At 43.7% G+C, this 72,089-nt stretch overlaps 3 protein-coding genes across 6 annotated transcripts in view; 2 read left to right on the top strand and 1 right to left on the bottom strand.

Moving 5' to 3' along the window:
• LOC109481230 (nuclear receptor subfamily 0 group B member 2-like) overlaps window positions 1–9,828 on the top strand; it is a 24,489-nt gene extending 14,661 nt beyond the window's left edge. For all 4 annotated transcript variants that reach the window (XM_019783771.1, XM_019783772.1, XM_019783774.1 and 1 more), the window contains exon 3: window positions 6,832–9,828. In XM_019783771.1, the coding sequence (XP_019639330.1) occupies window positions 6,832–7,076 (245 nt within the window). In that variant the 3' untranslated portion in view covers window positions 7,077–9,828. The remainder of the gene's footprint in view (window positions 1–6,831) is intronic.
• A 10,167-nt stretch (window positions 9,829–19,995) lies between these two features.
• LOC109481067 (kin of IRRE-like protein 2) lies at window positions 19,996–37,712 on the top strand. Its single transcript, XM_019783540.1, is given in 15 exon segments — window positions 19,996–20,054; window positions 20,278–20,366; window positions 22,190–22,379; window positions 22,381–22,436; window positions 27,248–27,574; window positions 30,906–31,214; window positions 33,261–33,408; window positions 33,632–33,747; window positions 34,111–34,365; window positions 34,890–35,222; window positions 35,499–35,612; window positions 35,800–35,875; window positions 36,058–36,158; window positions 36,837–36,928; window positions 37,098–37,712. Coding segments are annotated over 15 exon segments (2,625 nt in total). The 3' UTR covers window positions 37,458–37,712.
• Window positions 37,713–42,168: 4,456 nt separating this feature from the next.
• LOC109481066 (kin of IRRE-like protein 2) lies at window positions 42,169–71,055 on the bottom strand. The gene is given in 16 exon segments (XM_019783538.1): window positions 42,169–43,622; window positions 45,102–45,259; window positions 45,964–46,079; window positions 46,318–46,408; window positions 47,652–47,774; window positions 49,151–49,462; window positions 51,418–51,672; window positions 53,762–53,877; window positions 54,179–54,326; window positions 58,903–59,042; window positions 59,492–59,663; window positions 65,689–66,042; window positions 70,079–70,170; window positions 70,922–70,978; window positions 70,980–71,028; window positions 71,031–71,055. Coding segments are annotated over 16 exon segments (2,322 nt in total). The 3' UTR covers window positions 42,169–43,508.
• Between the last annotated feature and the right edge of the window lie 1,034 nt (window positions 71,056–72,089).

Genomic DNA, 72,089 nt, shown 5'->3' with positions numbered 1-72,089 from the left:
GCGTACCACGAGGTTATCGTTTTCAGCACGGAGTTTGCGCTCACAGTTTCCTCGCGCCAGCGCCCGCAGGCTCGGAGCATACGTGTCAAGGATGTGCACGCGGCAGAGGCGTTTGATACCCTGGTCACGTCTCCTGTCACCTTGAGGATAGCATTCACTCCAGCAGTTCCATTAAACTTAGAACTCAAGGCCCCCAAGGTCAAGGTCTGGGGTGGCAGGCACAGCTTAAGGCAGTGCCTGTTGCAAACAGACCAGATAACTCTTACTACTGGTTAATTAGTAACTCATTGATTGGCAGGTCATGGAAAGGTGAATTATTTTTGGTTATCTGGTGTTATATCTGTCAGGTGGACGTCAGGACGTTGCCCGTTCAGGTGGCAGGTGAGTTTGTTCGTCAGGCACAGGGCAGGAAATACGGCGGTCGATCCTGCCTTGCCTGTCAAGGTCATAAAGAACTCTGCCGTATCCTGCCCTGTGGTGCCCTTTATAGCTGCAAATCACAGATTAAACACTTGTTTTGCATTCCCCAGCCCAGAGACATGCTTTATATTTAGATTGTGTCATACTTTTCCCATGAGATGGCCCTCTGGGTGACATGTTGACATTAACACAATATCAGGCCCCCACAGTTATCCTTGCACCTGCTTCATTTTATCTTTATTTCAGTATTCTATCACCAGGGAAGCTCCCATGGCGGAGCAACCATGTGGCTGTTAACCTAGAAAGTCCCTGTAAATCTACCCAATCCTCGGCTTTGTTGGCTCAATTTTATAGCTTGGACGCTTTTGTGTCTGGTGTTGGGAGGGGGGTGGGAAGGAATGCCATGCCTTACTCCCATTGACCTTGAAGGTATTACAATGTAGACTACATTAATAAATCCATCAGCAGTTATGGTTGGGATCCCATATAAATCATGTATATCTCCCTGGAGATTTGCAACTCGACATAATTCAGCTGCACTGGCTACATGAGATGTGTAGAAATGAGTTTTCCCTGACAAATGGAACGTTTATCTGTCAACGACGACCTCTGCTCTATCAAACTGTCAACTCTGGTTAATACAGCAAATCTCTCCGCCGGGAGAATGTGATCTCCTTAACAACAGCCTTGCTAGACAAATGCTCATGAATATTCATGAGGCTGGCACAGGTAGCTCAAGGACTTATGCAGATCAGGTGTGCCCATTCTAGTTCCATGTGGAGGGGCGACTGTTAAAACCAGGTCACCTGTAACATTATCCCTATAGACATTTGTGGTTAATGACTCAGTTCTAGAGACAACCTTCGGTCCAAATAAGCTTACCACGGGATTTACAGAATCGGGATAAAAGCTTGCATAAGGTTCTCCCCCCTGTTTTGAGCTGTGGACTGTTCTGTACATTAGATATGAGTTGAACTCTGAGTCAAGGACACCCAGTAACAAGCTGCTTACATCTGTGGGAGGGGCCGCCTCGACTATTGACCTCTATACGTCACCCGCTCAAGGACTACTGCCAGTGGCGTGTGTGTGTCTGGCACAGTGGAGCTGCGTAAGGCGTACTGACAGGAGCGACGCACACAGCTGGGCACTACTCAGGATCCTACCAGTCCGCTCACTACTACAGACTACAACAACACGCTGGAGAGAAACATGTTCTCCTCGAGTATGGGCGACACGAGAATCCGGCAGACGAACGCGGCGGCGGCGGCGCCGTCCTACCACAGAACAACAGAACCGCCGCACTACACGAAAACGCAGATGCATGTGCCGTGGGTGATGCAGGCCAGAAGATGTAGCTGTCCGCCGCAGGAACTCAAAAGCACCATTCTGTACAAACTGTTAACAGAGACCACGTCGATGAAGGAACCCTCCCGCCGACACATGGACACAGCAGTGCCTAATAACCAACAGATAGTCCTGACCTGCTAGCCCAGGTAACTAACACACCTTTTCTTGGCACACCTTGCTTAGCGCTACAGCCCTGCCTCAGTCTACAAGCCTGTCATCGCTTATCTACGAGTCTTATTTGTTCTCTGTCATTATTGTGGCAAAATGGGTCAGCCGCTTGTCACTAAAACAGCCACTGCACCAGATAGCTGCCGTCATTTTTAGCATTACTGATCAAACAGTAAAAATAGCCAGGGTACGTGCGCCACTCAGACGTTACTAGGTTAGCCTGTGCTTGCGTGACTGAGTTGACTAATCCGGTGTGACCTGTTTTATATGTTGCCTTTATGATTCAGCTATAAATAGAAAAAGTTGTCACACCTTAATATTGCAGGTGTGACAGACAAATTGGTTTCCTTCTATTAGAGACAATGTATTAAAAATTTGTGTGTGCCATGATGGATGAAAACAGCCAGTTGCCCGATGTTGTATTTTTGGATGCTTATCTGCATGTATTAGGCTGACTCACGCTGGCTCGTTTCCAGGCGTCTGCAGTTAAAGTGTTTGTTTGGCAGAATGTCAAACCTTTGTCCTACATCTTGGGGCTAAATTTGGCTGGCTGGCAGCTTGTGTTTCTCAGTAATAGTGAGTCAGGGACCGGGCTGAGTAACACCGACCAACATGCCCCTCAGGAAAGGCAGTCCGCTTCATTGTGCCAATCCAAGGTCAAGTGGTGATTAAGCCTGTAACGTCTGTCAGCTGGGAACTGGTGTATTAAAAAGTCAAAAACAGCCTTGAAAGCCAAAACTCTTGTCACAGAATGATCAAAGAATGATTTTCGCTTCATTGAGTCTATTCAGGACCCCTAAGTGTTGATGAGATCAACTGACCAGGTGTGTGAAAAAAATAAGTATTTTGCCTCCAAATGTGTATTGAGTACAGGGTTAGTCAACAGGAAGAAGGTTAAAAAAACACGAAACTGAAACCAAAATTTTTTTTGAAGAAATGTTTTTCGCTTCATTGAGTCAACTCAAGGCCAAGACTTGATTAAATTTGTAACCTCTGACAGCTGTATATGGACCTGAGGTTATTAAGAACTACAAATGAAAGACTGTTTTTGTGACTTAACTCAGACACTAGAAACCTGTCACACAAGTTACAGTAAAGGTACTATAATTCTAAAACTTAAAAAGTATGGTTATTATAATATTTGTCAACAATGTGCCTGTATGTCTGTCTGTTTGTCTGTTTATCATGTTTCCATCAGTCAAGAAGGCATGATTGTGCTATGATATGATATTTGGTACCTGTATGTGGATGCTAGTAGGTCTTACTAGGAAGAGGACAATCAAGTTTGATTTTGGGCCTCCTGGCAGCTTTACTTGGTACTGCAGCAGAAACTACAGAAATCATGCTGCAGTCTTGATTTTTTTTTCTGTTTTGGTAACAGGTAGCTTTTGACAAATGGAAGAAGTACCCTTATTGTATTGTGGGTTTCAGTCCCCTATGGCAGCTTGTTGTACAAAATGTATTTATGTGTAGGTTATCAACAAGTGAAATCACCATATATAGGGTTGGGTGATATATTTCATACCATGAAGGGCTGTATTCACTTCCCTGCACAGCTGTCTGGCAATAACCTTCAGAAATAATGTTTGATGACCATGGCCTTGTACCAGTCTTACTCAGATGTTGGCAAATCCTTGAGTTGTGGCTGAAAAGCTTTCTACAACAAACTGGAATCTTTTTGAAGCTAGCTAATGGATGGTCTGTATTGTTGCGAGTACAGTAATTGTCTTGTTCGTGATGTATACAAATCCTTGAAGTACAGCTAGAGAAAGATTTTGTCACGACACAGCAGCCTTTTGAAGTCTATCTCATAATGTATTATTCATCAGAGAAAGAATCATAATTTGTTTTTAAAGATACAAAGGGACCAAAAGACAGAAAAGCCTAATGATTTAGCAGACTGAATGTAGTTTAGAGGCATTCTACTGTACAAAACAACATGTGCATCACTGTCAGAAGTGGTATGCTCAGCTACAAAAGAAATCCTTGGTACAGTATTATAGCTTAAAGGCAATGGCGTGTTAGATTTGATAATGTGCTGAAATGAACCAGAAGAAGAAAATGGTACAATGTACAAATGAAGGTGTTTACTGTGCTTTGAGAGGCAGAAAACAAACTTGTTTACCCGTGACATAATCAAAATACAGTGTAGTTTCTCAACAGATTCTATTTTAGATCAGAGTGGTGCAGGTAAAATTTGCTTGGTGTGGGTTAATTGTTCAATGTTACCTGTACCAGTACAAGTATGCAGAAAAGGTATTTCAACCCCGAGATTTTAAGCCTTAAATTAAGGTGAAGGTGACTGCACTTGGGATACTTTTGTACAGACTCCCCTGATGTGACCCAGACAGTGGGAAATATCTCCCTGCAGAGGGTACTTATAGGTTATCTCCTGTTAGCATTCCTCTTGAATATCTACTGCACACTGGCATGCAATAGTTTCTGGAAGGTACTGTTTAAGCTGATAGAGACAAGAAATAAATCAATGGTCTGTCACCATGTTTATCTGAATGAATGACAAGTCCAGGAGTGTTACTTTCTTAGAATAAAATTTAGGTAACATAACTGTCAAAAACTGTACACAGGAATGGTTCTTCTTCTTTTTTGGTCCGATTTTGAAGCAATTTTAGATACGAAAAATGATAACATTGGGTAGGTGGTTATGGAGTGTATGTCATGAGTTATGTTGTGTATGAGTTATTGTGTTACAATTGTTTGTATAAGTTAACATCACATGCTTGTATGTGCATTGTAGTCAAGTATATGTGTATTCAAACTTGGTGATTATTTGATAATCACCCCTTATCACTTGATGACAGCATATGCTATGATTACAACTAGTTCTATTCAGTATTAGTGGTTTGGATAATTCTGAGCTGATACTTGTAGTCAATACTCTTCTTTCTCCTTTCTTTGAGCTGCTTTAAGGTACCAGACAGTACTTATTTTTTGCTGATTGCATGATTGGCACACAGCTAAATGCTTGTTTTTGTCTCCAATTGTACATCATGCACAGCCTGACAATGTTAAAGGTTACCAGATGATCACAGACAAAGGCTTGAACATTCCTGTGTACTACATGTAGGTTATGTCAGCTAGCTTTTCTGGGAAGAGTCAAAATGTCATGAACAGGAAGGTTTGTTTTTGTAGCAGGTAGCTATAGTCTAGGGATGATCAATAGATGTAGGATATCAGCCATCTCCCTAAACAAACAGTGTCCTCTGGTGTTACATCCTGTAGAAACGTACGTACGTACGTACAATGTGTATGTAATGTTTATGTTTTTCCTGCAGTTTTGAATGTCAAAGGCCAATGTCTGCAAAATACAATCATACATGACTTTGTCACTTGTTAATTCATTCTTTTACTCAATCATTTTGATGATTTTCCTGCATTTATTCAATTGTTGAAGTTAGCAAAGTGACATGTACAGGCCATGGCAATACAATATAACCTCCAAGCAGATCTCTTTTGGTGACAATACAGTGTCCATTAGCCATAGGAGTTTGCACCGCCACCAAAAAATCTGCGGACAATTGAAATGTCAAAGGCTTCAGTGGCGGTGCAAACTCCTCTTGCTAATGGATACTGTCTTGCCACCACAAGGGATCTGCTTATAGATTAAGGACAATAGCCAATCCAAGTATCCCATATCGTTCTCAGTGTGGTTATAGGTCGGAATATGCAGACAACCTTGAGCTAACCTTCACCAGCCAGCTGTGGGGGAGGGGGGTGAACTTCTATGTCTGGGGTCCTGCGAGATCTCTCCCCAGGGACTCCAAGGACATAGTTGTGACCTTGTGTTATATTAATAGACCATCTTATCATGTCTGGCCTTCTCAGAAAGGAAAATTGCCTCTTCATGTATCCATCACTGTGATGAGATGCAATAGCACTACCAGTAATGTTACTCTCTTTGACGCTATTTCAAACAGACTTGAAGACAGCAGAATGCATTGAAGTCTGCACGAAATTGCCCAATAATTCACCTGTAATTCAGTTGCCTACAAGGACACAAGTGACAAGATTGTACTAAATGGGTAGAACCAAATTTCAATGATTCTGGACTTAGAGTTCATAAGCTATAAGGGACTTGTTTTGGTTACAGTAGCATTTTATTTTTCAGAGACCACTAAGTCAATGTGATAGAATTGAAAATAGAAATGATGAGAAGCACTAAATTTCAGTCATTCTGGACTTAGAATCAGAAGTTAGAAGGGACTTGTTTTGATTACTAGCATTTTATTTTTCAGAGACCACAAGTCATTGTAAATGTGATAGAATTGAAAATAGAACTGATGGGAAGCACAACTGTTGTCTGAGTACTGCTACAGTAGTGATGTGTATAAGTGAGATCATAGCCGTGGTATTTTGTGTATGCTCGAGCATCAGCATCAGCATGCTAAATTTGACTAATCTGTCTAACCTTAAGTGATTCATGGCACAGTTTTTAGCCTTGGATTTGTTTAGTCAGGTGGTAGAGAATGTAAAATGCACCAATTTTTCCTGTCCATCAAATGAGCAAATAATATATAACATAGAGACTAAATTGTAAATGTGACATTCATTATTGATATGATTGGGCAAGTTTTCCTTTTGATTTAATAGCTAGGACCTGCCTTTTAAATTTGTTGACCTTGTCAATACCATGTTACAACCCTGTGCTCTTCAACAACACCATGCCTATGTCAGAATTGTAGGGATGTCAGAACATCATAAGGGCTGCTTCCACCTCACTGCAGGTACTATTGTATGTTCTAATTTGCCTAGAAGATAGGAGACAACAGTCCCCAAACCAGGCCCCAAGTTCCCAGTGTTTATAATTATGTTACTGGCACTACATGTTATGATGATCTTACTGACCTTGACCTTCCCGCCCCCCTCCCCCCCATGCAGATGTTCCAGGCCTGGCAGACGGGAGACAAGTGGAGATCCTACAGAACAGTGCCCACCAGTCCCTGAACGAGTACACCACTGCCAGATACCCGCGCCAGCCCCTGCGCTTCGCTCGCATCCTCCTGGGCCTCCCCGCGCTCCGCAGCATCAAACCCAAGATCGTCACCGAGCTGTTCTTCCGACCTCTCATCGGCGCCATCGACATGGAGGTCATCCTGACGGACATGCTGCTGAAGGGCTGCTGATTGGCTCGCCGCCGTCTGGTGCATGCTGGGATGTACGCCACACCGGTCATAGCAGCTTCTAGATAAAACAAACCTTTGATCTCCAGAGCCTCGCCTATGTAGCTGACAAATTACTTGATTCCTTGTGGGTATTTTACGTTGTAATGAATATTGAAGCTGTTTTTCTTCAATGAATATCTTCAACAAATTGTTAAGTAGAAAACAGTAGAGAAAGTTTGCAGGGTTTGCAGCATTTATCCATATTGCAGGCCCAGCTTCTGTTTTCTCAACTGAATGTCTAATAAGATGCTTATATTGCTGTACTCTGGCCCAAACCTAATAGTATCATCCAGTCATCTTGACTTCTGTATTGCTGGTCTGCTTGTTTTTAACACTGGTCATTTTGGATTTGGAAAGTCCAATGCACTTAATGTGAAAGCCCCATGTCCATTTGTTACTACTACTTCTTCTTTTAAGGCCTAACATTGCATTTCATTTGAAAAAACATATTTCCCTTTATATATTGTTCCTTTATTTCATTGAAATTGAGATGTCTGACTCTAAAAAATGTATTGGGGGTTCCAAATTGCTATTGAAGCTGTCTTTCCCCATCAGAAGTGACCAGTATTCTGTGCAGCTTGCTGACTTATGGATAAATATACTCAGTTCATCACAAGGCATGGGTACAGATTTATTCTGTCTATATACACTTCATTATGGGTTATGATTACCCTTTACGTGGACGCACGCAGGCATCATTAGAAGCAGTTACCATATTGTAGATGAGTTTTTTTCCCTGTGCAATCGCTGAATGTGTGTATCATGTTACCGGCAGCAGCCAATATATTCCAAGGTCGAAGGAGATTCCCCCTAGTCTCTGGAGAATGCCAAGCGCGCATCAATTTTCGCCTCGTCAAATCTCACACATGACCTTGAGAAGGAATCTCCGCTGTGGATACGACCTTTGAGTCAAACATGGTTGCTGTTTTCTCTCCAAACAATCCCATCATCCACCACGCTGTCTGCACACTGACTGATGACATATACATGTACAGGGTGAAGATATATATTTAGTTAATAGACAACCGTTATACTGTCTGTACAGATAGATAACTCTGGGTTTGTGTAGGCACTGTTGTAGATTACTCAAATGAAGTTATGAAATTATGCTGTTGTACCCACAGTTGCACCTACATTGCCATATATGTTTTTCAAACCAGTTATGTAGCTTGTAACTTATGATGCTTTCAGAACCACAATTGAAAGAAAACTGTTCTATTTTCACTATTGTACAAAGCAATTATATCTGCTGTAGACATGAAAGCTGTTGAATAAAAAGTAAGCATAAAAACCTACTGCTATATAGGATCTATAATTTACATCCATATGAAACGTTGCCAGCTGGAATAGCTGATAGAAGTTATGCTTATATAATTATAAAGTGATGTTGATTATATTCGATATCCAGTGTTGAGTAGGTAGAAAGGTGACACGCTGAAATATGTGTACAATACTTGATCATGATGTTTAAAGCGGATATTTTATTGTTTAACTGAGAGGGACCAAGTTTCATGTTGCATGTTGTGTAGGTGGCTGAGTAAAAACTGGAATAGTTTAAATTTTTCAGGATAGTGACTTTGAAGGTTTAGCCATGCTGGTAACTGGTTATCCCTTCTGCTACAAGGTGAATGTTTCTGTGAAAATTTGAACAGTTGATATTATATATATCTGTCATTGTTACCCTGCCATGAAAACTAGAATATTATCAACTTCATGCACCCTCAAAACTGTACAAGCGAGGAGGTTGTAGCCCAACAACCTTCTTAGTACAAGTGACCACTTCTACAGAAATGGGCCATATGGCCACTTACTGGTGGTCCCTTAGATAATTTTTCCCATTGACACAATAATTAAGAACTCTCTCTGTAGCAATCACCATTCACATAGATCAAATTGTATCGGTCCCCTGAGTGGTCCACTTAACTACTTTGGCAGTTTTGACTAAACTTTGCTCTGATCATGTTGACTGGCTTTTAAAATGCTGAAAATGAAAATGGGGCCTGGCATGGTGTCTTGACAACTGGAGTTATGACAGGATGTCTTGGGTTCCAATTCCTGACAAATTAGATATTCGATGTTATCATTATTAATATTTCATACAGAGGTTAGGCTGGGGTCAAGGAGAGAGAGGTCCCACTGTTGCAATATCAATGTTTCCAAGTGTTTTTTTTTGTGTGTGTGTTTGATGAAGGAAAGGAAAAGTCCAATGCAGCTTTCTTTTGAGAGAAAAAAAGACCACTAGAATGTAAAGGTAATGAGCAAGAGTTGTACAACAGTATTTTCTTTAAAAGTAGCCATAATGCTAAGTTTCAACAATTGCAGTTGATGGTTTATCTGCTGAACTGTCATGTTATAAACAAGTATTCTGTGCATTTGTGTTTGTATATTTCAAGTGGAACAAGTACTTGATTGATGAATAAGTACTTGATCAATGATGTAACATGTGCAGGGAAAGGCTTTATCTTTCTATGCCTAAGAGTTAAGACTGGTTGTGAAGGTTAAGTTGGGAGATTTGGGGTTGTTTTTGTCTGGTGTAGGGAGCTGAAGGTCTGATATTTCTACACCTGGAGGGTTTACTTCAATTCAATATAGCGTTATCTGTATAATACTGCTTGGTTTAGCCATTGCTGCATTGTGTGAAGTGTTCAGTTCCAGCTAGTAATATTTTCATGAGTTTGAGTTGAGTTGTTCAATAAAACAAGATAAGAAGTTCCATTTTGTCTCCAGGGGTCCTACTTTGTTCTGTGCACAGGTTCTTTAGCGTTTAATTTATTGTTTTTTATGTACAAAATCATGCCTAAGGGCAAAGTAACACAGAGATACCATAACATGAAAAGGAAAACGCATCGTCTATAGTATAGATCTTGATGTTTTATAAGGTGCATATTCCTGCTGAGGGCTTTGAGGAGGATTTTGTGATCTTACTTCTAAAAGGTTTTCAGCTGGTGGAAGCTCGGTGAGATTGTGCGAACTGTCTGAAAAAGCGTTTCTTCTCTCTCACAAAGATGGCATTTACAAAGAAAATGTATTTCGTTTCCCACTCACTGCATCCATTATTATTGTACAATGCTTGAACAGTGTTTCCTTCCTGAAGGATACCCATCATGATAGTTCCCCTGAATGTTATTAACCAAAAATAAAGTCGAAGATCCGGCCTTTTGTTCCTGATACGCACACGCTATGCATAATGGTTTCTAAGAAGTTCTCTATCTTGCCTGAAGTGACTTGCCATCGCCCCCCTCCCTCTTACTGAGAAACTTCAAGGCCATGACCGGTATTAACCCCCACACATGGAGGCGGCGCACAATGCCGTCGGCAGATTTATAACCGCTCTGCTATGTTTATTCTGACAGCAGTGTAACGTTACAGTGTTAGCTACCGGCGTTTCCGATGGTTTCTATAGAGTGGCCACAACTTAGATAACGTTAAACCAGAGAATTCTTAACGCGTAGAATATCTTTTACAACAAAAAGAAATTAAAAGATACATACAGTCTAGGAGGCAAACCCCTTGACACAGTGACGTTATACTGAGTCATGCCTTTTTAGATTACACTTTAGGATCGGGGATTATCATATGAAATGTACATGTACATGTACATACAGTAAGGAGATGTGTAACGTTTATTAAGTGTAGGTTCTATAACATGGTGCCCTTGGAAGGTGAAAAGTGGTTTCCTTATCATAATCAGGCTAACCGCTAACCGTTTCCCACACTGACGCTTAATCAATCCCCAAGCAGATGTGGGGGCAAATCGCGACGTTTTCTTCAATAAAGCCAAAGCTTTTTAATGACACGCCACCCTCCCAAAGTTCGGATCATGAGTTCTAAGTGTGCGGATATTCCAGGACGTACAAACATCTGCCTGACGTCATTTCACGTCACACCGACAGAAGCTAGCTCGAGGCTGTCAAGTGCAGGAGAATGACCTGAGATAACCCGGCATGGCACGCCGGAATTTGACAAATGGCTTCCCAACTGTAATTGAAGAGGTGGGTGCACATTTCCCGCCCGCCATGTAACTATCGCCCGCCCTCTAACATTCTACCGACAGCAGATGGTATGGACTCCAAAAACAACAGTTGAATGACCTGTAACAAAATTGATAGTTATATATCTCAGTCTACGAGGGGAATCAGCTTGTCTCATTGATTGAGTGGAGGCTTTTTATACAAGCTAGCGCTGGTGGGATAATTCCAGCAGATGTTCAAGCAGTGAAAGGACAAACAAATAAAAAGTACCTAATATGCCTGTTTGCCCCTCTAGTAACGGAGAGTTTTATAAGGATGAGTGAATTGAATGAATGAAGACATTTATTGTACAAACATAAAGGAATAGCTTGTATATAATACTCACATGTATACTTGATCAAGCTTAGTAGCATTATCCGTATCGGTCTATTTACGTAAATTCGACTTCTCCTAGAAATGGTGAAAAGATAAGAGCATACATTTATAGAACTTCTTCCTATCATCTGCTTGGAGATAAGTCGTTGGAACCAAGACAAGTGCAGGTGAACGACCCTGGGTAACCCCGGCCGTGCCCGGATTTAGCCCACACGTGATCCGCCTTAACGGGTCATGCTGAAGTCAAGGTCACGGTCATTGCCAGGCTCAAGGACGGACGGTTTTGGATCCCACGGCTGCGCAGAGTAAACAAGGTCGTCACGGGCACAGCTGCGGGATGGGGGAGGGGGGCGGCAGCATCTGTCACGCTGTGTTAAAACGTCACTTTCTATATATCACAGGTCTCCTAGGGGGGCAGGTTCCAGATTATCATGTTTGAGTCCCAAAACTTGACCTTGACGAACTAAAAAAACATTGGACATGGTCTAGCATGTTTAAAGGGTCTAATATCATTAACAATACACGTTTAGAAATAAACATCACAAGGATATGTCCAAACTATGCACGATGTACAAAATGACTAATAAACTGGTGGACGTACCAACTACTAAAATCTGATACCAGCCCAGAAAAGAACAAGAAACAGTCATGCCTTCAAATATCAGAGTTATCAACCAAGAATTGAGGTGTACAAAAACTCGTATTTTCCAAGAACTTTTGTTGAGTGGAACTCGTTGCCACCAAGAACAGTTGGGGCATCATCACTAGAAAGCTTTAGGCAACTTCTGCAATTATATGTGCAAGGATTGAGCGTAACAAGTCGTTCGGTGTGATATAGCTAGCTGCCGCCGCTCCAAGCGCCTGCAAAGCTGGTGTGTTACGCCGAAGGGCGGTTATACCGGCTATACCGATACAGATGTACTAAGTAGACGAAAACATTTTGTTCTTTTTTTCGACGGTTTCAAAAACATCCAAATTGGAGTTTGAAGAGCCCTGAGAATTTGGAATAGAACATATCCAATACTCATACATTGCCCAGTGCCCCTTTTCTGACACCCAGGTGAAGTTAACAGGTGGAAAAGTTGGGAAGTACAGAGGAGCTGATACTTAGTAATGATTTGTAGATGGTAGAATGATCGGAATCATGCTGAAGATAGGGGTTCGCTGTAAACACGACTTCTGTGCGACTTTGATAAACGTACACACGTTATCTGAACAATTCGACTTCTCCATACCACATACATCTGAATTTTCCAACCAATCAGCTCCGAAGAGCAAGCTATTATCACTGACAACCCAGAACGCCCGCCGAATCAGCTTTCCATATATCATTAGCATTAACAAGGTCACGGATCGCGGACAAGGTGGCATTGTTGTCGACTCAGAATCTGAAGGGTCTGGGTTCGAATGACCTAAACCGAAGCTCCCATATTTGAGAGCAACACCTCGAAAAGAGTAGGGTCCTTCCCGGTGTGAGTGGTTCAAACCTTACAGTCTTAATTGTCTCCGTTTCAACATCTTGAAAGTGTGATAGTGACTATTATGTCAATCCTTCCACAACGTGTGTTAAATCTCGATAGATGAATGATAAATAAATGAATCAGCGAATAGAATCTACTCGAACATGCATATATGCATGACACCGGTAATGTCTGCGTGACTCATACAGCACGAGATTGCCGAACTATCCGTCCGCCCGACAGCGATGTGGATTTGATGATGACGAATGTCTATACTTCATGTCCAATACAAACAGGAAACAACACTGGCGCAAAGGTCATGAGCGCGCGCCTCCTTTCTTTGGTCTCTGCTCGCATCGCTCTTCTATATCCATTTATTCTGACACAAGGCTGCCTAGCAATACATGTATATTTGCGCCAAGTGAATGTTTTCTCATGGGACTAGTTATTGGAAGTCAGAAAATCCAAACCAACTTTGCAGAACGTGAAAAACAAAGCAAGTCAACAACTATTTAACGGGACAAACACCACATCTTGAAGTTTCTGTTACATACTTTCAAAGCTGAGGTTTCGACCGGCACTTATTGTGTCTTGTTGTTTTGTTGTTTTATCATAGAGAGTAATTTTCTTCAGGTCTAATTTTTTTGCATTCATCAAACGTGCCTTCAGTGATTTGAAAGGAAAAACATGATTGTAATACGTTGTGAGAGCAAACTATAGTCTTTCTGAGTCAACATTCGTCGATGTTGTATTTCACTAGTCTTGTAGAAACCCCTACACTACATGTAGGAAATTTATGACCTGTCTTAATGTATTTATTTGTTGCATAAACATATATACAACAGTCATCAATATGTATCCAGACTTTTAGACCTCACAACTCATTTTCATGGTCTTCCGTCAGAGCGAACATGTAACCAACGTCCCTGAAAACTGGCCAAGGTAAAAATGTCAATTTTTAACCTCCAATCAAGGCGGGAGAAAAAAATGCGAACGGCAAGGCCACGACTTCACAGGCCCGCCACCCACTCGTCTTACCAACACCGCAAATTGCTATTAGTTTCATAGCAATTTATTTTCACCCGGCGGTGTGTCGCTCCGAGCACGAACCGCACGTCTCACGTTTGACGGCGGGTAACGTTAGACTCCGCGTCCTAATTCGGGCAGGAAATACACTTACGACAAGGTCAGCAATCCCGTCTGTCACAGCGTTAGTCACATTGAACAGCAAACAAGAATCATATCGTACACACATGTACCCAGGTATTTATGACCAAGAGGTCCATTTTTGTCATGATGAAATGCTCTTTAAATTTGTCATCTGCATCCTATGACGTCTCCTAAGAAAAGGTGGAATAATGTGGTAAAGAAAATGTATTTTTGCGAGATTTCAGCGGCTAGAATTCGAAAATTGCCAACATCCCCCCTGTTTACCACATTTATAGCTCTTTTACAGCTACATCAAGGCTTCAGGCTATGCGACTGTTTTTACTTACCGCACGTTTCATCCATTCGGTCGCCGATTTCACCTATTATTTTCCCCCATTATGATCATATATGTTTGACGCTAATACGGCAGGAAATGCGCTAACGACCGAGGCCACCAGTCTTTCCTGTTTACCGCGTCCTTCCTTGAAGTTTCTCACATCTATTTTTCCTCTGATCTGCGCGTTACCGGCGGGACCTTTTCATCTGTTTTATTTCTTAACCAAAGATGGCGGTGGGAAAAAAGAAAACAAGCCGTCCGGGGAAGATGAAAAGCGAAGGAGTGGCCTATCCTTTGTAACAGTGTCCGTGTTACTTTACTGTGGCATGGGAAGATAACATCAAAGTAGTAGCAATACCACATCAGTAACTGTGACTTCAAAGTTTGTTTTGGAGACACTTTGAGTAACCCTATTTTAGGTAAGAACCCAGAACTATATACAGTATTAGCGGGAGATGAACAGAAAAGAAAACCTGAAGGATTGCTCTTAGCGGTTTGGGAATGGTTTTCGTGATGTAGGGAAAGTGACAAAAAAGTCTTGTTAATCAAATCCTGTTTTCAAAATCTTATTTCTCTGTTTGTATTTCGAAGACAAGTGGACGGGGCGCTTAGGATGAAAAAAAGAGATGAAAGCGAAGAAGGCCTGAGAGCCCTAGCCTGGGTAACCTTCCGCTACGCTAGCTTTTTCTGGCGTTGGGGATGACTCGGCTGGTCGGTGATTGTTGGAAGGGTCCTTCAGTACAGCAAGGCGGCAGCTGATCATGATGGCAAACGAAAAAAAAAATGTCTCTTCAGTCCTTTCATTCACACTCACAGAGTGTCGTTATTTTTTAAATCTTTTAAACTAAACACCCGTCACTTGAAATGCTGGAAGACAATATGGCTGTGTAATATTTGATGTCTAGTGGTCGTTTTACAGCTGTTTCCCTTTTTGATTCAAATATCTATATACCCATACATAACACACACAGTGCAGTATGTGAAGCTTGACTTAACTTCTGGAAACATACGTATACCAACGTAACAGCACTAATGTTATATATAAGGGATTTACCAGTCTTCGAAACGAATTTTTTGAACCCCCGATCGGAAGTGATGTGACTTTGCGACGTTGAATTCGGTAATCTGCAAACAGATCTTTCGGTGGCTACAAATACAGACAGTATCAAATTGACCAGGCAGTATCCATTATTGTCACCCGTTTCAGGTAGGCGAAAAATAGTTACCAGTACAAAAAGAGAGCCCAATAAAATGCCTAAAACACACCAAAAGTTAACTAAAGCCTAAACTTCTGCTTGGAGAGTACGCGTTCGGCTATAGCTAGTGAAACCAAGATCTACTTCTCGGAAAGCGTGACTAATGTATTTATTGATGAATCAGGCACGAAAGGAAAATTTCCGGTCCTGGCTCTAAAATAGTGTCCGGGCAGCTGGTAACCTTGGAGAGCGAGCCTCCTCAGACACACGCCGGAAACACCGCCGCCGGGAAATTTCCGCTCAAATAAAGTAACTACGAATGCGGAAAATGTTATGTCTAAACATGACTTCTTTGTTGATGAAATGGAACTATCCAGAGCTCCTGACGATTGAGCGAATAGATCGTGTCATCGTCAAGAAACTACAAGAACAATTTATTTTGGACCTAATGCTAGAACGAGAACCACTATACTAGACGAAAAGTATTACACCGTTGGTTTTCAGAAAATTTCTCATACTTGGAACATATCTCCCGTGTTGAAACAAATTACAATATCACGTTTTCAGCATCACTTGATCTCATAAGTGCCTTAAGGATACCTGGATAACCAGCAATATCTTCAAGTGTCACCGAGGCGTCGCCAAGGAGAAACCTTGACCTTGGGTCTCTTGAGGGTCATTGGACATGGCTCTCAGGGAGATCACGTGACAGACTGAAGGCCACACGGCAACGGTTACACTCCAAGCAGAGGTTTGGGGTTTTGCTTATGGCGTCTTTTTTGGCTTTTAATTTGGGTTGGTGTAAAGAAAGAAACCAGTTAAAAAAAGCCCGATAAAAAAAAGCCTAAAAACACACCAAAACTAAGCCAAAACCTGAGAACATCTGATTCTATAGCACCGGTACGGTATGAAATCAACTGACACATCTCTCACCTCTGCCACAATGAACAACGGTATTGACCAAAACCCCATTTCAAACCCATCCCACTCAACCCATCAAAATATCAGTATTCTGAAAACAACGTTAAATTTTTTTCCAGCACCAATGAAACTCCAGTTCTGGTTGCAACCAGACCCATCGGACTGTCTTGTAGGGTATGGGCGTCTGTGATCGTCTATGAAGAAGGGGAATGCATGGGCCCGTGGGAGAACGTGCATCATACAATCATATCAAAGAATGTTTAGACCTTAGAACAAGTAGTATTAGTTGACTCATCTATTGTCTTGTACGTAGGTCAATTTTGCTGTATCCAGGTATCTGTATATCTACATGTAGTTAACGACCTTACGAAAGTTGCTGTACTTTTGTGGTGCCAATATAGATTCATTCATACATATTGGGTAAATTCCGCTAGAAGGCGCCCGTGCGCGGTTAGTTGTAAGTAAACTAAACTACACAGCACATAAGCGCCCCCTTTCGCATAGGATGCAATGCACATGTTCAAAATTACTTCTGCTTTGCTTCATTTGAATTCAGGAAGGTTTGCATGTATCTACAATCGTTCGGGGAGTGTCTATAAGTACAACTTACCACCCAAAGCGGACGTAGCGCGTCTTCCTGGACGGAATCTTTCCAGTCTTCTTCCCTTCCATGCGCACTCGCCATCTTGGAACGACGTGTTTGACACACGGTTGCCACCTGTTAATCATGGGCAAAATTTGAATTGAAGCAAGGTGGTGAGAATTTCCTGAATGTTTGACAGGAGTGATCAGTTTTAGTATGACATGGCGAACAGCAATGGTCTGCGCGGCCCTGTATTCCAGCATGGAATCTGTAATAATGCTTGTATTGATTGAACTATATTGTTGAATGGGACACTAAAATGATGGAAAGTATCCAAATCCGCTTTGATGGTCTCTTGCTCCTGCCCATTCACATTCTCCTGACGATTTGTAATGGTACTGCACATTAGGCCCTAATGGCTATATCATCTTAGCCTGCGACATGATATCGTTTAATGCACAGACTAGTAATGTACGTAGTACGTGTATGAAAACTGAATGAGTGAGGCGGGTAACAAGTAAACACATCCACTGACAATGAGGAAAGCTTTCCGAAGATGTCGCATGTTTCTTGATCAATTAACGTAAGTCCGGATATTGTTGCAATTGAGTTTGCAGAGCGGAAGTACAGTTACGTTCAATAAAATATGTCATCCATATTCTTTCCTTTTAAACGGTCGAAAAAAACACGGAGAGAAATGTAAGCTATCTACATTATTTATTAATACAAGACACGTATTCTTTCTATGCTAGCAGAGGACTCTAAATCGCATCTACTCTCTCCAAAGGATAGATAAATGTTATCCATTTAGAAGACAAACGGGCAAGTCGAACCCTATACATGTTGTTATACTTTTGATTCTAACAATACAAATGCAGTTCTCTTTGAGGTTTTTACCATGTAAATAGTGGTATTTGAAAGGTCAGACCTGGGCCCAGACGATGGTATCACAAACCGCTGACTGGAAGGCGCCGGCAGCTGCCTCTAACCGTCACTTCGGGATAAAATGGAAACGCACACCGGAGCTTCATTCGTCTCTGTCCGATAAAAACTACAGGTACTTGTTTTCTGTCAATGGCGGCATTCACAGTCCGATAGCCGCAAGAATGGGACATTTCGGAGAAGTTACGCCAGCTACACTGGTCACTTGACATTTCAAAAGACATTTACTAAATATCACTGGTACCATGCTGGAAGCCTTTTGCTTCAATTTGTTCGGAATGTGAGGTACATTTTGGCATGCTTACAAAAAAGGCCAGCTTTTCTATGTGCTGAGGTCATTCTGTTTCTGTCATAGCGTATTTAGTTTTAGAAAATTTAAGTTTGATAGATATTACGAACTTAAGTCGATGTTTTTCCACACAGCCTGTGATGAAGAACCCAACCTTAAGATGATTTTGAGTATCTTCTAAGGCTGAAGGTGGCACAGCTCAATATTTTATGTTTTACTTTAGAACCTTAAATTCTCTTTACTCGAGTAAATCATGATCCTCTAGTGAGCCAGATTGAAACAAACGCGTAATTCAAAACCCACAATAAAGACAAATTGAGTACTGAGACAAACTATACAAGCTTCACCTCCAACTGTTCTTGTCTGGGGGAAAAACAGCCTTAGCTAGTTCAAACTATTCAGCCAAGAAGCGCCGAATTATTCCCTATGGAGTTCTAATAAGACATTTTCCTTCCAAGTACCTAACATACTCTGAATGCACAATGCCTCAGGGAAGCACTATTAAAACTTACGTGTGCATAAGGTCGGAGGGTTGGGCTGAAATAAATCCCATTTCGGTTCAAATGTCTAAAAATTAGAGTGCTTTGATTGATAATCATGATCACCATGTTGCATTTTGATATTTTGCACACGTCCGCGCACTGTCTGCTGGGATTTCCCATCTCCCACCGCGCGAGGCTGCTCAGCCTGTGGAGTCGGCCATGTAATTATCCCATCATTCCCTCGCCTAACCACGATTTTAGCGCCGAGATTCACATCGTATCCGCCTGCTCCAAGATCACACAAGGGTGCTCAATATACTTTCACCGAGCGGCCGATACTTGGTCCGGTTCCGACTTCGGGACGTGTTTCCTACGATGGGTGAAGATCATATCCGTTTTTTTATTGAGCTACATATAAACTTATAGGACACTGTGGTGGGCAACCCTAGCAGGTTGCTAATCTTAGCCCCACCACTGACAAAGGAAGGTACATACAATAGTAAATAATAATAATAACAAAACGACAACAAGTAAGAAAACAGCAAGTAACAAATCAGCAAATGGGCAATATAAACGACAACATGCAAAAAAGGACCATAATGTTTTGAAACAGAATGGTTTTCCGTGGGCAGTTGAATACATTTAGTCAAGTGTAAACGGTCACATCCGTTGCGTGTGGCATCAGACCAAGTATGTCCCTATCAGAACTGTGGGGGTGTCGAGAAAGCTTTCATGATCTCGATGGTAACGTTATTATAACTCCGTGATGTGTGGCTATTCTATACGGCAATTGGGTCTGAGTGGCGGGCTCATAATTCTAAGTCTTGTCCATTTACTCTAAATACTTTTTATCTGTAATTTGCGGGAAGCAAAGCCAGGCTATAGTTAGTTAATTTGGGGTCAGCAAACGTGCTTACGTTCTTATAAAATCTTTATAAACGGTTATCTTAAAGCTATCAACCACTCCTGAAGTTGTGTGAAGAAGTGGAAAGAAGGCCGAACAGTCGGTGGTAGGTTAGTGCGGTGAGTTGCTTTCGTTGTGCTGGTTTGGAAGTTTGAATCTGAGTCTGGTGTGGTCTGTGAGTCTCATCACGTTAGAAAGTGTAGATTAAGGTGCCGTGACCTGCGGGTCTATTCTCGACATTGTAGCGAGTAAAATCCCATTAAGCTCCTACATGAATGATATCAGCCCAGCCCTGCCCGGCCCTGCTGTCGCGGAACGGATCATCACAAGGTATTTTCCACATCAGGTGAAGGCTGACCCCGGGGGAAGGAGGGCTCTGATCCGAACCGGAGACCCGCACATTTGCTGATGTAATTAAGTTTCCGCCTCATTGTGGATACATGGACTGCGCTTATGTCGGGGGAACCGATAGCCCGTATCGGCGCTGCCGATCTAACCGCCATGATCTGCATTCTACCGCCGCAAAGCTTTCCAATTTCCCCTCCTCTCCCAGCGGGGGAGACACAGAGGGCCCGGCTTCTGCACAGCAAGGCACCGGCAGTTCGTCACAGCAGGCCTCGGGCCGTGTCGTCAATATACCGGGTACTAATCACACTTCTGTAGGCGTTAGATCGGCTCTACTGGTGGGAAACTTTCGATTTTTATCTTCTTTTTGCCAAGACCAGCCACAAAGTTGCGGCTTCAACAGTTTAAAGAAAGGAATAAAATTACAGCTTTATACGCAATATCGTTTACTAGTGCCATAGCTAGAGATTACAGCAGCTATACATTCTAACGACGAAAAACACATTTTTATTTTCTTTTTGCAAACAAACCACAAAGATGTGGCTTCAACAGTTACAGAAACTACAACAAATAAAACTACAACAATATCGTTTACTATTGGCATAGCTAGTGAGTAATACAGATATACATTCTAACGACGAAAGACATGACAATTTTACAATGTCTCCAAGGAAAGGATAAAAACCTATAAACAACACCACCGAACTCAGCTCAACTTCTAACAACACGAAGAAAGTTGCGAACTCTTATGACTATGTAGTAGACACTAATTCCATAGTCACAGTCTAAGGTTCCATATTTGTATTCTGTATGTGTGAAACGTACGTTCCAATTTCCCCGTTGTGCGGCCTGTGAGAGGACGCGGCTTTCTGCGCACAAGCCCAGCAGTTAAACCGAGCGGCAGGACTAATGTGATAGTCACGTCAGGCTGCGGGCCTGAATACTTTATAGACTGGAGCCTTCCAATTTTCTCAGCCTCCTGATAGACGGGAACGTGACCCCCACACGCAACACCGGCAATTAGATACTACTGTTTCCGACTGTTGGAGATATATACATTTTAGAACTTGGAAAAACTCATAAGCGTATGTATTTATTTTTATTTATTTCATTCTTTGTTTTAGGAGTACAATGAACCATATAAGAAAGAGGAACAATAACAAACGTAAAAATACACGTAGACAAATTACATACAAAGTTTTAAAAAGAGCGGTACAGGCTTCGAGTAAACACATCTGAATGGCTAAAGGGTATAATGCTGAATTCTCGATGCGAGAAGGCGTGTCACAAATGAGTAGGTGAGCTATATTTATGTATATATGTATGTATCTTTCTGCTTGGTTAATGTAACTTGCTTATCCTTCATGAGCCAGGTGTGCCTGCGAAAATGATATAAACATAACACCGACTAGGCAGCGGGACTAATCTAACAGCCACGCTGTAACTGCCGGTAACGGATGAATAAGTGCACTTTAAAACCTTCCCAATTTCTTCTCCCCACTAATAGAAGCAGTGCGGTGCAGCCTCCACACGCACCAGCAACAGTTACTATAGTATGTACGGCGTGAAACCGGCAGCGGTGCGGAGCTCATTCTCACGTGAGATATCAAGGAAGCAACAAGGGACAAGAGGTGACAAAGGTTATACATTATACGCTGACTCTTGTACACTTCACAGAAAAAAAGCATATTGAGTTTAAGTGGCCTGGGCTACAGGTCTGAACCCGCTCGTTTAAAGCCTTCCAGTTTTCATTCTTCCCTCCAGACGAGAGGTGTGGCTCCTCCAGGCAACTACAACTATTCATTTCGCCGAGAAATGACAGCACAAATGCCGCGCAGAAAACTAATAAACAAAGTACAACCCTTTTATTTCACGCCGCACAGGCGCCGGCATTGGCTGCTGTAAATCAAAACGCGCACAAGTTGGCAATCTATTCACTCCAAACACATCTCTGAGCACTGTGATTTCCATTCTATATATTTCAAACGCGCGGCAGGATCCAAATGGATCCCTCATTTTTCTTCGTATCCTACCGGTCCTTTCCGTGGTACTGAATTGTAAAGAACTGTTCTACAACTACTTTTACTACATTGTAAAAACTGTTATCTTAATGTGACCAGTGCACGTGTATTACTTCTACTGTTACGAGGATTTCCATTCCTTGATTCGCACTTGGCACGCTCCATATGAACGCCTCTCCTTCTTCTGTATTCACGGGGTGACCGTTGCACGGCATCCGTATCGACACCTCCCACTCGGGTGTACCGGCAGCTGGGCCATTTATGTTAGTCGGCAGCTGCAGGACAGACGTACGGATGGCTCCTACCTGCCCTTTCCTGGTGCTGGCGCCCTCCGTGGTGCTGAAATGTGAGTGACTCCGCTACCACTAACTCTTCTTTACTACCTGGAGAAAATGGGCGTCCTGAGCTCCGTAATGTACTTTTTACGTGTTTTATCGGTTATTCTGACCTTGCATGAAAAATTTAAGCTACGTCGGTTGTAAAATTCACTTCGAACGTTTGTTTGGCACATAAAGATAGAACGGTCGGTTTGTGTCGTCCGTAAGATGTAAGAGAAAGATGTGGAAAGGATCGGGAGACACATGGAATATTTGTCCTATCTGTGATTTCTATCCAAACGGCGGAAATCAATCACAGCTAGCGAGCGGTGTAATGGTATGGAAAACTAGTTTCGTGCTGTGATAGCGGCGGAGGTCGTTACATCAGCGAGCACACACCGTTATAATTAAGATCCATTTGGTTCGAAATGGATCGGTTAATTAACGCTGAAATCGATCTAATATTGTGTACCTTTAAATTAGCTGTGTTACGATATATGTACTTCAGGTCCCCCGGAGAGCCCAGGGGTGGGTGGTGGGTGTTTGGTTGTCGATAACAGGTTTTCTTTTAGTTTAAAGTGTGGGACTAGTGGGCGATTTACGTCCGACATCATTTAATACTTTAGATAGGAGCTTCTAGGAATGGAAGAGTAGGTCTTGGATAACTGGTCGATAATGATAAAAGGTCGAGAGATCCAGAGCAGAAACATATTGGCGGGTGTAACACTCTGAGATCCCACGGTGAGTTAAGCGGGGTACACATCATGTGGCGCTGCCATAACCATTTCTGACAGCACTGGGACGTTTTTCCACGTCTTGACTGTAACAGATCGTCCCCGGGCCGTGTGAATATTCCCCGTGTCATGCGGCACTTTGCGGTGATCCATGCCAAACTGCAGGCATTCGATAGTCATCACAGAGCTGATATATTACACATCCAACTTTCCGCATGCAGCGGCAGGGAGTGAATCGAAAATGTCAAAATCCAGCTCTTCCAACGTTCATTAGATCAGTGTGTGTGCCAGGCGTGCTGGTTTAGCCGTTTGGCATCGCTGGAAACGTGATACGCTGGAGAAAACAGGTCCAATTTACACAGACATTGGCGGAGGATTGATAAGAAATGCCACAATTCAGCTCCCTTTCAGCGTTCTTAAGTCCGTACGTGTTGAGAGTATGGGGTTATCTGTTATCCATCGCTGGAAGTGCACACGGTGAATAGCAAGGGTCCAATTTACACAGGCAGTGGCAGGGAATTGATAAGAAATGTCAAAATCCAGTTCTCAATATGTCCTTGAGTTCGTGTGTGATGGGATTTGGTAGGTTATCCGTTTCGCGCCACTGGAGACGAAATGCCACAGATACAACCGATCCAACTCAGTTATAAAGGCAATGTGAGGGGGTTGATAGTAAATCCGGGTTCGAGCACTGACATGTCACCGATCTTGTGTCCTTGGGAAAGGCACTTTACACGACTTTCCTTACTTAACCCAAGTGAGAATGAGTATTGTCCTGTCCTGTATTTGTCCTCTGCGTTGATGGCGGCATGAAATAAGTTGATATAACTTGAGTGTGCCGTCACCATGTCCAGTCATGAAATGTTGGAATAAAAAAAAATCCAGCATTTGCAAACCTGTCCAGTGCATGCCAGTTTGTCAAGAATGTTGGGTCGTTCGATTCGCAGCGCTGGAATCGTAATGCGGGAACAATCACTGCTGGAACGTTTTCCGGTTGAGGCTTACAGCGGGGTGGCAATAAAAATGACGGGCGTCATTGATTTATAGGCCGTGTATTCATGAGGACCGCGGGCGCCCTGCCCTATTGATGTTCGCACGTTGGTTGGTAGACCTCGCGGATGTTCATCCTGCCTCACACAGGACAAGAGCTGTCTCCATGTTGATATTGTCAGGATTATATCGGCGACAGGAATCTGAAACGGTCTCATCTTTATGGAACGGGGATTTATGGATTTGGATGTTCGCTCAAATAAGTTTTGACAGTATCTTTTTGCTCCCAGCATAAAGTTATATCTCCAATTCTAATTGTGACAACATAGAGATGATTATCCCACTACACAAGACAGAGGCATGACTCTCACGTACACATCAGAAATTCAGATGGCTTTATGAGTGCCAGAAGTTCAACATCAAGAACATTTTATCGCTGTTCTCAAGTCAGAATGAGCGGCGTCTTTAAATATTTCACTTCTATGACTGTCGGCGCCGATTGATGTCGCGAAGTCGTCATTTTTACTACGTCTAATGGACTTTCTTCCGTGTAAAATGATAAGATGGAGACTACAACTGTGAAGGCGAAGAACTATTATGTATAATAAAAGACGCCTGCATGTAACGTTAGACGGTTTTGATGTATTCAGGCGGTCTTAAAGTCGAAGTTTTAGAAGTTGCATAACTAAATAAACTTGCGATTCTTCTACGTTGCTACCTCAGCGCGTTCCCTCACGTATGTGCCAACGGAAGGGCCAAATGTAGAGAACAGCAGAATACGTGAAACGGCTTTGCTGCGGAAAAGTTTGGTGTCTGCATCTTTGGTCAACAGGCTGACATCTTGTCGATAACAATCTCCGGCTGGGCCGGGAAGGGTGGGATCGATGTCGGGCTGTATTATCTAGTATTCTGAAGGTGACCTTTCAAGTTAGTTTGTCTTTAGAAACGTCCAAGAGACTGAGAGAGTGAGGAAAGGAATTAACATTGTAAATCATGCCCGTAGCCAGGGGGGATTCGGAACTTTTTATCTAAAGGTCCAAGATTTTTTAAGGACTGATTCGTATCACCAGCGGGGCTGGAATCGTAGAAAAACTGCTCACTTTGCCATTAGATAAAAATTCATGTCTGATTTGTCTTTTGAAATCCTCTCAAAAACACAGGAAATGCCATTTCAAATTCCTGACATTCAATTAAATTCGGGCATATAATCTTCAAGCAGTTGTAAGGATCCGGTTCTGTCTTCATGTTCTACGCGTGCCTGTTCAACATGTAAGTACGTCTGTTTTGTATTTCATCTAGATATCTTTAGAGAATGGTGGTAAGGAAAAAGTTCATTAGTAGAGAAGATGTAGATACTAGGTCACAGTGGGTCCGAAAAACACCCGACAGATACGTCTACTCTAGAGATTATCTGCCTTATGTACAGGCTTTCAACTCTGGAGATTATCTAAAGTTAGCTTTACAAGTACAGTCGGTGATTTGCTATTACTGCACGTCTGGGAAAAACTCAGCCATCCAGATCCACTGTTATTTCAGTGTCACATGTGCCATCAGAGCAGCACCTGAACTATTATAACTTTAGTCAGAAGATATATCGCCCTACAGCGAATATAATTCCCCATCGCTTCTCACGGCAGACAAAGAAGGATCCGAAACTGATGAAATATTGAACACCTCGGACAGATATTAATGACTACCATGAGAAACTTGAATGAACTTGTAAGGTAACGTTTTTGTCGTCGGCTTGAATAAACCAATTCTCCTACCGGCTGATATCGAGCCTAAAATCTTTACCTTCGTTGTGATTAGAATTCATCAAGAAACGCCCGCGGCGCAGAACAGTCGACTTGAGTTTTAAGAAGTCAATGCAGAGGGGCAGAAAGCTTTCAAAAGTCGCTCTTCCGAACTTCTGAACTCGATAATCTGACTTTCAGATTGGAATCACCACTTAAGAGACCATTCTTCCGCCTAATGACGGCAGTAAGTTGAAGGGAAAGCCCGGCCTGCCCGTGGCACTGATGTACGCCTGACGGAACAAGCAGGCCAGATGGCCCGGGGCGACAGACGGAGGACGGCGTCAGGCTATTACTGGGGTCTAATTTCTTGGACAACGACTTTTCAGAACTATTCCTATCTCTGAATGAATATATGGTCGGAACCATAACCAGGGTCGGTCACTTGCAGTTTGTAGTTTAGAATCTCACACGTCGTATTGCTGGCCGACTGACGTAGTGAGAGTGAGATATCGGCTGAGGTTCTCATAGCCAGATGCCTGACAATATCATTGATTGGATTCTTCGCTCTGCTGCTTTTGAAAGCGGTGTGGTCTGGCACCTTATGTCTTCATAAGCATTTCTATGTTAGTAGATATGGCCCTATTGATATTGGTGAGAAGCGCGAAATTGTATAACAGTATGTAGTATTATCACAGCATGTATGTAGTCTTTATTGTTATCTATAAAAGTAGATTCATTAGCTTCTTAGAACTTTTAGAACTATTACCTATTGGTGCTAAAGGATAAATGGTAGCAGCACCAACATTGTATGTATTTGTTGTAATACGTTGTACCAGCCACAATAAAGTTCTTCTATTATCTCTGCAGACATCCCAAATAAATGAGAAGAAAGGATCAAAGATAGATCACTCCCGTGTTTTCCCGTTGTGTCTGATTTTGGCTTTCATTACAGGAAGCACTGATAAAACGTTAGCCTGGAGATAGATGTTTTCTTCCGGGATTCTCGATGGTTATTAATGGTAGCTTATACCACACAGCTATATTTACCCTGATGGATCAGTTTGCAAAGCACGCTATTCAAAAGTTGGCCATTGGTCAATCAAACCTATTCGACATGTTGTTCCTCGCACTCGATATCAACTACCTTTTAACAATCTTGATGGTATCAAACAAGCAGCAGACAGATGTGGAATCTATACGATAGCGGCTGATTGGATTGAAAAGTAGGTCGTGCCAAAATAATCTCATGAATATCTACAGCATCGACGTTCAAGACGCGTAGTTTGCAAGCTGTTATGTCTGGTGTAAGTACGGCGTCTTCTGGGGAAGTGAGGATGTATGGGACCGTGTTCTTAGTTGTTGTGTTGCCTGTGTTTGTAGCGGACGCTGCCGTGTACAGGACGGTGCCCCAGTCCACAGCTGTGCTGCTCGGCCACGACGTGACTCTGAACTGTTCCCTGTCCGGACTGTCCGAGCAGGACGTGGTCAACTGGCACTGGTACAACCGGGCTTCCCAGGCCAAACATCACCACATCTCGGCCGGGAGTGTAGTGGCGCCCGAGTTCACCCGCTACTCCATCGTGGGCGACACGGAAGAAGGAGAGTTTAACTTGAGGATACAGAACGCCCGGCTGGAGGACGAGGGGAAGTACCAGTGTAGCGCCTTCTCTGTCGAAGGTGCAACAACCGTGCAGCTGTTTGTTATCGGTGAGTCCCGTTTTGACAGCATATCTTTTACAGCATTGGCTTCAACGTGCTAACAATAGCCTTCGATTTTGACTTCGACAATACAGTCTGGAAATGTCCATATTTTTCGGCTCAGAACAAAATTACTAGAATGTGAAAAAGAATAAACGTAAGGTTCGTCTTGCATCGTTGCTCGTTTGATGTCATGATGTTGACACTCACCATGGCACCATTGTTCTCATCTTATCTGTTGAACATTACACGAAGAGTAACGCATTTTGCAATCGTACAGACGGTGCGTTTCTCCCTAGCGGTTTCTCTCAAACCTGCAGCAGGTCCTGAGATAAGAATCCTCTGTGAGCATGATCATGGTGTATTCAGGATTCCCTTCGCGATAATGCCGTCCCACACAGCTGACCCGTCCTTGTGTGGACGTCATGTCCAGGTGTGGGTTGTTTTGTACGCCGGTTGTTGCCGCTTCATCGCCCCTCAATCTGGGTCGCGCTCCTTTCCCGCCAAATTGAACCCGCAGATTGGAAATGAGGGAGACGAATTCGTCCTGCCCCCACCCCATCTATTATGTGAGCAGTGGTTCAACCTCTGCTATCTATTAACGACCAACTGTTCGCTCCGACGTGTTCAGCAACGCAATCATCGAAAAGTCCCCGCTCTATCGGCTTTCGGGTCTTGTACGTATCATGAGGTACGTGTAAAGATTTCCAATGGAAGCGGTTAACTCAGTTTAATGGTGGCTGGCTCCCGCTTCCGAGTGGACAATACTTTAATTCGGCTGAATTACGGGCTGATTCGTGTCCCGTTTCTGAACCGCTGACCTACTCACTCCATCTTGCCTGATCCGCACCGTTTACCTTCTAGGCTGAGGAGAAAGCGGCCAGATGTTTGTGAAAATTCCCCCGCCATTGCTGCCGTAGTTTCTAATAGACTCCGTTGGGTGCAGGAAAAATAGTAGATTGGCTAAATAGGTCAAATTATCTGCCAGGGGAGTTAGCCGACCATAGAAATACCTTACGGATTGTGTTTGTAAAGCCAGCTTAGGTTTTACAAACCGCATGGCAAATTATTCCATCTATTTGGCCAATCTGCTATTTTTCTGGGAACCCACGGGTTCTGAAATAGAGTATATCGCTGACTTTCCTCATATGTGAATACGTAATGATGCACCCGGGCCCAAGTAATCCCACTGAATACTAGTAGCATGTGAAGGCATTATACCGTCAATAGAACCGTCAGAGATTATCGGAAAACTGTCACAAAATTTATAGAATTTTTCAACCGATCTTCCAATCTTCTTCAGAAGTAATACCCCACTTACTCCTGTCACGTGACCTAACGGACGAATCTATTCCAGCCAAATGCAATGTTTCCAGGGGTGTGTGTTTTACAAAAAGTATAATTTTGATCATATTCCCTAGAATCCCTACCAACAGCAGCGCAGGTGTGATTTGATGGGAAGATGCATGTGTCGAAGACCGGTTGTAAAACCATAACAGTCAGGATACGCACCGACGACTATTAAATGAACCTGATTGCCAAGAAGCAATTTTGATCACACCGCGTCTTCAAATTTGTCCCCTGGGTGTCCTAAACGTCCTTCTAAGTTCACATGAAAACGTAAATCAGCTGATCTGAAAACATTTACCAATCGGTATATAGATGACTCTTGACCTATTCATCTCATCGTTACAATAGAGGACCTCATGAACAGAAGAATCTATGGAAGAAATTTCAAATTCATTTACTGCTGCGATCTGGGGAATTGGAACGGCAGGCCCTGATTTACAGTAATAGCCCGAGTTTGGACGCCCATAGCAGTAATCAGTCGTCAACGTGCAGATAATCGGATTTCCATTAGCGGCAGTAGATCACGCCTGAAGCCGGGTGGGTAAAACTGTCTGCAGGGTATATCTATGACACAGCTGCCAAAGTGTACAGCATGATATAGTCAGGCCTGCGAATGTGCAGGTGTATCGTGTGTATTTCGTGTCTGTAATTACATATTTACCGGTTTCCACCAGACTCTTTTGCAGGCTGAATAAACAGCCAGCTACATTCCTTTTAAGCCGATTTCTACTATTTTTTCAGCCTGCAAAACTTCGGAGTCTGATGGAGACTAGCGCGAACCCCTCAAAAACCCTTGCCAAACCTCCTCGCGAGGTGCTTTTTGAAAGTCCGATTTAAACCCCTAAAAAACCGGTTAGTTTGCGTTCACACCAGGTTAAATAAAAACTGGGTTTTCTCCGCTAATTATTTAGCGGTTTCAACGGTATTTTTAAAGCCTGATATGAACGGGTCATAGCTTAATCGTTCAGAATGGTGGACAATATTCACGTCACAATCACGTGACAGCGAACAACCTATCCTAGCCTTGGTGCTGAAAAGGGTTCGCTCCAAATAAGCTGATCTTGACGACGTCAGATTGAGTAACTGTCTAAATCCCTCTGACCCCTCAAATATTAGGCCTAGCCTTCATCGGGCCTTCCTAAAGGGTTATGGATAGTAAGACTCGGCAAAAATAGGGTTAACGATTGGCCAGGGGAGTAAGGGTAAGGGTGACATTTCCCCTCGCGGGCGAATGAACTCTGTGGTGACCAAACTCCCATGGAAAATTCTTCTCCCTCAGCCCTGGTTGTAACTCCGATGGGGACTATTTCAGATCACATGATGTACATCAAAGTTACAACTTAAAGTAAGAATAATGTTGATAATGGGGGATGCTTATCACTGCTTCGTGGAAGGCCACAACCTTTCGTGTTAGTTAATAGCATATTTATTGATCTCGTGCTGTTTTGGAAATGCTGTAGTTTGCACAGATTCTGCGATGTGGCGTTTTTAGTTACACCATCTTAGAGATAGTGAGCAACATTGAACAATGGCTACCAGATTTTTTCCATGGCATGGCTTTAACTAAAGTATCTACATATCTGGCGCTAGAAATATTGTTACCATGTCACAATTGCACGAAAGTTTACCTCTAAAATAAGTTATTCTATATAATATTAGATATTTAAGTTTTCTGCAACAAAGACCATATAGTTGTAATCACAATCATCGACCTCGTCCATACTTTGCTGATCTTTGCCATCATTCGCAGGCAATGACAACTACCATACCACTCATCGGGAGTCTATGCATCTTTCTCAATCATTGGGATAACATCTGTTACCTCAATCGTAGTATTTAAGCAGATGCGTGGCGTGGTCTCAAACTTGTGGCCATTTTTCTTGCTTACTACGCTACGTCCTCAAGCTCTTAGAAATGGAATCCACACCTCGCATCTGCTTGGGAAGCGCCTTATTCTTTCGTTAAGACATGATGCAGTTCCTCCCTGCAGTTCCACCAACAGTCGTTAGGATCACGGGAAACCTGACTCCGCGGGTGGTGGGTGAGGGGCTGGTGCTGTCATGCCGCTCGGAGGGAGGGAGCCCCATCCCCCGCCTGTCCTGGTACAACGGCACGGTGCGCAACCCCCAGTCCGACCACGCCTTCATCATGGACGCCGAGACTGCCACGGTGGCCGTCAACCTGCTGATTCCCTCGCTCACCAAGTGGGACAACGGAGCCAACATCAGCTGTGTGTCTGACCAGGGCTTCCCGGGCACGGTCCAACCAAAGGCCGCCTGGACAAGTCTGGTGGTGTACTGTAAGTACACGGTGTTGATCTTTGTGATTATTGTTCTAACGCGTTAATTTGTTTCATTTGGTCTAATCATGCCATATAACTGTGGATCCCATGTCCGGACCATGTACCAACAATTCCGCAATGGCCAAGTTTGGTGGTTTGTCAAGTTAAGAAGCATTCAGAACTACCTTGTAACAGAGTTAGTTATGACGGACCGATGGTTCCTACTGTGTATTTCGGTCCCATAATTACAGAACACAACTGTAGTAACAACTTTGATTACTCTTTATCACAAAAATGTCTATCAAAGTCACAAAGTTTTTGTTACATTATTAAAGATAACTTTTATTTCCTAAAAGTATCGATCTTCTGCTTGTACATCAGTTGCAATTATCAATATTTCATGGAAAGCTTGGGATAGCTATGATACCATAAACGAACCCGCGCCCGGCTTATAAAACAATCTCAGAAGAAATCGAAGAAGACCGTGTTTATGAGATGACCTCGCCCGAGGCGGTAGTTGACGGGGGCGGGTGGTTTACGGGGTATCGATGTTTGGGGTTTGGTATGGAAAGGTAATATCATGTTGTAAGCCTTTTAATCAACTAACATGACCGCAGGCCATGGCTTAACAGTGTATCATATTCCCAGCTATTCTCTTATGTATAGAAATAGTGCTGCTGGCTTTAAAGGCTTAGGGGATAACAGTGTCTCGTGACATTAGAATTCATCGCATTGAACCTTTTTGCGCGAAGTTTCTCGTATTTTCCAATTAAGTATGTAGCAAACTGAGAAAGTAGTAACCATAACTTATTTTACAACTTTTTGTACAAAATGCCCTGCGGCCTATAGAGGGTTAGCTATGCCTCTTTATCCTCTAGTAAACTTATGTGCATATACATTTCCTTTCTTGGTTTCTACGTATAAGTTAATTAGGAAAAAGTTCAGAAACTGTTAGGCGTGGCACCGCTCCAACTCTATACTTGGTGAGCGTGGCTAGAACTGTTACTACTGTACCACCAGAGTAGGCCAAATAGCAGGAAATGGAGTAATAAACCCCCACAAGCCGAGAGGAATCCAAGAAGCCAGCGGCCGCCTGCTAAACGTCGTATATTGCAGAATAAAGAATATCGATCGGAAACACATGGCCGTAAATCGGCCGGGCGGAGAATTGTTTTAGACGTTCTCCTGGGACTATAACTCAGCCGTGCGCTGGCGGCCATTTCACCGGCGGCCAGGCGGTATGTCATGTGTCTCCTCTCCGCTTCCTGGCCGCACACGTGATGCGGGTCTTTAGAAACACGGGAGTCGTGATTCAGTGCACCTTCAATACAGGCAGACAGTTCATCTCAGTGAGAAACTTCCCGTGGATTCTGTTTCTTATTCTGTCCGGTGATAAAAAAAGAACAATATACGACGGTGCGGCAGGGGGCGATACATCCAGTTATTACACCTGTAAAGGCGACGGTACAGGAATGCAGATTTTATGGCGAAGCCCCTGGAATTTACTAGTTCACGATGTTGTGGAAGGATGATTTTTATGTCAGCTACCTTTACAAGGAGAATTTAGATTGAAAATTTCTTGACCCAAAGAGTCAGACAGGGAGCTGGTATTGTATCAAAGAGTACGAAACTTTGTCACATGAGATGTACGGATGTACCTGTATTTCTATGGACGACTTGTCATGCCTAGTAACTTCAGTTGGAAACCCGAAGATATAATTCAACTTCTATTCCATTTTTAAGACTATAAGAATCATAGTACTGTAAATTGATACAAACGTATGTGTACATAGGGAAACACATTAAAGAATCTTTAAACCTTAGAGACCTTACACGTTATACAATAGTTGAACATTTCTTGTTGCCGCTGACATGTACTAGTACTGTAGTATTCTGTACCTAGTTTGCCGACATAATTTCATTAATTAATTATATATTCTGTACGTAGGATGACTTTATTCATACATGTATTTAGCTTTGTCAGATCGTTAGTTGTAGAAGACCATACAAAAGCCCCTGTACTTTCTGTAGTCAATAAAGACTCCTCATGTCCGCCTACTGTAGACCCACCCGTAGTGACTCCGGATCGCCCTGCAGTCCGAGTGGCGGAGGGACAGTCTGTCCAGCTGTCCTGTCACGTGAACAGCAGTCCCGTCACGCACGTCACGTGGACACGGCTGACCAATGGCGAGCCGACAGACATTGCACACAGGTTAGCTCTGTTGGCAGCACAAAACGAAACGAGAGTCAAATATACCAAATAAAGAATCCCTATGAACCCATAATCGTGTGCTAGAAAAGGCGATTGCTCTTGGAAAATTTGACCACTTCCTTCTCCTATATTCCGGTAGATACCCCAATGGCTGTGTCCTCTACCTATATGTATGTGGAAGACCTATCTATCTAATGATATGTGTTCTAATCCTTTATTCCAGCTCTGATGCCCTCCACATGACGAACGTGTCCAGGACTGATGCCGGGCTGTACGAGTGTCAAGCCGACAACGGCATCAAACCAGCGGCGGCAGCAACGGTCCTTCTGGACGTCTCGTGTTAGTTTTTATGGTTACCTTTTTTTACAAGAAATAACGGATATGTTTCCAAAAACGCTAGTGAATTTTTGCTTTTTTTTTTGCTTCAAGAGAAAAAGCGAGAGACATATATTAAGTCTTGATCCAAACGCCTAATACTTCCTCGAGGGCTAACTTAAAACAACTTACTTATAGAGATATAGTCGCTAGTCCTAGGTGAGTAGGCTAGCTTTTTTGCCGATCGACGTCCATCCATGTAATCATCTTAAATCTTTAAAGTCGTTCTCAAGGACAGTTCTTTTATCTTGGCATTTTACAGTTCACTAAATCCTGTCTGTTTTATGTTGTTTGTTGTCTGCTTTATGTTTTATGTATGTTTTATAGATGCTCCTACGATACGTAAGACGTTCGACTCTGAGATCAGCGTCTTGTACGGCCAAGACGTCTTGAGACTGGAGTGTGTGGCTGACGGGAACCCCAAACCTCGGGTGTGGTGGAGACGGAACGACACCAACAGTCTGTATGAGAACCCGCTCACCCTGTCTCCCATGGACTACAGAGCGGAGGGGCTGTACGAGTGCGTGGCGCTGAGTGCTGGGTTCATTGGCACCAGACGGAGAACCTTCATAAACGTAATAGGTACGGGAACTGCAATAACCATAATATCTGTTCAGAAGCTGTCATGGAATCATCCACCAAGATTCATGGCTTAGTTTTATCACAGCTGTAAAACAGATAACAGTGGCAATAAACTCTGATTACGCGCAGGGGAGTAACGAAACTTATTAGGCTCGTACTAAATTCTGCCACATGTAATACAGGAGGGGGTGACTAGTGACATGTAAAGAAACGTGGGTGGTTATTCCTACAGCAAAGTAAAAAGTAAACTATGAAATAAACAAATAGGATCAAAAGTACAACCGAAAACTAAAGAACTTCACAAAACGTATGTATCTGTATCGGACTAACCGGTGCAACACATCAGTTTCGCAGGCACGCGGCGCGGCGGCAGCTAGCTATATTACACCGAACGACTTGTTACACTCAATCTTTGCACATGTAATTGAAGAATTTGTTTAAAGCTTTCTAGTGATGATGCCCCAACGTAGATAAGGTCACAGTTTGTTGCAGTTGGTGACAATGTCCTCTAACTTCCTCTCCAGGAAGACCAGACGTGCTGGGCGACACGGCCTCCATCTTTGCAGACGAGGGACAGGAAGTGACGTTGACGTGTGAGGTCATGTCCGACCCGCCCGCCGACCCCGTCCAGTGGGTGTTCCGGAGTCACAGCGGGGACGAGAAGCGCCTGGATCCCGGGAAGGACGGCCGGGGCGTGAAGGTGAAGACTGTGGCGGGAGACACCAGACAGGACGTCCTGACTATCTGTAGGATAGACGCCTCCTACACGGGAACGTACGTCTGTAAGGCAACTAACGTGTTCGGGACGGACCAGAGACAGTTCAGAGTTCACATCAAAAGTAAGCTGTCACTCCACTGTATACAGACATGAAACTCAGCATTCGCGGAGTGCACATCATTGTCGCCTTGAAGGAACTACTGTCTCATAATAAGAGATACTCTTATCTAGATTGGTAAGGTATCATAAGGTTTTGATCTTTTGGTGTCAGTTTCCGATGTTTTTTTTTATCACGACACTAGTGTGTGTCAAACTGTCAATACAGGAAATTCAAAACAGTTGTATTATGTAACAGTGTGGTGTCTTGTAGTCTGATGGTTCTGTTGTGACGACTCCTTTGATCTCTTGTTGACAGTCTCTAGCATGTTGCTGATCGTGACCCTCTGTACCTCCGCTGCCGCCGCTACTACCGTGCTGATCATCCTCGCCTTCTGCCTCCATCGGCTGGTCAACAGATTCAAGCGTTCTGGTAATCTAGAAATATGAGTTTTTCCACATCATCTACGTCTGGAAATAAAGTCATTTTGGCTTCAACCACAGGTTTCATCAATGTGCGTTCAGAAGCGATTTTTTTATTCAAGACGACACGATATGTTGGCTTTGTTGCTTTTATGCCATCTGCATCGTTCTACTGAGCTGTGATACCTTTGCTGCAGATGTTCCGGCAGACTCGAGAAACTGTGGGGGTTCGGAGACAGACAAGACTTCCAGTGACCTTTCACCCGGTCCGAGGTGACGTGTAACACTAGTTTGATACTCTGATACTCCGTGTCTCACTTTCTGACATTGATTCCCAACCTCAACATAAAAATTCAAACATTACATCTATATCCTAAAAAGCATGCTTTTAGATGTTGAATTATTTTTTTGCGTTGTCATATGCGTTAGCATTGATGAATTAAACTTAAAAGCAGGTTGGAATCGTCTAAGGGCCCAGACCGGCCGATGAAACAGCGGACCTGTTCAACCCTGCTGTCCGACAACAACGTGTCATGTGACGAGCTGGTCTTTCCGTGTAAGTAGTTCACAGGGTGTTGCATGTGGCGCCATATTTGAAGGTTAGATAGATTCAAGTTGACGACTGGCCATCCGAAACACTCAAGCATACCGAGAAAGGAATTTATTACAGTCTTTAAACAATTGCAGAGACAAACATCAGTCACGTTTAAGTAATGAAAATAACGAAATTAAAAGATACAGCGTTTCTTATGAAATGGAATTGCTCGATATTTTTACAGATAGACTCTAAACTATAGAGGATTTTCATTATAATCCATAATAATTATCATATGAATCTCGGCGACCAGGTGTTGGTAAACTGATTAAGTAGCTGCAGCATCTTGGTGTGTTTAACAGACAAACACTGTAATCCAACATGGTGAATGTCAAAAACCTCCAAACCCTTCTTCCATGACAGGATCCAATAACAACAAACCATACCTGGGTCACGTCGGTCTCTGGTGTGAAGATATACGTTATATATGTCGTACTGAATTATCTTCGTCTTTGGAACATATCTTTAGATACAGCGTATTGGTATATTCCTATTTCCAGGCTTGTATATGTATGTCTGGGAAAGACACACCAGCGAGATTGTTGATTCGATATTACATGGCATGGAATACAGTATACAAACGACAAGGAAATAAACCAGGAGATCTAACACATCTACCTCCCCCCCCCTTTACTCCAGGGTGTCCAGGGCATCATCCTAACCACCCCCGTGTAAGCAGGCAGAGGCAACTGGAGAGTGCCATGAAAGCCAAATATCTGGCTGAAACAAGGGTAAAGTAAACGTCTGTGTATGGTCTTAACGTATCTTATTAAACGTACACAGACTGAAACAAATATACGTTTCTTAAATAAAAGAAATGTGTTGATTCCTTACATCCACATTTACGTCGTATTGAAGAGCATCACTGTTCAAGTCTCATTTTATTTCATACCTGTACAGAAAGTGGCGACCAGAAGACTGGATGACGCAGAGATGATGCGTGTGTTCAGAGCGGATCCCACTGCACACGTCGAGATCACGGACCAAATCTCACGAGAACGTGCGAGACTTTCGCCCTGCAAGCTGCCTCCAGACCCAGGGCGGACCAAAGAAAACTTTGAAACTATATCGCACCCTGCATCTAAACTCGATTCGTTGGTTGAGAAGGGTGGATGTAGTGTAGATAGCGGGGATATCACAAGAAATGAAAACGACAGACGCCCCAGATCAGGTTGTAAATCTCGACACTGTAGATTGTTGTTCAGAGAGACAAGCGCTGCAGATACAAATCCGGAAATGCGGGTAGCCGGATGTTCATAGCATATATTGCAATATAAAGGACATAAAAGCTAAAACTCTTGGAATCGTACCCGAGGGGAACAAAAGCCTTTTATATGACAACGGAGTGGTGCAAAGTAACTGGATTAGAAAGCCACAAACTGTCAAAAAAACGTACTATCATAAATGTGTTATGTAGCGGCGTGTTGGACGATTTAATGCACCCACCTGTGTAATGTGCAGTGGCCATGTTTTCTGAGGTACAGTAAACGTATTACAAGCATGAACAATAAACCTTTTGCTGCAATAAACCCCCTGCATACACCTACCTGATCATATTTCTCAGTGATTATGCACGTTGTAAACATTCAAAGTGTTTGATTTCATCTCTCCTTTCACAAAACGTCCAATAAGAGTCTCACTGTTAAGTATTTGCTGCAATTCATTAAGTGTGTATATGAGTCCTTGTGCTACTATTTCAGCATGTAGGCTTTTGTAAATCACTTGTTTTCAACACATTAGTCTTCTCGTTTCCTATTCCACAATTACACGCATTGGGACTATCATATTGTCCATAATTGTAAACGTCATATTTCCACATATTCTATTCATAGGGCAACATGTGAATGTGTACGTTTCTGTATACCCATGATTTTGAAAACGCTGTAATAGTAGCTACACTCTTGACTGCTTTTTCAAAGGTAGTCGACAGGTGCGCTTTTCAACAGCATCACAAACGCATGGTATATTTGTGAGCTATGCCATACTTCGATATGATACTCGAACTTACAAGTCCACGTCAAGAGGCCGGTCACAACAACATCCAACTGTTTGAGGAAACTTTGTATTTTGGTCTTCTGACTTGGCTGTGTAGCTCATGGATTGTGGGCACAGCACAAACAGAAGATGTAGAAACTCTGTACAAAATGAAGCTTGGTATAAGAATATATATATATATGAATTGAATACAAGTTATTTGCAGTTACTTTAATTGCATGAGCACAAGTAATATTTTCATATGAGAAGCTTTTCATCTATAGTACCGAATGTTCGTAGGCATAGCTATATTTGTCTTTCCTATTCGGCATTCAAGTTGTGGAACTGATAGATGTTAAACTTGTCGAAGATCGCCGGTGGCTAGCTGTGTTTATCTGTACTTCGATAAGAGAAATATCTGCATCGTTCTGCTGACGAGATTTATGAACGATATTCCGTTGGTAAGAAATCAATGTTGATTGCATTACCCTTTACTGTGGAACGTTTCCTTGACTTACACAATACATAATCACGGGGAGAAAGACATCAGAGGCGTCGGAATGTGAGCCCTCCTGGATACTACAGTCTTTCCCTTTGTGCCACAAGCACGTTTATTCTCCATTATTCCGCACCAAATGAGCCATGGCAACATTCCCATGATTATATTGAACTCTCGCGTGACTCGAGTGGCGCCATTTGAAAACGGTCTCATCTCCAGAGTTGGCCAACTTCGCACGGATGTGATCCCGGACATCGCTACTGATCAGCCACGGGTGTTTGGACGGCCAATTTACATCCACACGGATACTTTCACTCTTAATAACGCTCTGATCTTCACCAAGGTCAATGCAACGGTAAATTGTATCCAGAGACCAAGGCTGTGAGAATAGGTCAGGTATGGATCATACACCGCATTACTCCCACATCGTTTGTCTCTGCTAATGGATATTGCAATGCCACAGAGATAGTTCGGTCGGTACATACTGAACCCAATGCCACTCTGGCTTCTCTGTGTTTTCATTTCTACTGAGACAATTGCAATGTCTAAAAGCCTTAATAAAACATGTTGTCTATCACACTGTATTCCCAACCATGCCCCAGGATAGTCTACGGGACTTGTTTCATCAGGCTGGATCATTGCTGTCCACAGTTCAGTGTGAGGCAACACTTGATGACTGGATATTGAACTTTGCAGTGTACAGTAGACAATAAGACTGGCCCCGCTTGCAATATCATAGTTCAGTGATTAGCGACACAGTTCTTGACCATAATATGGTGGTGGGAGGGGGTACGAATCTACATACACGTAGATAAAAATCAGGTTTCCTTTACAGGTGGTGCGAACTTATACAATAGTTTCTCCAGGTATACCGAGAACAGTATGACTAATGGGGCACGGACAGAAGCATCGGCCAAGTACATCCATTTCAACCTGCGCATCCTGTCTAAAATGACCACTTTGTATTCCTTTGTTAAACTCAATTGACCCCATAGGACACGGCAGCTAAATTGAGGCTTTGACTGAAATCGTTGGGATTTTCTGCAGTAATAGAATCCTGGGCGATCGGTGGGTTCGGCAGCTTGGGGTAGAGCCGATTTCAATCACAGCTTATCTCCGCACAGTTTCTGTTCACAGAGACGTCAATACACTAACTCCCCACCGGTGCTCCGGCACGCCGCAATCAATACCACCATTCAGCCGCTGATGGAACCACGATATCACACCAACAGAGTATCAGGCGTTCCTCAAGCGATAGCCTTTATACGATGAAAGAATAATGAACCGATTGTCGATATTGTTCACAAGCGGAATGCAATCGTTCTGATAATTGTAGGACTGTCTTGAGACCAAAAACATTTCTTTCCTTTAAGACACTTTCAGCGAGCTCACTTGGGTATGTACAAATGTGGCCATTGATCTACTGCAAAACCAGCAAGTAAGAACATCAAGGGCGCTATCAGAGTTGCTTCATAACATCGTTCCCCATTTTCCAACTTAGCCAATACATACATGGCCACATCCCACAGTTTCCGGAAGAGTACTTACTGTGCGTCTGTGTAAGAAGACTGTTGTATATGGTAACCGCCCAACAATTGACCAAAGTATGATAAGTGTACCCCTGTTACCGAATCCCTTGCCTATGGAAAAGGGTGACCATGATCGATGTACAGCATGAATGGCTAATGCCAGCAGATAAGACCCCCGGCAGCTCTTTTGAAGGTTAAGGTCGTATGATGTCACGTTTTACACCTGCTACTCTTTGAAAATGTGACTACTTTTAACTTTGCCCCTGCTCGGCTCAGGAAACTTGTCACATGCTATGAATCGTAGCCATAATGGAGTGCCTATTACTATTATTGTGAAATAGATGTCCTAGTGTTGACAGCGTGAGTCATATGCCAGCACAACTAGATAACTCAGGAGTGCAAAAAAAATCTCAGGGGTACAGTACAGAATTTAGGGACATAGCATAACATCAATAATGATATTATTGCTGTAGTTTTCGAACCATCCATGGAATTCTGCAGCGGAACAAGTTTATCTTGACTGACAGCTTGTCGAGTTGAATTTTTGTCAGTGTGCTGATCCCTACATCTATTCAATTTTGTGATGGAAGTTGAGTACGCCTGTAGGTAGGCTTGTGGGATGAATGTCTTATAGTGGTCCCCAAAGAACGTCATCCCCCTTGTTATATACACAAGCAGCGTGAGGGGACTGTTGAACGAAATGCCATCTCCTGGAATGCCATTATACGTGAACCATGTGATGTATTATTTCCTGGTTCCGTAACAAGTTAATCTTCGGGTACGAGACGCAGGATGCAGTGAACGGTATCCTCGTGACTGTTGGACAAAATGTCATCTCCTGCTAGGCCATGGTCAAATTCACAAAGTCAAGTCAACGCGCGGAATGATAGAGGGTTTTATCCTTATCAGCGACTCGCACGAATGTGTGCGGCAGCCTCAGTTGTACATCATACAGGCAGAAACCCCAGGCCGGTAACACCAATATCCGTACATCATATATTGGAAGCCGGTAGCACCACTACTGTGATTACAACCTCCTGTGGCCTGGACCAGGGCTGAAGCATACAATTCCCTCATGGCAAATATTCTTATATCGACTTCAGAATCGAAAGTTGCACTATTTCGCCGATAAAACTCACGGTCACCCGAAGATCACTTTAACCTCCCCATGTGAATGAGAAGGGTCAGCGAAAAGGGCGATAAGGTTTGAAGTCTGGAGACATCATCGATTTGGTACATTGCAGCAAAGACCAATTTTACGACAGAGTACGTCCATGATTATAAACGTATCGAAAAAAGTACAAACATGTGGTGTAAGGCAATGAAATGGAAAAGTTACTGCGTATCCAGTAATGAAATCAAATCCACAGAATACCATTCAGATTTTAAAGGAATCAGATATTTTGGTTATGAAAGAAACAAGTCGAGTATCTATGAAGCCATTTATCTACGCCTATACCTTTACCTATTTTGTAATGCACATTTATAGAATATTTTACATTTCCTTGAATGATAAGTCTTTGTTGAATGCTGGCCCACGGGCACCATATTACAACATAATGTCTTGACATATAGACCTACTATACATATATATTACAAGCCTATTCGTTCAAATTGATGTCAATATTGCAAAGATGAGATAGGGGATTTAGTCTTTTGAAAAGAAGACCATGTATGTAAAGCCTAGCTCATACATGTACCAGCTAGATCCTTAAAAATTGATGGACAAATTCAGTAGTCTGTTAAGTTTATTCTTTCACTTATGGCTCGGTTTTGATTGACAAGCACACCAAATAGTGCGGTAGACATCCGTAACATGGAAGTATGTGCTAGAAAATGTGACCTCCATTACAAGCATATTTTAGATAGTCAAAGCTTGTTTCTTTGGATGTATCATCAACAGTGGAACAGGGATGTACAGACTGCAAAACTAATCCTTGCCTAATGCATATTTCATTTGATTTCATCGTTACCTTGCTGAACCCTTGCCTGGCTGAATGTACTTTCCTTTTGTGGATGTCCCACTGTTGGCAATGTTCAATCAACACATCAAAGTATGCAGGTCATTCTAATTATTGCTGCTACTGATTAATTATAGCTGAGATGGGTAGAGGGTTAATGTTTAATGTTTATACATTATATGTAGCAACGAGAGCAAATGTTTCACAGTATGCACCAAGGCAAATGATTCACCTTGATGTCAGACCCTAGTTTGTCCTGTGGGAAGTCTCGTAATTAAAGTAGTAATTAAAGAAATTCCAATCAACTCTGAACAAATGAGTAAATAACATCAAGACTGTGAATTACAATGAAGCAAAGCAAAGATGCACTGGAGCTACTCGTGGGTGTATCACAATGGGAACATGTAAAGCAACACGCACGTACTACAAATATCGACTAGATTCTACGATATGACGACGGAAGCGTTATTAGTTTTAATAAAGGCTGCTCTTTAATAATTGCTTTCCTTCAATACTTTGTCTATAATAGTCCTCAGAATGACTGACTCAAACAACGACTGCTTTGAAGAGTATCAAACCGAAGTACATACAATTCAAGCAGAATTTACGCCAATCAACCGAAAAGTAAATGACGCCGGTAAAATGATTGAAAAGAAAGGTCTCTTCGGAAATCAAAACATTTAGCTTCTATGAAGAAGGCAGGAGTCTCCGACATTACGGGTACTGCAATAAAGAAACGAATTGACTTTTAAGTTAAAAGAGCCATCTGCTTGTGACTACGAACCGTTACGGGTGTGAGTAAATCAGCCAACAGTATGGTTCTCTAGATTAAAAGCTGTCTAAAGAGGCGTAACGAGTTATTGACTGCTGTGAAAGCAAAGTAATGTTTCATTCCACCCATAAGTCGGCAGAGCATTGCGGGCACTATGAATGGAACCAACAGGTAAAGAAAACGTCGGTGGCTTTTGACAACAGCAATAATCACCGTGTAGAATTTACAACTGACGATACAGAAGGTGACAAAACAGTGGGCGGCAATGGTAACCAGATTGCCAGGATCGGGAGGGAACCGGATAGTCTGAATAGGGGAGGGGGGCATTATTCCATCAACTTCAACAATATTTACAACGACTCTCAGAAATTTGTCACAGATCTTGTTCGTAAGGTCCAAAGGTCTCATCAGATAAAGTAAGACACTGCATAATCAGATCACGTACCAGGGGAGGCCGTCACACCTCTACGGTGTTAGTTTCTTAAGTTACTTAAGGTATCAAATGCTACATTTAAGGAGGTATCACGATAAAGCTTCAGCAGGTCACACGCCTTGAGTGAAATAGCATTAACTTGACTAGTCCGATAATATAGCTATGATCTGCTTTCTCCTATGGCGATAGTCCTCTGCCGCAGACATCCTGGTGTGGGCTGTTCTCCAGTCAGTCTCGTGTCTTCCAGTGTCGATTGTCTGCAGGGAAATACAAAAACAGGTGAAACACAGGTGTGAACAGCCCGATAAACGAAGCATATCAGCATCACGTTCTCTTAGGAATACGTTGTAAAGTTTTTAAGAGCATGATGAAAAAGTTACAAATGGTTTTACTTTTAAATTACTTCTCTCACGAGTTCACAGTTGATGGATCCCGAGTTCATAATTGAATGCCGACCACATTTTCATCGTGCTTTATATCGCTGTACCGTTAAACACCGGGTGGTCAAAGCTAAAAAAATATGGATAGGGTGGCGGGATTCGTAAAACGGGTAGATGGATCACTTCAATCACTTCGTTGATGTTCTCTTCCTCCTGACTTACTACCGTCTGTAATGCTGTATGGCGTCTCGTCCATTCAAACAAGTGTTATCCGGCCTTACCATAACTGCCTACTTCATTCGGTGGTTAGAATAGGACTTTGGTCAGAGGCATTCTGGAGCAATCCGGGATTTGCGGAAACTACCCTCTTTATCATGTGGTTGGGCTCACCATTTGGCCAAAAGTTGTAATAGAATCTTCGCTTCTTTCAAACATTTATCTCCTGGTAGCTCAAGTCTGTCCATTGACATCCCAGCCAGGGTCACACTCTCACCCCGTCCTCTCCAGCCACCTCGCCAAAACGTTTCCAATGTTCAATAGCGAAGCAGCAGGCAAGCAGAACACGGGGCATCCCTCAGTGGTTACGTTATCATGGCACGTTATTGATTTCCTAACTTCCGCAATAAGCCTTCTTTTCATCAACCCCGACTGTGGAGTTTGAACGGAAATCCCCCCGGCACCGTGTGGATGACGTGTTAAGAAAGACCGATAGGGCCTCTTTAAAACGCTGGAGATTTGTAAGTGTTCAAGGCGCTGATGTCAGACCGAGAGGTTAGGAATAGTGATACATGTCACCAATAGAGATCTTTCATCAAACAGAAACTGTTAACGAACAAACTTACACTCAACCAACAGGGTTTTGTGATTGCTTACAAGGCAATCTCATGTGTGTATCCTCTTTCTTCTCCGTGTCTACTGACATCAGAGCGTCTTGACTGATAGAAAGAAATGATCAGCATATACAATATTGATCATATCAAAATGCTGGTGTTCAGCTGCCAGCAGCATGAGCTGAATATTTGCTTCACCTTGTGAATATCAGCAGGATCTGCAACTATACGTAGCAAGAGATATTAGTTGCCTGAGTTATGATATCTCTAAGCTGGGGGATGAATAGGTAATCATAAAGCGTCCCTATGAATCTAATCTCCTACGGTAATCTACGACAGCAATGATGCCATGAAAATCCGTCCTGTAAATCATGTACAGTGGATGAATTATTTCCAGCACTGCTGAGCCAAACAACTGAGGTAACTTGGTTTTAGACAGTCAAAAACAATACAGAGGGTAGAAAAAAGGCGTGAAAACCTACACAAAATATAAAAATGTACGATTCCACAAAGACGAGGGTGTTACCGGCTTGCCGAGGCCGTCCACGCGGCGGGCGGAGCGGCAGAAGGTGGCGGCTCCATCAGCTCTTGGCTGGTGCTGCTTCTGGTCGGGGAGTCTTCTGTCGTCGGTCGGCCTCAGCCGCTCCGTACTGGAGTAATCAGGCACTGCTTCTGTCCACACATCTAGGGAGGGGGGACGTACGAATGCAAAGAAATATTATTAGGACCCTATCAACATGTACGGAAATTGCTTAATGCAATGAGCTTTGAGTGACAGGCAACAAGTGAAAATGATTGAGGTCACAAACTAGTTGAAGCAACTGGATAGAGGCAGACGTCTAGCATCAAAGTCTAACAGGGGTTACTCGATATTCCTCATTTACATATCATTATTTACAATTCATATACTCGTTCATATACTGGTTATACTTGTCTTCAGACTCATTCTCAGTTACTGATGAAATATAGCGGAATCTATCTGAAACGATTGACTCTTCGGGAATTTATCCCCAACTGCTCAATTTGTTTTTGATTACGCGTTGTGTTCTAACTAGATGCCTAATCTACATCGACCAACCACATAAATTCTGCATACGTGGCAGAGTAGGTAGTTACCTGAGCTTTATACAAAGTGACAAGCAACAAGTGAAGTGATTGAGGTCCCGAAATCAGGATCCCCATTACGTTGATGAGGAGCTTATGCAGCATACGATGTGGCAAAGGCTACATTTTATTTGCAACTCAAAGCTACGTGATAGATAAGATGAGACGAGGTCACATCACATATGTGAGTTGTATAATCTCAAGACGACATTGTGCAAGATTTGCACATCGGTCTAATGGAATCTGCCTGTCCCTTGTATGTCAACACTACTCCCTTTGCTTACACGACGTGTGGTGCTCGGGCTGAAATCTGCCCTGCGGCAGTTTGGCAGGCGGAAGCGGCTTGAACCGTCTCGCCATCAGGTCTCTTTGGCACAGGTCTGCTTTCTCGGGGTCGGCTCTGGCAACAAGACATTAAGACCGTCCATATACGTGTTCAATGATGAAATTGCCACGGATAATGGTAGCAATTAGACATATAAAATCGCATGAATGGACTTCTGAATTACCATAGACAGAGTTTTACCTGATTAAAGATAAAATCTATCTGATTGTGGACAGACATACAAGAAGATTAATTGTACATAGACTTAAGTGCGTTGGTTGAATTTTGCCACATGTTATACATTAACCTGTACCTGATGTCGAATGAAGACGGCAGTGAGATCTCGTGATCCACCTGTTGTGACGTGTAGAGTCCCGGATCGATGTCCGGTCTGTCCGCTGTACCTGTACGGGGTCACAGGGTCAACAGCAACTGTGATTTGACTTCAGTAGGAATTTCACATCTTCTCCATTGAGCATGTGGTGCAATTATTGTGTTTTGCGCACGCTGCGTCAACACGGCAAAGAAGTATGGCATAAGTCTTTGCCAGCATCTTGCATCAAAGCTTAGGTAGAACAGCACGAATTTCTTCCTAAAACTAACGAAGATTAAGCATGAGGAGTCCCGACCAAAACATCCCTACATTAACCACACGTTGTGCGTAATCTTCACAAACCATAAAACTTTCAGTATCTTAAGTTAACTTTCGACGACGAACTGGCAAAGTGTTGACAGCACACTGTGAGCGTACATCTATACACATACATTATACAGGGAAGCGGAAACAAACGCCATGAGCTCGAGGGTTTTGGTTCTTAAGTGGGTATTTAAGATCCATGTGACGTCCCAACGACGATTCGTCAGTCTTCCGGGATTTATTTTCAGCGAAGATGTAAGTCGTCGTACCTTACAGCACGATAAATACCTGTGTTGGAAGCTGTAAAGTGTCTAGTAATGGTGAAATGAATCATTTGATGTACATAATATATCAAAACTTTGTAGGATAACACTCTAGTATCACCAGTGTAAAAATGGCTTTCTGCTGTAAAGTAGCTACTTTGGATTTATGCGCCTTCCGCACGACAATCTTTCTTCTCAAATCGCTTAACGTAAAAAAGTACGACGATAGCTCAAATGCCCTTAAGTGAGTAGTTACGGTAGAATGAATGTTCAAACGCGCCGAATTCGCCATTGTAATCATCAGGCTATTAAACAACGCGGCTTCAGCACGGCGGAAACGGTCTCCGCGGCGTGCTATAATCACAATCTGCACAAATGCTCGCGTAAATCTTGCCACTTTCCACAAAGCTGCATTCGTGGTGCAAAGTGTTTATGGTAATGTGTATAGACTACCTACTAGCAGTAGCGAATGATGCGGCATCCATAAAATCTAGTGAACAGTAGAAAAGTTTCGGATTGGTAGTAAGTTGTTCTCGTGGCCCAAGTAGCAAAACAAACACTGCGAAACAAAGACGTAGGTCCCGTGCCGAGTTAGGGGCTCAATCATCATAAGAAATGCCGCTTTGTTTTGGAATGACGAAAAAAGTGTTCCTGTGGCAATGACCAATGTGGCTGGGCATTATCTATACAGTATGCTGATGATGATTCTGAATATGTTAACGCTGATGTTACAGGACGTTTCCGTACCGTTTGATTTCCTGCAGAAGAGCCAGCCCCTCCTCAGCCCCAGACACAGAATCCCGATCGTCACCAGCAGAATCCCCGTCGCCACAGACACGATAATAGCGGCAATCAGAACCCACTTGGATCCTGCAGAAGGAGAGAAAAACAGCCAGATTATAGCTGTGTTATCCTGCATGTACGTGCCGACTACTGTGTTTGACATTATAACGTAATTAAGCAGTTTGAGCAGTTTCACATCGGCGTCTGCAAAATCCATAGTCAACGTTATAGCAGTAATTTCACGGACTTTGTGACTAGATAGTTTACTGCCTTCCCATTATATGGCTAGCTTTAGATAACTCCCAAAACGCAAGAATACGTATGGCATATGGGTAGGAAATAAAATATTATTGAATCCAAGAACACAAGAGTGTAATTTAAATGTATATGGCGTTGTCACGAACTTTGTGTTTCTCTACCTACCCTACCGTCATTACTAACACGTTGATAATTACATCCTGACTTGCCTTAAGCGTTTATTAATGAAGAGAAGATCCCCATGGCCATGTTCGACAGCTACAGTATTACACGAAGTGTCACGGCGTTATTTGACAACCTTGCTGACTTTTTGACCGCATCTCCCCGCAGCTCCCAGCTATGACGTGGTTGACCTCCCCGGTATGTCCACCCTATGCATCAGCTCGGCCGGGATACAGATACATTAAACAGAAACCAAACTAAGGGCGCCCCGAACACGATTACTTCTCCGTGACAAACACCTGTGCATGATGTTTCTAATGGATTACTCAGCCCTCCGTAGCCGGTATCCATTTGCACCCGCCTTTAGGCCGCTCCATCACGCCGACAGGCCGCTGGCTATCTAGGTCTATTATCAGGGTAGATACGGAGCGCAGCACATCAGCGCGAGCGTTCCGACTGACATCAAAGTCATATGAAAAAGCTGTCTGGCAGTTCTACTTCACACTTTTCATTTCGGATTCCTGTTAAGCTGAAGCGAAAATATTCATTCCCTCGCTTGTGAAGTCTCCTGAGGTAGAGGCATTGGCAAGATTCTGCAACTAAAGCAACTGGGCTTCTAAACTTTAAACCGTCTTCATTCGGCGCCGGTATGCACCACCTTAGCTAAGACCCAAAGCATTACTTTAATCTTGATCTCTGCCCTGACCTTTGACAGTGACTCTGAGGCTGTTCATGACCCTCGATCCTACTACTCTGACCGAACATGTTGGTGGGCCTGTAGATGAAGTATTCAATGTACCAGGCGTTAACATGCCTTTTACATGGGACATATTCTCTATCCTGGACGAAATGACTCAATATTTGATCCTGGCCCTCACCTATGACCCTGACCTTTGACCCGGAACCTGACCTGAACATGTTAGTTTGCCTGCAGATGACGTATTCGGTGTATCAGGCGTTTATAGACCTTATATAGTCGACAATAACCCCCGTAATGACCCCTGGCTTTTGATCTTGACCCTCACCTACGACCTGACCCTTACCTTTGACCCTGACCCTGAAGTCCTCCTGGTCTGACCCGAACATGTTGGTGGCCTTGCAGGTGTAGTCCCCGGAGTGCCAGGCGTAGGCAGCGTCTATAGACAGGACGCTCCGTATCCTGTCCGTGACGACAGTGGTGACGGTGACGTCGCCGCTCTTGCCGCCGTGGTAGCGGGTCTCCTCGCCGTCGGGCCCGCGGAACGTCCAGACCAGGCTGTCCGGCGGCGGGTCGGCCGCGATGGTGCAGGTCAGCCGGATGGAGTCCCCGCCCGCCAGGGATGTGGTGGACGGATCGCTCAGGACGTCGGGTCTGCCTTAGGTATAAACACACGATGGGAAGTATTCGGCACAACATGTGGATAGATATGGAAAGTTCATGTAGAAGAAGTCAAACACCCCAATAGCTTGACAAGAATAGTATAGTATAGCATAATATAATAGTCCCATGTTCCCCTTTCCTGTTTTCTGTATCACATATCCACTCTTTATCTTCTATAAGTTATTATTAGTTTTAAGTAGAGATAGAAAGTTAGATTAGTAGACTGTAGAACTCCATGTTAGCATATAGTTTTATACCACTGCATTCTGTACTCATTGTTCTTGCCAACGTCTGTTTGCAATAATCCCTCGGGCATGAACTTGCAATAAAGAACTCATATGTACAAGTTCCTACCCGAAGGCTAAGTGCAAACACGTGGACATGTATGGTTAAGATACGTGTGATAGAATCATATTAAGTAACATCCGTATGGCAAGGACTTATTCTCACAGTAAAGTAATCTAAATACATTTCAGAAAATACGTCATTCAAATGCAATATGGAAATATAGAAACAAATATCGAAATGACAAACTATTTCAATAACTTTAAGTAAAACATACAACGGGATATCGTGATAAAGCAAGTAAAAATATAGAAATAGATATGATTGTTGCAAGAAATATTTTCAATCTCGCACAGACACCAAACATGTACCATTGGCAATTCACTACTAGCTACATGTGCGTATATGTACGCACATGAGACACATACATTGTATACGGCATTGTGCTTCATAAATTTAAGATAAACATCTAACGTTCTTCAAACTTCTTTATGTGTTTGTCCCAACCTCGTGTCGACATGATTTTCCTCTCCTGTCCAATAATTACGCAGGTTATTTACCATCCCATCAGACAACGCTTCTAGCGACTAATCGAAGTTAGGGTCTATCATAAAGAATGACATTCACGCTTTCGGCAACATGATTTAGCAGTTTGGTAATTATACACAAGGGTTGTCTCACCCTCTCTCCATCAATCATCGCTGTCCTAGTCATTACACCCTGATCATGTTAGTACGCAGGGGGAGGGGGGCATGGGACTGTACTGCTACAGCCGCTAAGAATCGGTACAAACGCTTTTATGTACCTCCCGTCTGCTGAAAGAATTTTAGAGGTCATAACTACTTATTTACAGTAAGAAATTTGTGCGGTATTGGGGGATTCTGATGGTTTTTTTGTCCCAGTACAGCTCGCAATGATTTTGTTACAAGTTCCAATATTCCTGTTTTATTGTACCAACTTGAGAAAGTCCACTGTGTGTGCTTTAGACCGGACCATTGTTGAGTTGGACTTCATGTCACTTCTTCCGACTGTTTGATTGGTGGGCTGGAGGTATTGTGGGAGCACATGATGCATGAGCACACAGATGTTAGATCCCCGCGTTAGACGACGAATCACCAGGGCCGTACCTGGGGGTCACCTCTGTCATTTCCGTCGCTCAGACTGGCGGGAACAGAGGGATTAGGGAGCCCCTTCCTCAACAGAAGGTCCCACTTACGGGCTTACCGACCCTCCAATTGCTGGAGAGGCCACGGAAAATACGTTTTCGCACCGTCTCACTAGAGCCATTCATCCACAGGTTCCTGGCCTGCCAAAGTGACATCGGAGAGCTATAAAAGTTTTGTTTTATAACAACTCTTTGTTGTAAGTACTACATCGGGAACGGAGGATACATTCGATTCTGTAGCCTTTCTACATTAGCTCCACATGGAGGTAGATGTGGATGTCAGGTGAAAGGAACTCACTGGAATTATTTAGATAAAAATGACGCACTAACATAAGGCAGCGGCGGATAAAGTGTCCATGACGTTATGAACGGGGTGCCTATCTGTACTGTATGACGTTGACCGATGATACGTACCTGTATGACATTGGCAGGTGAGGTGTACCTGTGACGTTGACAGATAAAGTGTACGTACTCGTGACGTTGATAAATGTAGCGCCTACCTATGACGTTGATGGACGTCTCCCTGTTTGCGTCGGGAAAACCGACGCTGGAGGCGACGCAGACGTAGCGTCCCTCCGCCTGGTAGGTGACGGGGGCGAGGGTGAGCGGGTTGTCGTACAGGCGGTGCGTGTCGTGCCGGAGCCAGCGCACCCGGGGCTGCGGCTTCCCGTCCGCCGTGCAGTCCTGCCGGAACACCTCCTGCCCGTACAGCACGCTCACTTCAGACTCGAAGCTGGGCTTGATCGATGGCGCGTCTGAGAACATCAGATTAATGTTTGGCCGATCAGACAATGACAGACTGATGCTTCAAACATTTTATGACTGTTAGATATCAGATATTTTGTGATACCTTTTTGGAAAAGTTTCAAGAGTTCCGCAAATTCATAAAATGAAATCATTATCATCATCATATTGGGCAGGTTGCCCGGAATAAGTCCACTCTCTCTTCCTCTCCAGACAACAATATAAGACATAATCCATATACGATTAGAAAAGAAACTGCCTTGATTGATGAGACGTCTGGTAATGACGTGAATTCAGTAAGCGTTTTTATTTCTTATTCTATTGGTTCGATTAACATACAGCTAATACCTTATAACTAGCCAAAGGCTATTGTTAAGTCTTTAAAGTTCACACTTATTCTGCCATTGCAATCAGTGCAGTGTCCTAATCGTAGGTGCTATAACGTGCTCGAGGTGTGCCTCTGCATGGTCCACTGCATGGACCCCTAGCTACCCATTGTCTCATCAGTAGGACTGTACTTGGAACTCCTGCAAGAGGCTGGGAGACCTTTCCTCGCGGGACTTTTGTCTCAGCGTGCCCTCTGAAGGACCGTAACCCCTGCAAACAGTGTGCAAATCCGGCTGGGAGCTGGTTTGATCGATGGGATGTCTGATAACCGCCGGGAATAAGCGTTATCGAGTTTTCGGGGCAGTTATGAGGGAACGGGTGAGCGGCGGGGAGAGTAATACGGCCAGGAGTATTAAATAATCCCGCTGTTGAGCCCGGCTATTTTTCAACGAGACGATTCATCAATAGAGCCGACCACAAGCCCTGCGATGACGTGATTACATACATGCCAGCAGAGATGACAAACTGCGGGGGAAGAGCCGCCATTTATCTGTACTTCATTCCAGCGTTACGACTCTATCACGTACTGCACGACAACTGATTAACACCGTTAGAGATATGATGTCGGAGAGAAGCATTGCCGTGTGAACAGGAGATATAAGGCATACCCGCGGATTGATATGAACCGTAACTCACCAACCATTTCATGCTGATTACGACTGGCAGAAATCCATGCATGATAAAGGATCATCACTATTTGCCGTAAAGATAATAATGAAATTTGACGTTCCCTCAATTTTGGATATGGACTGCCATGCGCCGTAATAGTCAAATAGTTCTTTGAGATGATTCTAAAACTAGGAGATGGCAACAAAAAGCATTGGTAGTTGAAGTCGATATACAATTTCCTCGCACATTGATACGAACTACTAGGACCACTCCCAGAGTACAACCAAATGACTTATGCCTTCAGAGAGGCAGTATGAGAGAGGGGCAATGTTTGTGTTGTAAACACAACAATTTTGTACATACTTTTCATGTAAACGCAAAATACACTGATATTCCTCCGTACTTTAAATTATAGATTTAATTGCCATAACGTCATAGATCACCGTGCATAGATCCAATATGAAGGAAAGCCGCTGTCTTCCTTGAATTTTGTCAACACACGTTGTATAAATTTGCTTTTCATTTTTTGGTAGGAGCCACGATTATAACACATAGATGATGTCAGACTGATCAGCGCCATTACATATCAAATATTTCATAATAAAAAGCATAGTTATTTTAGTGAACATAATAATATACGGTCTCCTTATATATTAACATTAACCATATCACCCCATGGAGTTCTGTTATCTGATTCACGGCATCAGAGCTCCTGTGTGAGAGAGAACCTGGATTTGTGATTTGAACAGATGATGTACGACATTCCCGTGAATCGTTATTCACCCTGTACTTGGTACTGATTACGAAACGCAGAGATCTGACTTGTAAAGCCGTCATTATCTGAACCAAACACAAGATATACAGCTGCCTCTCGTATCTAGCCTCCTGTGCAGGCCTCCGGGCGGGTTGGAGTTTTCATACTGCGTTTTGTACAGACGGCGGGTATACAAACCTTCTCTGGGCGGCTGGTTGTAGGATGGCCGGCAAAAGAACGCGTTGACAAATTTCTACGAAACGCAGTATCAAAACTCCCACCCGCCCGAAGGCCTGCAGAGGAGGCTATCTGGTATCGACATCAACAGAGAAACAGCCATGAGAACTCACAGAGTACTTCTAACGTGGTGGTTCCGAATCCAGCCGGCTTGACGTCGTTGTCGGCCCGACACTGGAAGATGCCGGCGTCCGGTCTGGTCACTTTCGGGATGGCCAGGACTGATCCCCTGGAATGAAGACACACTGCGTGTTATTGTTAAGATAAGAATTATATATGCACATGTACGTGTCCCGTTTGAAAATATGTTTCATAAAAGAAAAAGATTCAGGGAAAAGAAAGACGATACAGCTGGTACGGAGAAGCCACACTCATACATTCAAGAATGTAGATGAGCAACTTTTAAACATTACGTGCCTGAAGTCATGAAAATGATTTAACAAATGATAGTTTCAAGTGTTTGGTGTTACTACATGTACAGCTCTGTAGCAAACCGACCGGGTGTACCTTCTAACCGCCCTAAGATTTACCTGTGCTGTGCACCATCTGGTAGCGAACCTCCGAACTTCCTCCACAGGACTTCAGCCCTGGGGTTGCTGTCCACCTCGCACGTCAGGTTAGCAGGGGCGCCCTCTACCGCCTGCACTACCGGCTCTGGCACAGTCACAACGGGGGAGTCTGCAAAACATGGAGATTCTATTTACTCACTACACATCGGTTCTGACGCTTGAAAACAGAACACATCAATAGATTTTGAGTAACCACATATCTCTGAACTCCACAGTGTGGTATGCATCTAGCCCGTAAAAAGGAAGAACATTAGGAGCGCTTGAAGAATGAAGTCGTTTGGAGAGCAAAATACTGCAAGACTACGCCACAAAATTACTTCCTGCCAAATGAGAACGTAACGCTTCCTGCCGGTAGAAAGTCAGGGCCGTCTGAGGGCGCTAACCGTATTTACGATACGGTGACTGATTACTAGTATATCGTTTTTGCGGACAGCAGACGGCTGGAGACATAAAAGTCCCCCTCAAGGAGCCGACTGGATCCTCCCGGATAACCGCGGGAACTTATGGTCTTAGGTACCTGAATAGCAACCAGCTGACTTATCAGGACACTACAGAGGCCAGTCACAAAGGCCATGTTGGGAACATGCTGGAACATGCCTTATTTGGCGCGAACCAGTTTAAAACCAATCAGGTTGCTTATTTACGAGCTTACTATATCTAGCCCGACGTAGTTTTCAGCCAATCAGCGGCCACCTTACAGAGAACTCACCACAGTTTGATCGTGCCGTTGTGGTCGTGATTTCAAGTGCAGGAAACGACGTTTTGCGGACTGCTCATTGGATAAAAGTGAAGAAGGCGTTTTCGGATTGGCTGAAAGCCGGGCTGGGCTAACGTCCAAACGCTGTCCTTTGCGGGCTGATTTACGTGTGGTAACTACACGGGAACGCCTAGAAGGGACGATGGTTATTGCCTGACCTTCCTGAACAACACCCGCTCTACAAACTTATCAACCGTCAGCAGGCGAGGACGCATGGCCAGGCCGGGTCCCGGGAGGGATGGTGTGCGGCGAGGCACAGGACAACTGACCTTCAACTCCGCGGTGCTTATTGAAGGCCACGGCGACATAACGGGGTGATTAAAGGTGCACACGCCTGCAAAAACCTCTCCGCGGTGCCCAATTATGCTGAAGGTCAGGAGAAATTGAGAGATATTTGTTTGGTTTTAATGCAGTCAGGGGATATTACGGACATATCAGCCACATACAGCTGCAAGCGGGAAAACGGCCGCCATTTTCTCTGGCCGCAGAAGTGTGTCTGTAAAACGGGACGTTTCCTGGTCTCACTTGTTGCAGCAGATAGGCCGGACAAAGTTGATGTCAAGAACGACTTTCAATTTGTATGAGTCGCTCCTTTTAACAGATAGCCAATAGCCAGCGAGGTGCAACGATACATATTAGCACGTATAAGGCCTCTATATAAAAGTATATCAACTGAAAAACGTATTCAATTGCCATTGAAGTTACAAAAATGTAAACATGTATACATACGTCTCAAGATGTTCTATTGCAAAATATTAATTGTGTTTACATTCTCGCATCACATGGGGTCCTCAGAAGATGTCAGCCATGTAATAGAGTTTGTGTGGTCTTCTCGTCTGGATAAAGGGCACAGTCGCTAGTTTGAATCTTGATCTTGCTCAAGATGCCCAACCTGACTTCTAATTTCAAATACGTTGTGTATTCGGGTACAAATAATCATAATAAAGTATGATAGCATATCTCCACCCACATAGTCACTTTCCCTTGTGCCACCCAGTTCCACCTATATACCTTTACAGAGCAGACCCACGCACGTCGAATGCCCATCCCATCTCTTCATGACTTCCAGTAACTGTCAATATTGGGTGCGCGGCTGTGCGTTATAATGGCGGATTTTGCAGTAAGACCATAGGACATCCATTTCAAGGATATTGACAAGTACCATTTGCGGAGCCTCAAGGATGCTTACGACACATCTAAAAGTCACACGCAGTAAAATTAATGACGGCCATTTGTTGCTGCCATTTTACCGCGAGACAACAAATTTCGCACCTCACTAAACATTACACAGCGAAGACCTATCTCCACTTTGCTCTGATGTATGTGCATTTTTGCGGTGCAATCATTTTTGGGAGGCAGAAGTGCGGCGGCTTCAGGGGCTTCCGATATAGATCTGACAATGAGCAACGGGTGTGTGGATGTGCTAAAGCTGCATTCTTTACGCAGATGCAGATATACACAGATATATGGAGATACACACAGATACTGTCAAGAAAGGCTGATGGTTATGGTGTAGATTAAAGCGACAATGAGACACAAGAGTTATTTTGCTGCCAGTTCGCTACAGAGGCCGCAGTTGTATGGCTTTAGCTCTGGTGCATTTGTTCAGGACATTCATCTGACCAGGTCACTAACCGCTAGTGTTGGAACGTTTTCTTGAATCATGTTCCTATTAACAACACTTGCTGATATCTATCTATAATTGCTGTCTGTTTGCCGTTTCGCACAGTTTGATGCACGGAGAATCTGCAGTTCTGTCGTGATTGCTTTTGTAAAAGTGATGAGGACATTCTTCAGGGCAGATGGCAAACAAAAGATGTTGAAGCAGCAAGTACTTCTTCCTACTAAGCAAACAATACCGACTCGCAGATATGCATCTATGAATGTTTCGCAGGTTGCCCTTCCATGAAACATCACGAATAAGAATGAAACCATTGATTTTTGTAACAGGCGATGCTGAGAGTAAGCGACGTGGAAATAGCTCTGCTTCCAACCGTTACACCAGATCTGGCAATCGAATGAGAACCTAGTGGATAGAACTGGATCGAATTCCATTTGGAACTCAAAACTGCGCGGACTAACTGGAGCAATACGATAAATCGTTGACGTCACTGCCATACCTATCTTGAAAGTTTAGTGGACGTTTGATTTCTGGAGCTAACTCTCATATTGGGGAGATCTGTCATCTGACGTCATTCATCAGCAATGGGGGCCCCAAGACGAGGGGGCTTTGGGTGGTGGCTACGTGATAAACATGTAGTATTTATGACATGCTCCCTTCCGAAAATGCCTGGAATCTACCGCATAGCACATTCATCGCGTACATTCTAGAATATTACTTATAACAAATGATTGATGTCGTTATTGCACCGTGATAATTGATCTATGAATGGTATTTTACTTTTGGACACGTATCTCCTTTAATTCCGGTTTTGCTCGTGATATAACGTGTGTTCGTTACAGACTGGTCACTTTGAATTTGGAAAGTCATATTCGAGGTTGCTAGATGTGCATGGGAAAAGCTCTACATTTGATATTATTGTAGATATTAAGTTTTACAAAGCATATCCATCCGTTTGCATTATGACTTGTTTCAATATCGCATCTTTGACGTTTAAAACATAAGTCAGAAGTTCCATATTAATGATGTCTGACATGTCCACCTTTTCTCACATGGCCATATTTTAGCTGCATTCATTGCACGTCATACTATGCGTTATATCATAAGACTCATATCCAGCCAGCCTATGGGCATACGTTCATATATATATATGGGGAATCTACCTGAAAGATCTTATTCTTTCCTTGTGGTGTCCATCTTGTTACATTTCTCAGAACTCACCACGGTGAGAGTTAAATGTCAGGTCCTACCGCTTTCGTAACCGAACTGCAACTAATTCCGAGGTCACATTTCCGATATAAAGGAGCAGAAAATACACAAAAAGAAACGTTTTAGAAACTAATCATGAGTACTACTTGTGTTATATTCTTGATATGACTTGTTAATGTTTCGTTGATGTAGACAGCCCGGCCGGGCCCCGGTTTGAAAATGTGACCTCAGCACAAAGTCCCGTCTTGCCTTGGCATTCTAAAGCCATTCACCCCTGATCTGAAAGGTTCCAGCACATAAGACATGATGTACCACGCTACGCAGAATGCCCCTGGTCGTAGATAAGGTCCTTACGAAACCATTAAGGCGATAAGGAGCTCTCCTTCAAACAATGTCTTATCGTCGCCATCATTTATCTTACTTAATGTTCCTGGTTAAGTAATTTTCAAACCTGCAGGGCACATTAGCCCGGATCTGATGTCGACAATGGCCGATTGGATCTGCCAACTGACCAGATTATCGGTCTGCCCTGAGGTTCACCATTAATCATTCACATCCAGGGAGTCAAACTTGGCTCTACATAAGACAGTGGGATTAAAGGGACTTGTGGGAAAGAGGCCAAGGGAACGATCACTATCACAACAAGGAATCGAAGATTTTACACCCCCGGCAGCAGGTGGACTGACACACGGATGGTTATGTGCCGTTATTCCCAACCAAACAACTATATGTAATTAACCAACCAACCAACCAACCAACCAACCAACCAACCAACCAACCAACCAACCAATCAAAGCAACAGAAATAAAACATTGCCCAAACGAACGGACACAAATCATTAACCAGCTCTCACTCTTTTGTATGTATTTTGTACCATGTATGTGTAAAATGTGTGTATAGGAATTTAAATGATTTAAAACTGTTACACGTACATTGTTTGTCTGATCCTTACCTCTTCCCAAATGACGTCAATACGAGAAAAAAGCAGTCAGCAAGCCGTTTTGAGCTTCTCGTAAAATAAGACAGTTTCAAGCAAACAAACACAACAACAAAAACAACAACCAAATAACAAACAGGCAAACAAACAAGTAAACTCACATTGCACATGTATCTGCCTGTACGTGGCCCTGGGTGGGGCTATTTTCGGGAAGCCCTGGTCGGCCACACAGCTGATGTTGGCACCATTGTCCCACCTCGTCAGGAACGGGAGAACCAGGTCGGAAGACACCGTTTCGGATCTGTGACAAAAAACACGAAATTTATCATCATCCAATATCACTATTCTTCCCTAAAAACACGAAATTTATCATCATCCAATATCAGTATTCTTCCCTCAGTTTTGATATACGATGCAATATCTTAAGGTTCGGTACAGCAGTCAAATTCTCCTGATACTCATTTTGACAAGTTCGATCTTTTTTCCAACAGTAGGCAATAAACGACAATGTCCTTAGGACAGGAAAACTTTGCAGAAGTTTGTAAGATGGCAACACGAGTTAGAGTTCATCACGGCACAAAAACTAGACCTGATCTACGTCAATACTCTGTAGGTTTCTGTATGCAAGTTAAGTGCCACCGTGTTTTTTTTCTTCTAGAAGAATATATAGAAGTCCATTACTTAGTACCGGACTAAGCCTGGCTGCCGGCGTAGCTATAGTGGCTTAGATTTCAGGAACCAAGAGCTTACCTGTGCTGCACCCTGCTGACCGACCGTACCGGCGGCTGGCGCGTCGTGCCGTTGTACCAGACCAGCTTAGGCAGAGGCCGTCCTCCGCGGGACTGGCACGTGAGGACCAGGCCTTTCCCTTCGGTCCGCGGGGCGAGGGGGCCCGTGATCTTTGGCGACGCAGGCGGTGGCACTAGAAGAAGTGGGAAGAAACATGTATGTATGTAATGTGGTGAACATTGTGAGATTAATAAGGCCTGTTGGTGAATTGTACAGACATCCATCGCTATGGTCTCTTTAGACGGTTGCAAGGGTTGTATGCACAGGTAACTAAAGGTATATTGAAAAAGAATATTGAATTTGATCTGCGGTAATATTCTGTAAGTTTCTGTATGCTAGTGACACAGTTTTTTTTCCTAGACACATATAGAAGTCCATTCCTCAGTACCGACCTAAGCCTAGCTGCCGGCATAGGGGCTTACATTTCAGGAACCAAGAGCTTTGCGTGTATAAACCAGGTCATTTACTACTTGGTGTAGTTTACAGGTCCGCATATCTATGTGGGCCAAATGAGCTAGAATCAAAGTGGACATAAATAAACCAAAGGAAATGTTGCGCTGAAATACGACATTTGAGAAGAAATCCGTCACCTATTCTTGAAACGTTAACCTATATTTACTACGGGATACTAAGACATCGACAGTTTCCCCTTTAACCCGACGTTAAAACTAAACCCTTTATGACTTGATTGCCCATCTGGGATTGGCGCTTCGCAATTAAAAACGATTCGGATGTTTAAGAATGTGCTGACTGTGGAAGGCCATATGGCCCACATATTGACCATTCTTTATGTAGTCGTTTTCATTGAGTTCTATGAGCGCGCGGCCGCAGTCACCCGTGTGAAGTGAAAATCCGCCGCTAGCGAGCACCACAGGGCGCACCTGTTCCTTATAGATACAATAAAGACCGTTTAATGAATCCCGCGCGCCGGTTTAACTCCAAGACAAATCATACCGGCGCAGGGCTGCATCTCCTGGTAATTTTCCAAGCAATCTGGTCCGACTGTTATTGTCGGAGAGTTCCCGTCAATCGGGCAAAGTGGACAGGGGGGAGTCCGGAGTCGGGCAAATCTGGGATCCGGCCAACTTCACAACTGTTTGATGGGCGGATATAATAACTTTGTCGTCTCGGGCGTGGAGATTAATTACAGAAATTGATTGTTATAGTCGTGAGGAAGCCAGAGGGAATTCTGATGGAGTATTCCTCCCGCCCCGCGTAAAGAGACAATAAACGGGCGAGGAGCTGCAGCTATTCTTTCCTTCATAGTCGGAGCAGCAAATCTTTCAACATACTATTAGTTTCCGCTCTTCACGGTCTTCGTCTTGAACACTTAGATACAAAGCATAAGTTGAATGTCAGGTTGCTTTAGCTATCTTTTAACTGGGTTCTTTTGATAATTTTCTTTTCAATCAAGTCCAATCGTCAATCAGGTAAAGTGGACATGAGACCCGGGATGGACGGTCTAGGAAAGCTGGACGCCGGCCAAATTCACCATTTTGTGATGTGCATTTAGTGGCGACGGATATAATAACTATGTCGTCCCGAGCACCGAGATTAATTAGAAGAATCGATTGTTGCAGTCATAAGAGAACCACTGGGAATCTTAATGAAGGAATCGTTGGTCCTGTCTGTGTGTAAAGAGGGAATGAACAGCTAATGAACTGCACTAAAACTCCAGGTATTTTAACATCCTACCCTACCCTAACAGGAAGGTGAACTATTGACGCTGCTGTGTTCGTGATTGTGTAATTTCCGTTCCTTAATGACTGCGGAAGCACAACGTTTCTTGCCTTCACCTTTAAATTTTACTGTACTTGTTTGCTTTACCAAACGTCAAAGTTCAATTTGTGAGGAAGTTGGCTGCATTCAGACCCTTCATGTTTTGTTCGAATATTTTCAAATATTCATTGAAATTCTATGTATTTATTACTGTAACCTAAATGAGATTGAAGGCGAGAGTCATTTTATTGTGGACTGTACTCTATATAATAATGAAAGATTCTCTTCAATTGTATACAAGATTATTTCCCTAGCTAGTTTTAGATTTTTAAACAGAAAAGAAAATTCACATTCCTCATGAAACTCGATAATCGTCGTACTGCAAGCTCCACCTGTTCTTACATTTACAACTGTCTTAAGAAACGAGAAGAAGCAGAACCTGTACATATGTAGCTTTACTATAGATATATTTTAGTCTTACTGTAGATATATTTTAGGCTATTTGCCGTAACCTGTACTTAGTTCGCAATGAGCAAAAATGTACAATAAAGGTCTTTCATTCATTAACCTTGATTTAACTTCTTCAGAAAGCTGGCTGCATCCAGACCCTCTATGTTTGCATTTTTTGTGCTATATTTAAGTTCGAATATTTCACTGAAATTCTATGTAACATTGATTAAACTTCACGTGCTCCGAATTTTCCTGACAAATCGTTTCCAGGCGGTTCCTCCGTCCTACATCGTGCCGATATGCCGTCCTTCTTACCAGGACAATACTCGCCTTCATTCAACCGACTTATGATCAAATTCGTATTGATTTTCCGGAGCTGACTGGATTCGCTTCGCTACTTCGTCGTGACCTTCAGGCTTTCTGCTGATTATCTCCGTCGTGGAGCCCGTGTTTTCAGCCGGTTTGGCTGGCGTGTGGGTAGAATTTCTCCAGAAGTTAGAACGTTACGAACAAACTTTTCCTCTAACGATATGTGTTTGTTTGTACGTTTTAAAGGTCTTGGTCGAAAGTTGTGTGTAGAAACTTGGTCTTCTTACAAATCTGGTTTTAGGTGGAGACTTGTTTTACTTATTCATAGTTAATCGTTGTGAACTGGTCGTAAGCTAATTTAGCAATGTTTCAAGCTAGGCCAGCTTACCAAAAACTAGGTCACCTGGAACATACATGTTTCCTATCATAACCAATTTATTATCCGGTAACCACCAGAGATAAGGTGATGCATCGATACTCCCTGCGTTTCTATTATAGTTTGTGATCCGTTCTTTCACGTTTTATACACTCAGACATGCATTAGCAGGCTTTGTGATGGGTGCTCCCTAAGTGCAGTTACTGTTTTATTGCGTTCTTAACTCCTAAGTCTCTAGCTGTAGACATGTTTACACTGCCAATCGCGAGCGCTCATTATTCGCCGCCCGTCCCTGGTGTACGAGAGCAGCACTCTGCAAGGATCATTCCGTTTAGATAAGAGGGTGTATCCATCTATCAAATTCCTCGGCCAATCCATCTCGTGGTTATTGTAACGTCGCGAAAAATTGGATTATCTGATGGGTTTTCATTCGCTGCTGTAGGGTCCGACGCACCTGTACAAATGGATTAGTCTGAAACACTAGGGTCTGGTAAGACCCTAGTGTTTGTTGCTAACACAAGTGACCTCAAAATGCGGGTGCAGTTGACCCAGGTTCGGCCATGACACCAGGGCGCGCCCTTACTCTTATTGAAAAGTGTGCAGAATAGTAGTCGCCTAGTCGGTACTTAAACACATTGAGGAAATAAATCTTAACCCTTGCCTTATCTTGACTGAAAAAATAGAAGTGTCACGCGAGGATTCTGTTCGTTGCTAACACGGGTGACCTCAATGCGGCTGCAATTGCTCTAGGTGGGGCCATGACTCCCGGTGTCAAGCCATATACATGGTGCTGCCAAATACGTGACTCCGACACGACTTTGGGAGTTTCCAATATACCTGAGACAGGGGGTTGGAGGGGTTTGGTTGTGATTGAGAAGACAAGCTAACCTAACCTAACCTAACCTAACCTAAGCCCAATCGTAAGTCTAACCCTAACCCTAGCCCTGAACAATGATCCCAACTCTAACCCAAACCCTAGCCCTAAACACCTGGCCTATCACGAATGTGACAGCTCACGGATTTGGCCCAACACCGGGCGCGCCCTTCCACTTGTTGATAAGTGTGGAGAATAGTAGTCGGTTTAAAGGACGACAGCTTACAAATCCACGTCTAGACATAGAGATATTGTTTCAAGGGGAAAGGGGTGACCTTATCTCACAGTCTTGTGTGCATCTTGACCTTGAACCACCCAAGGTCAGGTCAGGAACAACCCGTAGCGGTCACGGATATTGAAGACGCCAGTCATGACTCACGTACTTGGGGAGGGCTCTAACTAAACTTCACGCAAAGTCAGCGCAGACAAGGCGTTAACAGTCAGCTGTGGTGACGCCCGATGGGAAACTTTATAGAGGTCATTACTGAATAATGAGAAGTCATAAGTCTCGCAGAAGGATGAGTTTGGATCAGAAAAGGAATTAAACTAACGTTAAAGAGTTGTACAATGAATCATGGATGTAGAGTAGTAAAGACAACTAATATCTCCCAGGAGAAATTTCCAAAAGGTGCTCAGGAAATTAATGCGGCAAGACGGAGTGGCTGACATGTTTCCTATATTTCACCGGCAAGCCTTCTCACGGGTAATCAGCCCATACCTCCTGTCCGTAAATCACGGGAGGAAGGAGCGAAACACTCGAGAGCCGGCCTCGCCGTTCCTCAGCCCCGGATAGAGTTTCATAAAGGGCAATATCTCAGCCATCATCTGACGGAGTGAGATGACGGATCCGCCCGGGGGGATGCCTGGAGAGGTCCCGGAGGCGGTGCCCTCCCGACCCGGGTATTTAGCATCAGGAAAGTTGGAAAACCCGAAGACAGGATATTGATTGATTCCCCTCGTTACGGAGCCGTGTAGTTTCCTTATTCGCCCCACCTCTAAGAAGGTCCTGGCCTAGATGCAGAAAAGGTCACCGCGTCTTTCTCAAGTCTGGAACAAAAGCTGGGCTCTCCGCATCAGTTTCGGCTGGACCGCTAGCTGTCAATCATTCGGAACAGATAAAAGGATTCTTACGACCTTTGTCCTTTAGACGAGGACTTCTTTATTTTATTTTCGAGATGATATGTAAGTAGCTAGCAATGGTCCTTCTTTGTCTGGCAATATCAGTGTAGGACAGGGTCGAGGCCCAGTGTATGGTGCTCTGAAACCAATTGCGTCTCTCAGGTAGGGGTAATACACTACGAAGAAGACTTTACGCAGTCGGTCTTTCGTTAAAGAAGAGCCAAATCTATGACAGTTTAAAGAGCCCAATACACTTGTCGAGTAAGGGTACACATCGGAGTACGACGGCTAAAACTAGTTCGTACGCTGAGACCAGTTATACGAGACAGTAGCCTGAGTTACACATCCTCTCGCTTCCTGGAGCTAATTGGTCCCTCCTCTATAGATCTAGGTCGGGTCGGGTGGGCCGCTAGGAACTATATTATACTAGACAGATACTTGCTGAGTTTTACACGACCAAAGTGACCACAATGTCAGGAATCGCCAAGCTCTTCTTTTCAACTAACTATAAAAAGTAGCTGTAATTTATGCACCTGTAAAAGTCGTGCTGACGGTTGCAGATTTGGCCCTCAAAAGATCCCATTTGGACGTATCGTCCGCGCATCGATGGACGGGAGCTTGTAAAACACTCGTATAATAGAGGTGAGGCCCAGATGTGTCTCTATTTAGGGGTCGTGGGAAGTAATGGCAGTACGTAATGCTTTGTAGATTGGTTGAAACACCCTTTGGAGGGAGCGAAGGACGCTGTGCAACAACCTTGGCTGTAACAACTCTTAAGAATAGAAGCAATGATACAAACACTACAGTGATAAGCTTGTTGAAGAAGTATACAAAGTCACCATCTCGTCTTTGGCGAATGATGGGCCATGGAATTCAGTAGAAGGGTGGAAAGCAAAATCTGTTTTTAATTTTGAACTTTTAACAGTAGTTTAGGGAATGGCTATTTTACGATTGAATGGTGTACGTACTGTCTTAACATACGCATGACGTATAAAAGGAAGCTAATTATTTTAAGGTTTAGCATTATCTGGACGTCACGTATAGGCTGAGAGATTAGCCCCAAATGTGGCGCTGCTCAAGAACACTCATATATATGGTGACCATGCAGCCCCTTTTGAACTCAGTTCTGCATTGCACTTGCAACATTGCATTACGCAACACCAGTTACCATGGTGACAGACGTCTGGTCCTGGTCATTGACCTTAATTGTTTGGAACGGAAGAAGAAGAGGAAGAAACTGAGCAAAAACAATACTTTTTACTTAGGTAAACATAATTTAACACCTACTACCTGATGGGGTGGAATTCTCACCGATAATCTTCAGCTCGATGTCCTTGGTCTCCCTGACGGAGAAGACACTGCAGCGGTAGTTGCCCTCGTCCTCCTGCCGGGTGTCCTGGATGTACAGGTTGTACTCTCCCCTCTGCGCGTTCCCCACGATGGAGTAGCGGGAGAACTCGGGCGCCACCAGGCTGCCTGCCGAGATGTGGTACAGCTTGGCCTCGGAGGACGGGTTGTACCAGTGCCAGTTGACGACATCTCCCGGAGATAGCCCGCTGAAGGAGCAGTACAGGGTGACGGGCTGACCCAGCAGCGTGGCCGTGTCCTGTGGGTACTGTCGGTACGCGGCGCCTTGGACTGTGAAGAAGACATAAGAACAGATAACTTTGACCCGTACCTATAGCCCCTAATTACAATATCTGAGCAAGATCCAGCCGAAAGGACATTCACAGTGCAAATAAGTGGCGTTGCCATGTCCTGGGGGTATTATGATACGCGTACGCAGTACCATGTACTATGAAGAGAAGAAAAGAACAGATAGTATCGACTCTTAATAATGACCCTTGTGCCTATTTCTATGCCAGAGGCAGATTTCTAAAGAATCAGCTCAGGTTGACGGTCTGTAGGTATTGTCGATACTCATCGCCGTGTACTGTCAAGAGGAAACAAGAATGGGTACCTCTGACCCTCAGCTATGACCCTTAGCCCACATCCCTAACAGCAGACAAGCCGCTGGATGAGTAGTATAGTGTGGTGAGATTGCCGCGCGTTGACCTGACTATAGCACCATCGTCACCCGATACCTGTAAGATTTGATTTCAGTCTTCAATGGGCCCTTATACCACCATTGGAGCTCTGTATACCTTTAAATTGGTTTAATACGATTAGTATCATTGTACACAGGTCAAATATAGAATGGCACTGCCAATGTGTGTAGGTTAGCCTATCTTTGATATGACGGATTAACCTTTTCTGTTACGACTGACATAAATATACCATTATAGGAAAATGTTCTCCTGGAAATGACATTCGCAACGACGTTGTACATCAACAAGTAACACGTGGAGATACACGGTATACAATACGATTCCCCTGAAATTTGGAAAATGGCTTTCCGAATTCCGGGCGACCATTGCTGGAGGAATCTTGGCCGTACATTGGCCATTCGGCGAGCCATTTCCTCCAGAAGCGTTCCCGTAGTGGCAGTTTCCATCGCCCGCACGCCAACCTTGACTAATCAGCGCCGCAGCACTCCCCACGCCGACAGGAAACCGCGCTGATTCCCTGTGATGTCGGGGCAGGATTGACGTTAACGGTCTTTGTGCCATTCTCGGCCAGGCCGCCGCGATGTTTCTCACATTGTGGGGCTCCCGGGATGACGTTTTCTTCTTGCCGGGCGGCGTGAGTGGACATTTGGGGTTAGAACCCCATTTGCAGAAACGGCGAAGTGTGGTTACAGGAGGCAATATTCCGGCAAATGTCTTACAGTGGACGTTACGCTCCCGTCGTCTTCTCTTATCTACAGCAAAGTAGCCATAACTTCCGCTGGTGTGAGAGCTTTCTGAGTGGGAGAGCGCACGAGCGCGATGTTATGCATAGGAAGCCCCAGGCATACTACACACTATTCTCTAGTTCAATAGATCTAAAAGGTTACATTTTGTTCCAACACAGTATATATAGTCGACAAAACTTCAAAACTTCGCTCCAGTCCCCGTCTGCAGGATGTCTTTTAACTTCTGTAACATTACCGTACATAGGCAGCCGACGCTAATCTCCAAGCAGACGTTTGCACATATGCTTAATACCATACCATATACATGTACTGCTGCCTGTCAGAAATACGGAGCATGCAAAGCTTCACTAATCTGCAACACCTGCTTGGCGATTACTGTAATCCACTTGGTCTTCGCGGTTGCAAAATGTCACGGTCTGAGAAAAATAGGCATGTTTACGGAACTTAACGGTGGCGCCTAGTGTAGGGAGAGGATGAAAGATAATGATTTGATAACGGTAATGATAGGCTCACGGCAGAGAAGTGAACATGAGAACAGTGAAAAAGTCAGGGATTACAGTAATGTGACGCCGTTAGTGTACCAGGAGGCCTTATTATCTAGATTTCACAAGCTCTGTAATCCTTTCTAAACTGACCCGTTACAGTTAATTCCACGCGGACTGAGATGAATGACGTTGCGTAACGTAATACTTTGGGTGTCTGCACCCGTCCTCCTCCTAAACTTCTCCAGAATACATCACTGGTGTCAGGACCGAAGGTTAGCCAGTCTAAGTTGGGACCTGCTGACCAGTGTTCCAGACCGGTGCGTGCATGCACACATCTGTCACGGGCAGGTCCCGGCTGCACGCCTGAACGCGTCCCTCTAATCTCGTGTTGGCAATGAGACCGTTTAATTTCACATTCCAATGAACCCGAGTAATTAATGAACCACGTGCATCTGTTGCTTGATGAAATATTCAAGGACGTCATATCTACAGAGTTTGATTCATGTGCCGTATTTACAGTTATCGGATTCCACATATGACTTCTCCGTACCCTCCCCCGGGTCGCTCTTAGTATTCCTGAGTTTCCAACAGTCCCGTTCATCCTAATCTCCGAGCGCGCCGTGATCCCGGCTGTAACCGTGGTCGATGGGAGTAAGATATAGGCAGGTTCAGCGCCGAAATCCGCCAATGAATACTTAAAGGTACAGATTACGGCCCGGACATGGGAAATATTCCGTCAGGGGCAGAGACACGTCAAGAAATAACCAATTGATAAAACGGGACCGAGGAAAGGTTGGATCATCCCATTCCCCGTGCGGTGTCCTGTACTTAGGCGGATTGATTTAAGCTGCCCGATGTATAATGTACGACCTTTCTGCGTACCGAGTCGCGCTGCATGCCAAGTACAAAAGGGGGCGGGGACGGGGGAATAGATTAAACTCCGCCATTTCACCTGCGTATCTGCAGCGAGAGTCCGGCCAGGCAATATAATTTTCCGCATGGACACAGCCAACTTCAGAAACACCATTTTATGCACTAAAGGATTGATGCCCCCGGGAACAATTACCCCCAACACGGGTACGGCCATCAATTCAGGAGCTTCACCGAACCGGCGGCTTTAGCGACACTATTACCACCACTATCCGGCAATTCGAACCGGTAATTCCTTTTTTATTACCAATACATACATACAAATGTGTCGTTCAAAGGCATAATAGATATCAAAGCCGGTTCCATGCATGTCAGAGGCGGAGGAAATTCGATCCGTCATGGTAAGAGATCTCGTGTCAGGATCTCATTAATGCGAGAGTGAAAGTGAACCCGGGGTGAAAGTCACCAGGTGTTGATGAAGCACGCTCCACACAATCGCCATGACTGCGACTCGCGCGACCCGGAACGTTAGCGCGGAACGGATTTCTAACTGCCCGTGAACTAGATGAGCATGCTCTAATACTGCTTTAAAATCTTTGTATGAATATTCAAAGTCAAGAACACACTTCTAAATCAAGAAACAGAACACACTTCTAACTACCACCTATTTATCATAAGCATATTACAATGATAACGTTTCGATCTTGCAAGAATATTTGGCAATTTCAACACTCAAAAATACTATGATTTGTACAAATGACCGATTATTAAGTTTGTTAGTCCCGTTTCTTGTTCAAAACGTTAGTAACGAATAGATGCAGCTAAATGTCAATGTGCCGAGGTGAAAATAGTCGTATTACGTTCGCCCTTGGGACAATATTTAAACCGTTTCCTTCAATAACGATTGGAAACCGCCCGGCACTTACGTAATACCTCGGGCAGCATAAACCTTGTAGTTTACACCACGTCTTCTTTAACACCCCTTTCGGTGTAGTGGTAGGAGGAAGGGTAGTAAACCCTGGCTGTATAAAGCATGCACACAAAAAAAGCGGATGGAACAGCAACTAAACTGAAAACATTTCGACTGCACAGAGGGGCCCACGGGTTGAAGTAGCGAAACGAGCGACCAGATTATCCAATTTACGGTGCCCAGAAGTTCGTTAAGCACGCATACAGACTAGTTTGCACAGTCTTTAAATTCCCAAATGCATATTGCATTCCTGTATTTTTGTAGTTTGCTACCCACTGATGAACGTACTAACGATGCTGTAGCTAGTAAAATAGACTTTGAAACCGTGTAATGGACCACAGAAATGTCCATTTGCATTACTCTTCCAAGAGTCATTTTCCCAGTCATTCACGTTGCCAAATGCCCGTTCCATTCCAAGGCATTTACCAGTCCATCTACCAGCAGAACCCTCCACAACATCCAATAGAAATTTCACAGCAGCTCATTCAACACAAAATGTGCTCGTGGCAATCTTTAAGAAAACGTTAGCCGTGGAAGTGACTAATTGTGTAGCTGACCGGCGGGATTAGAAGTGTCACTCACCTTTCAGCACCAGGGACAGGGACACCTCCACCGCCACGGCGAGAACGTGGAGAGCAGCCATAAGTGCGGGCCTGTCAGCCACGGAAGCGCACCTTTCAGCGGGAGAACGTTGTGTAATGAGCCCGGTTGCTTCAGGAGCAGCGCGTGGGTTTCCCCCAGCCACGTTCAGTCGGCGCTGATTTGCCGGGCACTCCGATCGATCAGCGCCTTTGTTGTCAGGGGCTTCGATCTACTCAGCCACACACGTTCAATTAGATCAGGCAGTTAGCGCGTCCGCCGAGGGAGCTGCGAAAAAGTTACTTACATCAACAAACGCCCGGCGAATCTGCCGGAAGATGCACGGAAGGTCGTTAGTACGGCCCCTGGAAGAATGTGCACTCACGTCCGCCTGCTCGGGGGAATGGAAGTGTTTTTCTCTTTCGATCCAGTTTTAGCTTACTGAAAATCTACTCCTACACCGGTGTTAACAAGAAGGAAAATTTCTATATATAGCATACTCAGATTCGATATACCTGAGAAACTTCTGTGGCTATTTTCGACATGAGCAATAAACAATGGAGCACGACTTAACGTCCCGTCCTGCAAACCTTTCCAGCAGCATGCCAGTCGGGTGGGTAACAACAGTCAGGGGTCGACGCCCAGCCCTCCGGTCCATGGGCAGGGTCGCTAGACACTGGTCCACGCGCGCCTCAGGCACCATCCTCAGATAGGCAGGCGCTTCCATTCAACAGAAGCAGCAGGAATTACCAACTCCCGGTGAACACCGCCTGACGAGTGATCATATCGGTCCCCGGACTGCCGGCCGACTGAAATAGCTCCCCCGGATTAGCATATTCCACTCACGCTAGCTTCAAATTACCCATTATGTTTTGCGGTTTTGCCCGACATCCCGGTACAGAGTGTTGAGACCGTTTGAAGACTGTTCGTGAGAAAGATTTAATATGTTTCCAGACGACACACGTCAGCCTCATGCTCATGCCTTCAAACTTCCCGTCATGCTCTTCACGTAATGAATACCCGCCGAATATCGCCGGGCGCCACGTTTCCGTTTGAAAGTTGCAACCGATGAACATGTCGATAAATTGTAAGGTTAAACGCGCCGCTCTACTACACACACAAATAGACAACAATGCCGAGTCGTAAGTCTTCCTCGGTGGGCAATATTTCAACCTCTTAAGCAAACACCGGTTCTTACAAGAGGTGACTTGGCCTTATTTAGTATCAGGACGGTATAATTCATAATCATGTCCCAAATGCCATTGAATTTCAAGTTGCTTATGGCGGAAATGTCAATAAATGTAAAGGTTCAATAGAACGTTCTTAACAATGCTTAAGTCGTAAGTCTCTTATGGCGGACTATATTTCATGACTAACCTTATATTGTCTTAAGATGGCCCTTAATATATGATACCAGGTTCTCAATGTCACTAGATTATAAGTTGCGTTTTATGTATATGTCGAAATGTTCTAAGGGCCAATGAATGTACAAGACATATGGAAGTAGTACGGCTTCACCAATTATAAAAGCACACAAGAATATCAAAGCCATAACTCTTTCGTGACTGGTGGCATTTTATGTTCTGAACCAAACACGGATTCTCACCGAAGTTGACATGGCCTTATACTGTATTAGGACGGCCCTAGTTCATAATATCATGTTTCCAATGTCAATGCATCATAAGTCAGACTTAATGTAAATGTCAATGTATTGTACGGCTGAATGTATTGCTTCACCAAACATACAAATAGACAACAATACAAAAATCATAACTCTTCCGTGACTTCCATTATTTCATGTTGGTAACTGAACACTGCGGTTCATTTGACGTGAGAAGCTTTATATAACATTCCACCCGAGTCCTAATTGATAAGATCATGTTCCCAATTTAATAAATGGGTAAGACACGTCAATGTCGTTGTGAGGACGGAACATATTGATTGTTTTATTACATACCCCAAACAGGAGACAGGTGCAATGTACAAACTGGCAGGTCGGCATACATGTAGCCCC

The sequence above is a fragment of the Branchiostoma belcheri genome, unplaced genomic scaffold (genome assembly GCF_001625305.1).
Source record: "Branchiostoma belcheri isolate BF01 breed outbred unplaced genomic scaffold, Haploidv18h27 scaffold54, whole genome shotgun sequence".
NCBI lineage: Eukaryota > Metazoa > Chordata > Leptocardii > Amphioxiformes > Branchiostomatidae > Branchiostoma > Branchiostoma belcheri.
Note: the sequence above shows the minus strand (reverse complement) of the source record. Positions and strands in the feature narration are given on the sequence as shown.